The sequence below is a fragment of the Euprymna scolopes genome, chromosome 2 (assembly GCF_053919585.1).
Source record: "Euprymna scolopes isolate OS-2025 chromosome 2, ASM5391958v1, whole genome shotgun sequence".
Lineage (NCBI taxonomy): Eukaryota > Metazoa > Mollusca > Cephalopoda > Sepiida > Sepiolidae > Euprymna > Euprymna scolopes.
In genome coordinates, this window is record NC_136483.1 from 115,485,973 (window position 1) to 115,558,061 (window position 72,089).

Consider the following 72,089-nt stretch of genomic DNA (forward strand, 5'->3'; position numbering starts at 1 on the left):
ATCGTGTTTACAAAATTTTAGTTTGTTGCGTTTTGGGCGAACGGTAAGTTACTTGCTTTTTGAGGGCTAATTAAGTTACTTTTGTACAAACAAGGCGTTTTTTTTTTAATTAAATATCTTAGGACTTTACTAATTATCTTTGGAATAGACCCAGAAAAACTAAAATTTATCTTTTAAAGGATTTTTACAATGAATTTATTTAACTTCAAAATTTAGCTGAATTGGTTAGCTCGCCGTGAAAACATTTTTAATAACTTTTTTTTTTTTTCAAATATTTTTGTCCTTTAGGAAATTAGCTTTAGTCTTTAATCTTTCAAATAAAATCAAAAAGTAGTCGGAAACCTACAAAAAAAATTATAATAAATCGGCTATCAAAACAAGGTCCTCCTATTTTTGCCCGTGCATTTTTGCCCGTACCTAATATTTCCATTATTTTGTCCAACTCCCATATATATATATATATATATATATATATATATATATATAAAAGTGAACGTGTCTGTGTGTCTGTGTCTGTACATTTCCTTACGCAATAACTCTGTCAAGTTTAAGTCTACAGACTTGAAATTTGATATACAGTGTGCTGAGATTTGGAAAAATCTTTGTAATCCGTTTTTGGCCAGAAATTTGGCTATTATGGGGTCAAAGTTCAACGATTTGACCTTTGAGAACTCTACCAATATCCTCCGACAATTTTGGGTCTAAACACTTGAAATTTTAGATATAGGTTCCTTGGACATGGATCTAACTTAATAATTTGATTTGAGCCCAAAACAATAAATGCTAAGGGGTAATAATAGGGGTCAAAGTTTTTAAAAATTGACCGCTTTTTTTTTTTTTGTTCAACATATTCATCCAACCACCTGGGTAACGCCGGGCTGAAATGCTAGTATATATATATATATATATATATATATATATATATATATATATATATATATATATATATATACATTAAAATTGTAGGGTCTGCGTTCGTGCCTGGTCCACAAAGTATGGAAATAAAAAATTTAAAAATTAAAAAAAAAATGTTTACAAGTGTTTTTGATATAGATGTACATCAGAATACTTTGATAAGTATATTTTAACTTAAATAGGGATGGTATAATAAAATTGTGGGGTCTGCGTTCGCGCCTGGCCTCCATAGAATGGAAATAGGCACAAACTTTAATAAAGACTTTTCATATCTATCTGCATAAGTATACTTTGATAATTATGTTTCAGTTTGAAGAAATATGGTATAATAAAATTATGGGGTGTTCGTTCACGCCTGACCTCCATAGAATGGAAATATGTCACAAAGTTTAACAAGGTTTTTGAATATAGATCCACAGAATATTGTGATAAGTGTTTCAGTGTGAACCGGTATGGTATAATAAATTATGGGGCTTATCTATTTTATTTTTACTTTCATCATATTTTGCTTTGGTTTTGATACCCCCGAATTCGAAGCTATCTCTTTACAACCCTTCTTTTTCATAACCTATCATACTTTAATAAATCAGAGTCCATTTTCTGTAGGCTGTTTTTGAACCCAGTCAACGACGATACTTTTGCTAGTATATATATATGTTGGTTTACCTTTTGCTAGTATATATATATATATTGGTTTACCTTGTCTTTGTTAGTGTGTGTGAGTGAGTAGTAATCCTTTTCTGTTTGCCTGTGTGTAGGAATATGTGCGCAAGATGGAGAAAGCTTGTGGGTGAGTTGTTTAGACCTTTATGCCGTTATGACGGGGGGGGGTATGTTGAGCAGATATTCTGGAGGCCTTCGGTACTATGAACAGCTTGAGAATTCTAGAGAAAACTGATTTTGTTGATGAGGTCTTATAGGATTTTTAAGTTCAAACTGGCTTTCTATATTCACATAGAAGTGTTAGTTTTGAGCCTTAAAATGATTTTTATTAGTTGAAAAATATTTTGTGTTCAAACCATTTGCTTTTTAACATTCATAGGAATCACTTCGTGATTCAGCCACTACAAATAAACTTTATTCAAACGGAACACTAGACATAAAGAGAGTTGCCAGGTAGGCTGGCTTTTATCACAAACAGAATGTTGTATCTTGGAGTTCTATCTTACCTGGCCACTTTTGGCATAAGACAACAACAGGAAAAATGTCTTGCTTCTCTACTCAGGAACTGATTTGTATTTGCCAGGGAAAATAGCTGGGCGAAACTTAGTACGTTTCCAGTGTACATGTCAGTGATATGCAAATCGCCTCCGTATCAATGTGTCAATCAAACCACAACTTTACATAACTCAAGATTTTGCATGTATGTATAAAAAATACAGTAGCGTCCAAAACTAAGGGACAGCATTTTAAAACCTAATATTTATTAGAAATAACAACTGTGAAAAGCTGAAATTTTGACAACTGGTAGTCGTTATCATCCATAATAACATACTAAAAGTTGAATCATTTGCAAAGGATAGAAAAAGAATTATAACAATTATTTATTTTAAAAATAGGGATGTCCAAAAGTAAGGGACAAAATTGAGAAAAACAATGTAAACAGCCAAAAACAATAAAAACACATGTACAATCAATATTTAGTAAATGAACCCTTGCTCTCAATAACAGCTGCACATCTTTGACTACAAGAACGAATCAGTTCTTGACAATCCTCGATACTAATTTTAGACCATTCTTCTTGATGCTTCATCCACAAATCCTCCATGTTAACGGGATTTTTTTCCATAACTTTCACTCCTAAGGTCTTCCACAGATTTTCCATTGGATTTAAGTCAGGACTTTGCGGTGGCCAATCCATAAATTCGAAATCTTGCTTGCTTAAGGTAATCCATTACCACCTTTGCCTTGTGACATGGGGCATTATCTTGCATAAGGGTAGCCCTATAGAAACCTGAATTCTGTATGATTGATACATGATCTTGAACAATGTTTTTATAGATCTGCACATTTACCGAGTTTGTAACGAGACAAGAGGCGTTGTACCTTGGCTAGAAAACATTCCAAATACCATGACGCTTCTGCCCCCAAACGTGACAGTTTTCTTTGCACTTAATCTTTCACCAATATGTCTCGTTACATTGTTTTTCCATCATTTCCAAATAAATTAAACTTGCTTTCATCACTGAAAAATACTTTTGCCCAATTTTCGTATATCCAAATTACATACCTGTTTGCAAACTCTAATCTCTTCTTATTCATCGAACTAACAAGTGGTTTTTTTCCCTGGGGTTCGATTAAACAGCCCTATTTCTTGCAGTCGTCTAGAAACAGTCTGTCTTGACACATTAACACATGAGGTGCTATTTATAACTCTTAATTTCTGTGCAAGATTTAAAATGGTCCTTTAATGACATACGTTGCATTATTTGATTTTCTCTTGCTGAAGTTTTGCAGGGTCTGCTGGTTTTAAAAGCACTAACTTTTTTGCCAGTATTATTATAAGATTAAACAACCCGGCCTACAACACTCTTGGGACGTTTCACTTTCTCTGAAATCTCTCTAATGGTGTGCTTTTCCTTGTGTAGCTTCACAATAGCTTGTCTTACAGAGTCTGTCAACGAATGATTTAAGTATGTGTTTAGGGAGGTCATTGATGTAGATCAGGAAGAGAGTTGGGCCCAGGATTGACCCCTGAGGGACTCCAGCATTTATATTGCAGGCCTCCGATTTTTGTCCATCAAAAAAAAAAAAAAAAAAAAAAAAAAAAAAGTAATCAAGTTTTTGACATTTCGCCATGGTGCTGACTGATGCAACGTTTACAAATGACTAAGTAAGACTTATTCTTTAGAGGAAATCAAAAAATTTGAATATAGCATACTGTTTACATTGTTTTTCTCAATTTTGTCCCTTACTTTTGGACGTTCCTATTTTAACAATAAATAAACAATTATTATAATTCTTTTTCTATCCTTTGCAAATGATTCAAATTTTTGTATGTCATTATGGATGATAACGACTACCAGTTGCCAAAATTTCAGCTTTTCCCAGTTGTTATTTCTAACAAATATGTTTTAAAATTTTGCCCCTTAGTTTTGGACGCTACTGTAGATCTCTCATACAATTGCTTTACCATAATCCACTCTGATATAAGCCGAAATGGTCTAGATTAAAGCTTAATGATAAAAGTCAAACTGTGTGCTTTTAAAAGTTAATCTTCCTATTTATATAAAGTTACATAGGTACGTATGTTTATATATAGGTATGTATATATTCATTACTAAATCAATGAACTAATCATTATGAATTCTGGAACACAGCTGCTAAGTGTAAAGGCCATAACCTGGGCTATATTTAGTTTAATTTAGTTTTATGCAAAGGAGACAAAAAAAGGAGGTGAAAGCTTCTGATGAAAATTCAGATACCTTCAAGTTTTGTAAAATTTGAACACTAGGTATAAAACATCATTTAATAAATATTCCCCAAGTTTTAGATATTAATTACTAAATATTCTCAAAATGCTAGACATTATTTAATAAATATTCCCCAAATTTCAATTTCTTTAGAGGATTTTGAAGGGATTGTAGAAAGCACTATCAAGGAGACCAAACGTTGTCTGGGATTGAATGAGGATCAACATATGTTCTCCCTTCCCATACTTTTATTGTCATCGAAATCAGTAAAATCGCATATTTTTGCATTGTAGTTTTCATTGCATTGTAGAGAATCGAATATTGATTTTATAAATTCATCTGTAAATAATGGCTTAAAAAAAAAGTTTAAATTGCAAAAGTCACGTATCATAGTTCAATTGTGCTCTAAACGATACTTTTGCTAGTATATATATATATTGGTTTACCTTTTGCTAGTATATATATATATATATATATATATATATATATATATATATATATATATATATATATATATATATATATATATATTGGTTTACTACACCCTGTCTTATGGAAGAATCAACTGCTGATTTTATCAAATTATTTTTAAATAATCGCTTGAATTAAAGTTAAGCGTACAAAAGTTAAGGTAACATGGTTCAATTGTGCTCTGAAAAGAAACATTCATTTCGAACGCCCTCCTGTCTTATAAAAGAATCCAGAGTTGATTATATAGGTTGAGCTTTTTTGCTTGTGCAATGATGAAACTTCTCAAATGCACTTGCGATGTTAAGCTGTGTAAAAGTGGTAACAGAGGTCAGAATTAGACTTCCTTCTTTAATCGGATGTTTTTGATTATCGATTTTCGATACTTATCAGATGCGTTTTGATACAAAGCCTGTGTAAGAATACTCCCAAACACACCAAGTACTTTGGTGCGAAATTTAAAAAAAATCGGCCCAGCCGTTTCCAAGTCTATGAGGAATACAGACACACACACACGCACACACACACACACACACACACACACACACACACACACAAAGTTCCTTTTGTATAATAGTAGAGATAACCTCCTATTTGTGTTTGTGTAGTGTTTTATGTTCTAAATATTCGTTTTATGTGGGTAGAAAAGGAGACTACAGACGAGCGAGAAGTTTTTGATGTTTATTTTTAGGAGAGAAATAGATTAATATGAGAGAGATAGACTAGTATTCTCTTAATTAATTAATTAACTATTTTATTAAAGTATAAATTGCTAGATACAGCAGAGATCTTAAGGGGAGCATTTCACTCTTGGCGATTACCAAAGTTTTCTCTCAGTTATTACAGCATTATTGGCGATGTGTCATGCACTACTCTCATAGACAGACTGATCTGAAACCTCTCTGTCTCTTTCAACCCTGATATCCATGACATCATGCATTATGCCTTGATGTCTCTTTCTTTTGCTCTACTTTGACCTATCTGACCTTCTAACATTAAATGACATCTCTACTCATTATCTTTCGTAAGAATTTGTTTATTTAACAAACTTTGTGTAACTTCAATTTGCACGTAGTTCAACCCTTTTCAAAACTACCACTAGCTGATGTAATCGCTATCCAACATAGTGCCATCCATTATGTACTATTTGAAAATTGTAATATTTCAGAGTTGTATTTAATTTGATCCATAGTCGTTAGATATTAATAAAGCAAGAATGAATTATGATTTTGTATAGTTCTAGGAGGTTCACTCCTTCAGGAAAGAAAATATGTTGGTTTCTGTCACATGGATTAAGGCATTCAAGGTTTAAATATCTGGTTTTTGTTAGGTGTGTTATGTCATAAACGGGGTTTACACAACAATACCTAAAATGTTCAAAGATCAACCATCCAATTTGTTAGAAATGCTGAGTTATAAACAAGGTTCGGCATGACAAGTTAGATGTTCTTTCAGAATTTAATTTTCTCAGATAATAGGTGCAAACTATTAGTGTAGTATTGGGAATCCCAGCTTAAATGCTATCTGGGTAGTTTGTAGAAATAGTAAGTTATGTAAGTATATTTTCGATTCCCATCAGCGAGTTTAGTGGGGTCACAAAAGTTGGGTTTGACAGGTGTCAAACTCAGTCATCTTTAATGACCTAGGTTAGCTGCACCGGAAATTAGGGGTGACGTGCACTGGAAATTAGGGGTGACACTGAATTGTGGTCGTAGTCTTCCGGTCGACGACCACATGGGCTGAGAGTTGCCTTTGGGCTGCAGGGGTGATTAGGGTCCCTTCATGACAACCAGGTTTCGACATGATAGGCTTGCCTTATATAAAAGAATTGAAGCTTCAAATCTATCTTGTGTTATCGATGCATCTGCAGCAGTAAGTATCACTCCCCACGAGACGGCAGCCCAGCGACAAGAAGATATCATCCGCTGGACAAGGCAAGCAGGTATGTACGATTATGTATTTGCACGTACACGTCGAGATCTTCCAAGGCAAAAGAACGGTATGCACACACACACACACATATAAGTAAGAACATATATGTAAGAACACACAGACTTTAAAAGTATCCTTAAAAAAACAACCGTAAAAAGTAAACGTAAAAGAAACAGTAAAAAGAAAACGATAAGTAAAACAATCGACCACGTAAATAAGTAATAAATAGAAGGACACCAAAAACCAATACGGAACATTAGCAGCTGACTGACTGGAAATCTTGCTTCCGCTAAAATGCCACAGATGTTAGATTTCTCCGTCGGTTATTGGGATAGTCTTGGATGAACCGATTTCATTTCAGTTGCTTTTGCAATCATCACACCATCTTCAATTATTTTTGAACTGCCCTAAATTTACTTAATTAATCACATTTATTCTCTTTGCTTTGCTCTTCATCAAAGGGGAGTTATCTTTGATGATGACGACTTCGGCAACCACTCTTATATTATAAAGCTTCCCATTTTTATTTTTTGGGTTACTGTTCTCATCTTGTGTGCTATTTTCACAACGTTTCAACCAATGTAACCCTTTTTTTTTACATGGAGGTCACCACTTACTTATCAAGGCCCCGAAGCCACTCGGGGATAAGGGTTATTGCGTGTACAGTAATCAATGGGATGTGAAATTGAACCCCTTTCCAAATATTTAAATATTGATTTTTTTTTCATTTTTTTTATAACCTGGGAGCTCAATGTCAAATCGACAACAATCTGCAGAAACAGCTGAAAAAAGATGAAAAGAAAAAGAAAAAAAAACTCCAAGCTTCTTCATCAAAGACATATGGTACTACCAAATTCAGTTGTAAGTTACAACCTGGAGATAAAAGGTGCTATCCTTAGTGTGATCGACACTCAAAATAAATTCTGAATTATTGAGGAAGGACTTCAACCCCGTCATGGTTGATGGAATGAGAGCGTGCTACACTTGTGGATTAAATGAAGGGTTCCGCTTGAAATTTTGTGCAGATTGCAGAGTTCAACAGAAAGATTCCCGAGTTTGACAAGATACACCTGAAGAAGGTTGGAGGTTACAGCGACCGAAATATTGTGAATTACAATAACACTCAAAATGAAACCAGTAGTCTGAAGACTGCAAATAATCCAAATTATCAATCTCCATCTTAAAAATTCTGAAACGTTTTCAATTTATTTTCATTCTTTGCAATAACAACACCATCAGTCCAACTTTTTTCATGGCATCAGAAATGGCATAACCAATAGCTTTGTCGCCATTTACAAAGATGGCGGCCACCTTTGCAATTTAGTCTGGAGTCGTAACTTGTCTAGACAAAGACTTCAACTTGTTAACAATGGCGTTAACAGCTAGCATAGCAAACAGCCTATCGAATTTCAGCGGGATTAGTTCATCAGTTGATCTTATCAAACTTTCTTTTCAAAAGAAAACATGCGAGTCACAGTTGTTGTTCCATCACCTGCCTCTTCATTCTTGTTGTTGACAACATCCTGCATAAGTTTGGCTCCAATAACTGTCAATTGTAGGAGAAATTTATAAGTTTTAAGAAATTTAAAGAACCTGTACACCAGAAAGAATTCAACATTTCTCAGGAATGGGGAATGCTGTCTACTTCTGTTCCATGTTACTGTTTTTATTCTTACTTTTTAATTTGCAAAATAAAACATTATCTGTATTGTGTATGAATGTCTCCGGCATGATATTATTGATAAAATCAATAATACAAAATGAATAACACTACTGGATTCGATGTTTCTGAAGTTTTTAGATAACGATTGATAATTTGGACTCTTTGGATTATTCAGGCTACTGTTTTCATCTTCAGTGTTATTTTCAAAAGGTGTTGGCCAATTTAACCTCCGACCTTCTTCAAGTGTGTCTTATCTAACTCGGGAATTTCTGTCAAACTTGGTAATCTGCACAGAATTTCAAATGGAACCTCTTATCTAATCCATAGGAGCAGTATGATTTCATTCCATCAACTATGACTGGGTAGAAGTCATGATTCGTAATTGTATTCTTAGTACCGCCTGCACTGAGAATTGAACCATCAACCTCCAGAAGAGTGTAAATTACAACTGAATTTATCAAGTGCTTTATTCATTGTACTATGTGTCCTTGTTATCCCTGTGGATTAAAAGAAAGGGTTCTGATCAAAATTGTGTGCAAATTCCCGAGGTCGACACAAAGATTCACGAGTTCAACAAAAAGATTCCCAAGTTCAATGGAAAGATTGATAAGTTCAATAACATGCATCTGAAGAAAGTCGGAGGTTTTATCAGCTGAAACATTAGGAAAATAGCACTCAAGATGAGAACAGTAGTTTGAATAATTCAAATAAAACCAACGACTGGATTCCTCATAAAATTTTATTTGAGAAAAGTTGTTTGATATAGAGCTTTGCTTTTAATTGCATCCCCAGACAGATTAACAGACAGACACAACGTCTATTATCCAATAGCTTCTAGAAAATATATTTTCTTCTGGTTAGATAATTGCTATGCTGATTGATCCATTCATAATAATAAGCGTCATTTGTTAGAGTTGTATAATATTTATGTATTTATTTAATTTTTATTTAAAAAAGCTATACAGTGATGCATATGTTCATAGTTCCATGTTTTGAAACATGGCGTAAATCATAAGGGTATATCGTCACATCAAAGAAACAATTATATTGTTAAGGTAATGTTTTATGATCTATTTATAAGAAAATATAAATAGTTCAGTTCGTAGACCATTAGACTAAAGATCTCAACGTTTCAGTTTCGATTTCCGGTCATGGCATCTGCTTTATTTGTTGGGGATTCATTATCTGAAAAAGTAGTTAAGAACTCTGATATTCTGAAATGAGATAGATGTTGTAATGCATTTATTACATTATTTAAAAAAAAATGTAACTGACGGAAACGCAGACAGACACACACAGAAAATGCCTGTTATATTATGAGTCCGTCTGAAGCCGAAACTACCCTAACTGTTAAATATTATAATATTTCAGACTAATTTACTCTCTTTCAATTCACGATTCTGGGGAGATAATGTTGTATCTATTTTGCCGCCATGATATCTTCTTCTTAAAAATTATTTCCTCCTTTGGAGTGGGGAGAGTATATGGTTGTTTGTCATGATACCATTCTCCCAAGAATGATCTCCTCCTTTTGAAGAGAGGTGAAAGAGAATAATGTAGTATCTATTATGTAGTTATGATACCTTCCTCCCAGGAATTATCTCCATTTGTGGGAGGTAGTCTAATAGCTGTTCAAGTACCATGAAAACATCCTCTCAAGCCTTACTTTCTCTTTGCAGGGTGACGGGTAGTGTATTATATGTTTATTCATCATTATACCATCCTCCAAGTTTAGCAAAACAGAAACATTTTGGTAATTTCGATACAAATGTATTTCTTTTTTAAGCGTGATCATAAAGAAAGGAAAAAAAAATCAATTTGCCTTTTCACCTGCTATTTAGAAATAGGTCGCAACTTGTTGGTTTTGATACAAATATTAAATATAAATTTGTCCAGGAAAGCAAGCAATATTAAAATCGAGACAAGCATTGAACTAAAAAAAAAAAAAGTGGCATTAATATATTTTTTTTTAAAACCAGTATGCAAATTAGATAACCTAACAACTGATATCGCTTTAACTTTAGAAGTACATAAAAAATAGCGTGTTCATTTTGTTAGCTTACGGTGAATTAATTTGAAATAGGGCGGTTTAACTTTACCGTTAGAGCGGGAAATGGGTTCACCTTTTTGCATTTATTCACACAGAAAAATATGAAGGAGGAAGAAAAAAGAGATAGTGAGGGAGGAAGAACAAAAAGAGATAGTGTGGGAGGAGGAGGAGGAGGAGGAGGAGGATGAAGAAAAAAGGAGATAGTGAGGGAGGAGAGAAACGACTTCTGTTGGTCACACTTATTAGATTCATCGAGAAAATAGCGGGCTACGCCTATTAATTTATAAATTATTTAGTGTGCATTGATCATTTTTATTGATAACTAGCTAATATGTGCGTGCACACCTGCTGGAGCGAAGGGAAACACATATTTAATAGTTTTATGAATACACAGAAAGAGATTGCAGTTATTTTGTACTTTTATATTTTGTAATAATGTAGACTAGAAAAACAAAATCTTATTCTAACGTTTAAAACAACTTTATTGAATCTTCTTCATTAAGTAAAAGAGGAATGGGAAAGAGAAGAATATTAGTAACAGAATAAGTCCACCAGTATGGATGAAAACAAAAGGTCTTGTTTAAGGAGAAAATAGTTCATGTATGTATACTGTACAAGGTCCCGGGGTAGCCATGCTGGCCTGGTCAAAGTCGAACCCAGAGGCAAAGGCCCGAGGTGAAGAGGTTCTGTTGCATCTCAAGAGAGAAGTTTGGGGGTTGGTCCGAGCCACATGGAGTTGTTGTCGGTACCATATCCTAACCAAGGAAAGAGGAAGTAGCCATGCGTTAACTCGTTCTATCAACTCTGTTGCATGCTAAGCTCATCTGAAAGATGGTATTTGGACAGGCCAGAAGGGAAGTTGAGTGCTTGCACCTCAGCATTGAACTTATATACCAAAGGCAGATTCAAACTCATAAACTGCGATGTGTCACTGCTGCTGCTGCTGTTGTCGTGGTTGTCTATAATCGCAGCTGCTACAACAATGCCTTTCTTGTAACAATATACACAATGTAACAATATACACAATGTAACAATATACACAATGTAACAATGTAACAATATACACAATGCTGTTGCCTCTCCATTAGGGTAGAGTTAGACACAAAGTCGGTTTGGATGTGGAGAAAATCCAGTTCCAAAAAAAAAAAGTTCTCTGGATTGGGACAAAAATAAAAAGTGCCTTAGTCTAGAAGGATCTCTTTTCGCTGCTGGAGGACAAAACAAATAAGTGTACTATCACTTTTACTTATCTATTTGCAAAAAAACCCCCAAAAAAACAAACAAAATTATATTTAAAATTTTAAACAAATTAGGCACAAGGCCAAGATGTGGGGAAAATGGGAATCGTTTGTCATTACTTGTCCTTCCTTTCTACCTATTCTACACTTAACTAGAACCATTGCAATTACCACAATACTATATTTACTCTAAGGATCATTCTAACTAAATCATCCCCAACGTGTTGAAAGTTAATTTCATTAATATCTCTACTTATATATAAAAGGTACTTTTTGTATGGGGGTGAGGTCCTTATGGACTTTGAAACGGTTGGGCTGATTTTTAAAAAAAATTATGCAAATATGCTTTTGTGTCTGAGAGTGTTCTTAGATGGGTTTTGTATCAGAATGCTTCCAATAAGTATCGAAAATTGATAATCGAAAAAAAACAATTAAAGAATTTTGACCAAAGTTAACACCCTTATACAGACTAACATCACAAGTGCATTTGAGAAGTTTTATTACTGCACAAGCAGAAGGGCCCAGTGTATAAAACCAACAGTAAGTTCTTTGATAAGACAAGGGCGCATTCAAAATGAATGTCTTTGTTTAGGGCACAATTGGACCATGGTACTTGACTTTTGTATTTTAAACTTTAATTAAAGCCATTGTATAAAAATAATTTTAGAAAATCAACAGTAAATTCTCTACAGTGCAATGTAGACTACAATGTGTTGTAGACAAAGTTACTGCGGAGGCATGTGAAGTGGGTCCCAAACTAGAGAAGGCTATCAATCCATTTGATTGAAAAAAAAAAAAAAAAAATGGGCGCTTTCACCGATGTCAATAAAATTATTGGAAGTGCGGAACATTCGTTGATCTTCATTCAATACCAGGCAACGTTGAGTTTCCCTGGTAGTATACTTTAATTTTACCATCTTGGATCATTTTGGTAAATTTAATTGTAATTTTCATTTTATTTTATATATATATATATATATATATATATATATATAGTGTTATAATGGAAAAATTCCAGAGGAAATCCGGCTATGAGAGCTCAATGTGGTAAACAGAGCAATAAGATAAAAAATATAACACGCAAATTACATAATTGTCGATGCAATAATTTATTTCAACCTTATGGTATTTTCAAGCATTTTTTCAGTATCGAAAATGTAATTGTCTGGGTTAGATGCTTGAAAATACCATAAGGTTGAAATAAATTATTGCATCGACAATTATGTAATTTCCGTGTTATATTTTATATATATATATATATATATATATATATATATATATATATATATATATATATATATATACTAGCTGGCCGCCTGGCGTTGCCTGTCATAGGATATGCTTAAAAACGATATTTTAATTCATGCCGATTATGTATGTATTATTATAGAATCAATCCTCTATTGATTATTGTATGTTACGTGGAATAATTTGCCTGGTGAACTAATTCACAAAAAGTTTTTTTAAATAATAATGATAATGTCGTTCATCAAATTTCGTCTGTAGTTGTTTACAATATCACGTCAGCTTATATTTGGGCTTGATGATGAATGCTCTGAAAAAGTCTCTTTTGATTAATGTTTAGTTTAAAAATATGCAAACAAAGAAATTATTGCGCCAATTTTAAATGATACCTCTTCTTTTATCGTACATTACACTCATTAATAAGAAAAACGAAAAAGAAAATGGTGAGGTACACCCAGGCTGGAACAGGGGATCAGTCGATCCATAGTCGAATGCTTTACCACTAAGCTATATCTCTAGATGACAATAAAAACTGGTCTCAATTCTAAATTATTGAATTATTGATCTTTTTTGTTGTTTTTCTTCCCGAAAAGTTTTCTGAGTGCTTACAAGTAATTTCCTAAAAGAGTAAAATCTCATCTTAATTTGGAGGAGTGATTTAACGGAGTGTATAGAATTTTTCTACAACAATTATATTACTTAGAAGTTATCATATACTAAAAGAATATATGTGCATTTTACAAAGATACATTAATTTATAAAACACATTTCAAATGTTTTAAATAGTTTGGAAAATACACCTGCATTTTTTTGTTGGCAAATTTTCACCGTCTTTCACGTGCGTCTCTTCAGTGGAAGAGAAACCACCAAATGATTTCAATAATAAAAGTAAGAATTTTTTAATCAAATAACTTTTTTTTATTAGTCCGTGATTTTATTATCTTCTATTTCCATCCCAAACAACGTTTTATATGCTTAAACATTTATATAACAATCAGCACACAGATCTGGGAAGAGAATAGGAAGAATAGGAATCTCGTTTGGAAGGTAAGTAAAATATATCTGTAAAATCATCAAGATTAAAGAACTGACGATAAAGGGTTTTCCTAACACAAAGGTGTGAAAATTCATGAATTTATTTATACTTAGAAATGGTTCATTTTTTTCACACATTTTGGAGAAGACAAAATCCCAAGAATATAAAATAAATGAATCAAAAATATTAAAACCCTTTTTTATATTTTACTTTAAATCTAATTATAAATTACGTCTGATAGGATTTGATGTTTTATTCAAAATTTGAATCCTTGTAAATCAAGTGCGTTATTTTAAAGGTTATCTAATTTATACAAAGTTTCAATTTTCGTTTTTTTACAAAAGTAAAATAAAGTTACATCATATTCTGATCTTATAATATATAGGTTTTAGTTTTACTGATAGTTTAAACAAATATTTATCATTAGTACTGGGAATGAAAAATAAAGTTTAAAAGATATTACAAGAATCGTTTTTGGAATCGCAAATTATCCTACAATTATTCTGATTCCGATACTTTCCAAGTTCCAATTTTTTCGATCCCCGAATACCATTAAGCGTCCCAACATTAACACCCCCTTTATATATATATATATATATATATATATATATATATATATATATATATATATATATATATATATATATATATATATATGCATACACGGTTGTGGGTGTGGGATTTCACTTAGAAAAGGATACTGAATACAAACACTCGTTCTTCTGATTAAAAATTAGTTTCAAATTGAAATCCGTTTTCAATGAATTTAACTTAATACTATTTGGCTACATGACTTCAAAGTTTATTTAATCTAGGTACCAGCAATAATGGCGGAATAAAAATAAGGGGACATAGTTTTGAAAGCCGATTTATCATAATTTTTTTGTAGGTTTCCGACTACTTTTTGATTGTATTTGAAAGATTAAAGATTAAAGTTAATTTCCAAAAGGAAAACAAAATATTTGTACATGTGTAAAAAAAAAAAGAAGTTATTATGAAAAATGTTTCACGGCGACATTCGGAAGCTGGCAAATTCAGCTAAATTTTGAAGTTAAATAAATTAACTGTAAAAATCCTTTGAAAAGTAAATATTAGTTTTCTGCGTCTATTTCAAAGATAAGTAGTAAAGTCCTAAGATATTGATTTAAAAAAAAACTTTGTTTATACAAAAATAAGCAAGAAATTGTAGCTTCGCTAAAGCAAAATCAAACGCAGCCGTCTACGTGTGGATTCTACGGAAGCTCAAAATGTCAGAAAGTCAAAACGCTGTCTGAAAATTATGTCAGAAAGTTGGATGGAGGTAGGGAGTGGTGGGTTTCTTTTTTTTTTTTTCTCGACTGTGTATCCATACATTCCTATCATGAACGTTAGTATAATTTTACTATTTTTTAATTTAATTATTTTTCTCTATTCCTGTTTTATAATTAAAATTTTTTCATGATTATATAAAAATTATGTAACGCCGAATCTTTGTCGTTCATTCAAGCAATCTTAGAATCTTATATAAAAAAATATTACGCGAAAAATGTAATCTAAAAAAGGTAGAAATATTTTTTGCAATTATAATTTTTTTTGCGTGAAAATATTAAAAAAAAAACAATTCCTAATTCAATAATAATATCAGTAGTTCGAGAAATTAATTTTTTTTCGAGTTATATCGAATTCATTAATACAGACTTTAGGGTTTTTTTTTCATAATGTTCCTGAAAAATATGTCTTTCTTTTTTATTGTTACAATTTACGATGCTTTATTTTCATAAAAAAGCAAAAATAAATTCATTCATTTTTGTTTTACTACTGAAAGCCATAATTTTAGTAAAGGTGCTTTTTATTTAAACAAAATAATACATTTCCACTAAGATTCAAGTAAAAAATAATGGGTTCATTATAATCCGTGATCATTATTTGATAATTACTGAAAGTTTCATTAAAATTGGTTAATTTCCTGATCTTTTGTAAATTTTTAAGTTAAAGGAACGGGGTGAAAATGTTTATACATTTTGAGCATCGGCTATTCAATTTGCACGTACTTAATTTAATCGTATGATTATTGTATTCAATGAATTAAAATAAATTTATGTAAATATGATTACTTTTTGCAATATTAAAATAACGACACCTGTCTTGACCCCCCCTTCAAGGCATGGAAAAATAAAAAGTAAGAAACACGCACACATAAAAAAAGAAAAGAAAATCGCGTTTTTTTTTTGTTTTGTTTTTTTCATACAGAAAATCGGCGCGTCTAAAAAATGGAACGAGATTTTAAGTCGATAAATGGAGTTTTCAGATAAAAACAATGGTTTCAACTGATTTTTTTGACGATTATAATAAGTTACAATGTAGTTTCCAAATTATGCAGTCGGAATTATTTGAATATTACTGAATTATTAAAAAAAAAAAACTTTAATCGTGGTAGCAGGTGAAAAATTACCGCCATCTTGTTCAAATCGAAACGAAAAATTACCTCCCTTTTGAACTCTCTCGATCGTTTTCATCAAATTCTATTTTTTATTTTCTTTAATAAATGATTTTCTACCTTACCGATTTTGTAATTCTTAAAACTACGAGGGATACGTAGATACCATTGTTTTCATGTGAAATTAAGTATCATAATTTCCGAAATCTCGTCCCAATAGTGTAGAAGCGCCAGAAAATCATTTTAAAGCGAATTTGAGTTTTTCCGATGCAACCCTCTCTTCATGTTTAGAATGCGTTTTTTAAATGTCGTGAATTATTTCCCCTTGTTCTTTCTGACTGTTTTCAAATGGCATCGCGATATCGTCGCTATTGAGCACAGATTAATTTTCTTATTAAAAATAAAACTACTTTATTAATTCACGTGATTTTTAGTGTACGAAAATATATGAGAAATATATGAGAAATTGTGCCTTTAGTTTAGTACTCAACTCTGCAGTCGGATCAATTCCTCTACTGCATCTCTTAATTGTTTCATCCTCGCCCGAAGGTTGTATTGATACTGGTGTAAGTACTTTTCTGTCCAACATTCATCATTTGTTTTTAACCAGATTCGATATGATGCTTTCTCTTCTATTTGTACGTTTTTCATATTTTTTTTTTAACTACTGTGTTTGTACAACAAAAACGATTTTGCAATATGTTGATTAACTTTTGTTCAACATATCCTTGCGTTCCAGTACTTTTGTTCAACATATCCTCGCGTTCCAATACTCAAATGAAATTATTAAACATCCTATCTTTTCCCTGAGACTCGGTCGGTAGATAAGTATATCTTTCAGTAATTGCCCAATTATCATCCCATGGTACACCATCTTCAATATAATTACAACCGTATTTTCCTCACTCCACGCTACAAGGTTTGGTCTCCGCTGTGTAAGGATCAATGGGAAAATCAATGTATTCTAAAGGTCTACTGTCAAGTTCGATTTTCCTTGCAATCTTTTATCGGATAACTGTATCCTTGAATTACTTTTCACAACGTATCTTTTTTTTCCAACTCTACGAAAGTTCATTTTTTTTTAATCTTCGCTATTTTTATTAGTTCTTCTTGATGAAATTTCTCTACGTTCTGATATAATAGCTTTTCTATTAATTTCAGGAGACTCGGTCCGTAGATCAGCACATCTCTCAACCTTCTTCTGTAATTGCACAATAAATATCCCATGGTACACTCATCTTCAATATAATTGCAACCATATTTTCCTCACTCCGCACTAAAAGGTCTGGTCTCCACTGTGTAAGGATTAGTGGGAAGATCAATGTATTCTAAAGGCCTACTGTCAAGTTCGATTTTCCTTGCTATCTTTCATCGGATAACTGTATCCTGGAATTACTTTTCCCAATTCCAGCTCGACGGAGGTTCATTTCCTTAATCTTTGCTATTTTTTATTAGTTCTCCTTGATTGAATTTCTCTTCTGATGTAATAGCTTTTTTTTATTATTAATTTTACGACTTGGTTATTCCTCCACGTATACAGTTGGACAGAATATGCATGGGAATTCCTCATTCCCCACATTTGCATTCATCATCGACGTCTACTCTCCATCAAACAAGAGCACGGAGCCGTGACAAGTGTCACTAGGAAAGTTTTGCAACGACTGAATCGCGAAATGATTCCTATGAACGCTAAAAAGCAAATGGCTCTAATTGCTTACCCTCTTTCTTTCTCTGCTTCATTTGGATTCTCTTTCTTCTTCACGTTATAAAGCAAGTAAGTTTCAAACGATCGTGCGAACTCAAAGTATTGTCCAACTAATGGCAATCATTCCGAACCAAAAAAGTGACACGTCTATGTTAAAATAGTAAACCTGTGCGAACTTTAAAAATGCTATAAGACATGATCAACAAAATCAAGTTTCTCCAGAAATCTCAAGACGGTCGCACATGAAAGACACCAGAACATATAGTTTTTATACCCCCTCCTGTCGAGACGAGGCAAGTTGCTGAAGTAAAGAAGTCAATTACTTACGTACCCACCACTATTATTTTGCAAACATATTTTTACACATTAGCGAACAGAGACGAATTACTTCTCACGCATTAACAAGAACAAATTAAACCAACGCACATACATACACAATCCAACGCTTCCAAATACTCACATACGAATATTACTTACGCAATATGATGTTTCAGATGTCTCTTCTAGCTCTTCTTTGGAACATTCCAACCTTCCACTCTTGCTCTCTGTGAACATATCCATATCAAACTTGTGTGCGTTCTTTACAAATTGTTTCCTGCACTGTTTACATTTCCCCTTCTTTTCACTCTCCCGAATTTCCTCATTTCATCTTTAAGCATTCTCTTTACATTTTCAAACAGTTGATCCATTTAAACCTTTTATCCTGCAGATGCTTTTATGCACCTACTTCTTTCATGCCTTTTTTTGTTTGTTTATCACTGCGATTGTTATTTCCCCCATTTCATGATTTGCTAGCTTTCCTTCACTGTGACATTTTTTTCCTATTCAACTACAAACGTTTCTCTTCTGTGTTCATAGATAATTGCTGATAATTTCTCCAGCTTTACCTCGGTGCTTTCATTAGAGTTCTGACATTTTTGCCAATTCTACATCAAAAGATTTTTTAGCTCATTATATCATTTGGTCAATTTACCTTAGCTTTCTTCCGTGTGTTCTTGTTCTTGCTTTTCTGTATCAAGTACAGACTCAAGTGCTCACTGTGGTGTGTCTCCTGGTGGTTCTGGTTACACGCCCCATAGCGTTGTATGGATTCTTTATTTTCGCACTGCTTTTCATTGGTGGATTTGAAACCATTTAGCCATATCAAATTCTTTGCTGCAACACTCACTAGTTTTCGTTTTCTATTATTCTTTTTTTTTCAGTTTTGGGTCATTTATTAGCCATTGTGGATTTGTTATTTTCTCTTCATTCCCTCAGATTCGAAGGAATTAAAATAATATGAATGGAATATGGAATAGAATTTTTGAATCTATTGACATTTTAATGACAATTGCAATTTTGAAGAACCGTTGTTATTTTTGCGATCTCCATTGATAATTTCCCATTGTCTTCTGCTATGGCTTGTTTAACAGCAAACACAAAATCTCCAGCTACGATATAGCTGGAAATGTCTTCTCAATTCTTAAATCATTTCTCTCTGATAAATTTATAAGCGTAGTGGTTTATGAGCAGAAATCAGAAGCTCACAGTATTAATGCTGCAGTCCCTCAGGGGTCCATCCTGGGCCCAACTCTCTTCCTGATCTATTCTTTACCTGTAGAAGAGCCAGGTACGCCCAAGGATGAAGTACTGTTGCCACATCTGGGCAGGAACTGCCAGAAGGACCTTATTCTGCTTTGTACAGAGTTCAAAATAGACTTCATAGCCTAGTGGAGGATGCTTTTTTCTCTTCCCTGCGACCTCTTTTCCATAACAGGGATATTGCGAGCCTATCTCTGTTTTTTTATTGTTATTTTCATAGCAAGTGCTCATCTGAGCTCCAATCTATGCTTCCTTTTTTTCCTGACTTTCACGAAAAACACTCGTCTAGCTGAAATCACTATCAATAATGTCCGCCACTCTTTAGCTATGCCTAAACCTAAACGTAGATTCCACGAACAAAGCTTGTTTCTTAGAACTGCACGCCTGTGGAACTCTGTTCTGTTTTCTTGCTTTCCAACTAATTAAAATATGGTTGTCTTCAAGTCTATGTGAACAAATTCTTGATGAGCCTGCCCTTAAGTAATCCAATTTACCAAATTTCCGCTACCAACGATTACTATGAAATGTTCCTTTTGATCACTGTACACCCATTAACACTTATCTTCGAGTGGCTTCTGGGTCTTGATAAATAGTGAATCGTATGCAAAAAAAAAGAAAGCCACGTAATTTTCAAGTTGATTTTGGTTATTCACAGATTCATGCTGCTCCTTGTCAGCCTGTTCATATTTTTCTCCGTTGGACAGGATCTGGTCGATTTCATCTTTGCTCAATTGTCTTTTGTCGTCGGTGATGGTGATCTTATTTGATTTACCCGTGCTTTTATCGACGGCTGAAACGTTGAGGATTTCGTTGGCATCTACGTCGAAATTTTCTTCATAATATTGCGTTGTGATTTGGCTTTCAAACGTATCTAATACATACATATTCATGTTAAAATTTATATATATATATATATATATATAAAGTGGAATTGTCTGTATGTGTGTGTACGTTTGCCTACCAAACTACTCTGTCAATTTTCAGTCTACAAACTCGAGATTTGAGATAAGGGGTATTGAAATTTGGGAAAGTCTTTTTAATCGGTTTTTGGCCAGGAATTTAGCTGTTAAGGGATCAAAATTCAACGATTTGACCTTTGAAGACTCTACCAAACTCCTCCGCCAATTTTGGGTCTAAGCACTTAAAATTTTAGATGTAGGTTACTTGGACTTTTTAACTTGATTTTAGCCCAAAACAATAAATGTTAAGGGGTTAAAATTGGAGTCAAAGTTAAAAACAATTTGACCTCTGCGATCTTTACCAATTTGCTCAGCCAATTTTTGGTCTAAACATTTGAAATTTAACATAAAGTGTATTCAGATATGGGGAAAGCTTTTTAATCGGTGTTTGGCCGAAAATTTGGCTGTTAAGGGATCAAAGTTCCAAAGATTTGACCTCTGCCGTCTCTAGCAAACTATTCAGCCAATTTTGAGTCTAAACATTTTATATAAATGGCATTCAGACGTGCAGCTTTTTAATCAGTTTTTGGGCGAAAATTTGGCTGCCAAAAGGTCAAAGTTGACCTTTGCAGACTCTACCAAACTCCTCCGCCAATTTTGGGTCCATACACTTGAAAATTTTGATGTAGTCAAACTCTTTAATATATATACATATGCACATAATGTTTTATAACATCATAGGACCCGATCAAAGCCAGGCTGAACTGCTAATATATATATATATATATATATATATATATATATATATAAATGACAAAAAGTTATGTTCCAAAATTGATGATGTTGACCATCTTATAATTTATTCCTTTAATTCAGTTGACTTATACAATTCTTGACAGTATCTGTTTTGTAGCGCAAAACCAATCACTTAATTATTATATCAATCAGTGAATCTATTATGCCCTTAACTCACCAGAAGAAATAGTAACGATCAATTTGTCAAAAGGAATTAAAATGCGATTTGACATGGTGAAAATCCGAAAATTGGAAGAAAAGCTGCAGTTACCTTTATATTTTTCCATTATGCCATTGAATTTTTATCAAACAAAATATATATATATATATATATATATATATATATATATATATATATATATATATATATATATATATATATACACTCCTGATCAAAAATTTTAGAGCACTTGAAAATCTTGAAATAGGTAGATTTTAAACCTCCCCCACTTAAGGTTACCAATACTACAAGCTAAAAGGTTATGGAAAAAAAGCTACATTCTAAACATTTAGTTCAGAAATTTACATTTTTATAAAATGAAGCATTTTATATGTGATCAAAATTATAAGATCAAAGGTATAAATTATTTTTTAGTTCCGTTACAGATTAGCAATCACTGCATAAAGGTGTCACTTTTATGCAAACTTACCGAAGTTGAGTGTGCTCAAATTCTAAATTTCCATAAGCAAGGTTTGTCACAGCGGGCGATTACAGCTAAGGCAAATCACAGTAAAACTGTGATTTGCAACTTTCTAAAGAACAGTGAAAATTATGGAAAAGCAAAATCCACTGGTAGTCCCCCAAACGTTTCTCCTGCATTGAGTAGGAGAATAAGACGTGTTGTTGTGAAAGATAGAGGATTTTCTTCTAGTCAAATTAAGGCAGTCACAGATGCTGATTGCAATCCAGTAACCATCAGATGCCACTTTCGACAAAATGGCATAGTAAATAAAAAGTGTAAAGAAATTCTAGCAAAAACCTAACAGCCAGCTGTGGTTCTCTCCAGAATGTGCTGCTGCCATTGCGCACAGAAATCACTTTTTCCATTGCTTCCAAAGTAATAAATGTACTGAGACTAAAGCCACCTTCAGGACTGCTAGCAACACTGTAAAAAAGTAATAAAAAATGCAAAAGACTTGTATGCTCAGTCCATTAAGTCCAAAGTAACTGAGAAGCGGTTTGGTTCCCACCAGTTTTGACAAATAGCAAACAGGGTCCTGCTCTCTCCCAACCAATGGACCAGAGGTAATCTCATCAGGATCAGACAAAGAACTTTGCAGCTAATTCTACTCTATGCGATCAAGGCCACTAACCCCCTGTATATCCTTCTGTGTCTGAAAACACGCTATGTGACATACAAATATCTGTTCATGATGTGTGCCAAGCTAATCAAAGACCTTGATTCCAGTAAAGAAACAGGCCCTGATGGCATTCCAATTATAGCACAGAAAAAGCCTCAACTAGAACTCGCTCCCATACTTACAAAGTTGTTTAAGCATTGTCTTAAAGAGAATTGTGCCCAACATCCTTAAAACCTCATCAGTATGCTCTGCATTTAATTAAGGTGATCGGTCATCTCCCTCTCAGTACAGACCAATAAGTCTCCTATGCATCATAAGTAAGTTGCTGGAACCTGTGTTAAATAGACAACTACCTCAGCAAAAATAACCTTCTTAGTGACATGCAATATGGTTTCCGTTCTGCTAGATTTACAGACGATGTGCTAATGGTTATATCTCATAGGATTAATGAATCTCTCGATGGAGGCTTCCTTTCTGGGGCAATTACTCTTGACATATCAAAGGCCTTTGATAGGGTAAAGCATAAAAGTCTACTCACCAAGATCTTCAGCTACACTATAGCTGAAAGGTCTTCTCAATTATTAAATCATTTCTCTCTGATAGATTCATAAGAATAGTCATTGATGGACAGAAATCAGAAGCTCACAGTATTAATGCTGAAGACTCTCAGGGCTCCACCCTGGGCCCAACTCTCAAAAAGAGTTCTACATCAATGATCTCCCAAATCACATCCTAAGATCATTTGTAGATATTTATGTTGACGACACTACCATCTATGGTAGCACATCAAAGGCCATAAATGACCAAGTTCTCTCTCATTCCCTCTACTCTGATCTTGAGCACATGGTACAATGGGGAAAGAGGTGACTAGTTAATTTTAATGCATTTAAAACTAAGCTTCTATCTTTATATCATCAATGCTCTGATCCCTGTATGGCATCAATTAAAATAAATGGTGGGATCGTACTACCGCTCCATTAGATATCTCACTGCTGTTGCAATTCTTTACCTGTATAAGAGCCAGGTACCTCCAAGGATGGAGTACTGTTGCTACATCTGGGCAGGAGCTGGTAGAAGCAGCTTATTCTGCCTTGACAGAGTTCAAAATAGACTTTGTAACCTAGTGGGGGATGCCCTTTTCTCTTCCCTACAACCTCTTTCCCACAGAAGAGACATTGCAAGCCTGTCTCAGCTTTATCATTATTTTCATAACAAGTGCTCGTCTGAGCTCCAATCTATGGTCTTCCCTCGCCAAACCTTTATGAAAAACACTCGTCTAGCTGAAACCATGATCAATAATTTTCCACTCTTTATCTGTGCATAATCCTTAACATAGATTACATGATCAAAGCTTCTTACTTTAAACTGCATACCTGTGGAACTCTCTCCTGTTTTCCAGCTGACTACAATTTGGTCATCTTCAAGTCCAACATAAATAAGTTCTTGATGAGCCATCCCCTTAAGAAATCCAATTCACCAAATTTCTACTACCAACGATTACTACGATATTGTCCCATTGATTGACAACTGTACACGCATTAACCCTTATCCTTGCGTTACCTCTGGCCTTGATAAGTGGTGACTCCTATGTAAAAAAAAAAATCCTCACCTGCTTCCACGTTACAAAGTGATCCGCTTATGGTTTGGTCATAAATACCAAACATGGGACATTGAGAAGTGGAAGAAAGTACTGTTTTCTGATAAGAAAAAATTCAATCTAGATGGTCCTGATGGCTTCCAACAATATTGGCATAACAAAAACATGTCTCCTGAAATTTTCTCCATGCGTGATAATAGTGGAGGATCCCTAATGGTATGGGTGCCTTTTCTTACAGAGAGACGATGGAGCTCCAGGTAATGCAGGGTCGTCAGACAGTGGCTGGTTATGTTAGCATGCTACAAAAAGCATTGTTGATGACAGAGCCCCATTTTTTATGTGGAGATCAATGGGTATTCTAACAGGATAATGCTGCAATCCATGCTGCATGACAGACTTTGACCTTTATGCAAGAAAATGAGGTGTATCTCTTGGGACATCCTGCAAGCTCAATGGACTTGAACCTAATTGAAAATGTTTGGGAATGGGTGACAAAGATGTTTATCGAAAGGGCAAACAATGTTCAACAAAAATGAATATTGTGAAGCCAACTTCAGTAGCTGGAGCAGCACCCCCCGCACCTTAATTGAAACACTTATTTCTAGCATGCCCCCCCCCATTTTTGAAGTCATCAAAACCAGTACAGGTAGAAGTCATTATTAAATTTAGCTGTTGAATGTTTTCATACACTTTTCACACAATTTCGTAGAATTTATACCCTTGGTCTTATAATTTTGATCAAGTGTAAAATGCCTCATTTCATAAAAAATGTAAATTTCTGAATTAAATTTTTGGAATGTGTTTTTTTTTTCCATAATCTTTTAGGTTGTAATATTGGTAACCTTAAGTGGGAGGAGTTTCAAATCTATCCTTAAAAAAAGGTTTCGTTTTAAAGATTTTCAAGTGGTCTTTTTGATCAGGAGTATATCTATCTATATAATGCTCCCTATCTGAGGTGAGCATTTGGTAAGTAATATACAAATTACCATTAGCATATGAAGCAATGCTCTTTGTGTAAACAAATTGAGCTTAGGTACTTTGGACACTGTCAAAACATTGTTAATTCATTGCCCGCATAGCAGCAGCAGCAGCAGCAGCAGCAGCAGCAGCCGTATAGTGCAACAGTTAGATGCTCCGACTGTCATTTAGGCGATTGGGTTTCGATCTTGGTTGAGGTAGTTGCTTGTCTAGCCTCACTGATGAGCTGTGAAACAGCGAAACAGTACTGTATCTTGATGACTATCTATCTATCTATCTATCTATCTATCTATATATATATATATATGGGAGTGTATATTTGTGTATACATATATATATATGTGTGTGTGTGTGTGTGTGTGTGTGTGTGTGTGTGTGTATATACTAGCAGGGAAATCCGACATTGCATGGGATTGAATTAGGAGCATGGAATGTTCCACACTTTTAAAACTTTTATTGTCATCAAAATCGATTGATTGCATGCTCTAGTCGGGGATGCACCGGAAAGAAGCTTCATATGCCTTTCTGTGGTGACTTTGTCTACAATACATTGTAGTCGACATTGCACTGTAAAGAATCTACAGTTGATTTTATAAAATTATTTTTATATCATGGCTTAAGTTTAAAATGCAAATAATGTTTCAATTATGCCCTAAAAAAACCCATTCATTTCAAACGCGCCTATGTCTAATTAAAGAACCGACTGTTGATTTTATACACTGAGTCCTTCTGCTTGTGCAGTGATAAAACTTCTAAAGTGCACATGTGATGTTATAAGAGGGTTAACTTTGAACAAAATTGGAGGTTTCCTTTTTTAATCATATTTTTTTTATTATCGATTTTTGATACGTATCAGGGGCATCCCGATACAAAATCTATCTAAGAACACTTCCAGATACATAAAGTACAGTTGCATTAAATTTTAAAAAATGGGTCTGATGATAAGGGTTAATGTGTGTATTGTAGTCATTGGGATAGTAGCATAGTAATCGTTTGTAATGTAAATTTGGTATAATTAGATTATTTACGAGGACACTTCAATAAGAACTTGTTTATTTGAATTTGAAGACGCCGATATTATAGTCAGCTGGAAAGCAGACCAGCAGAATAGAGTATCACAGGCGGCAGTTCTAGAAAAGAAGCTTTATTCATGTAGTCTATGTTTAGGTTTAGGAACCAGTAGAGAGTGGGAGAATTTACTGATAGTGATTTTGTGAAACATTGGCAAGAGGAGGAGACTATAGATTGGTGCTCAGTCGAACACTTGCCATGAAAATAGCAACAGAGCAGAGAAAGGCTCACAGCGTCTCTTCTGTGGGAAAGGGGTTGCAGAGAAGAGAAAAGGGCATTGCCTACTAGATTAAGAAGTCTGTTTAGAACTCTGTCAAGGCAGGATAGGTGCTCCGAGCAGCTCCTGCCGAGATGTGGCAACAGTACTCCATCCTAGTAGTACAGGTAGAAAATTGCATCAGTAGTTAGATCTACGGGGACACTAAAATAAAGTTTATTAACGTTTAAAAAACGATTAAAATATTGGCACAACGAGGGGGGAAAAAACGGGAGACAAGATTCAAAGTTCCCCAAAGAGAAACAATGCGTTAGATGTTTCTTTTTGCCGGCACAGAGAAGGTTTCCGCACCGCAATAGAGACACACTCCAAAATTTTTAAATGGTTTCTGGAGTCCGTTCTATGTAGCACCTCGAACCATTCTATTTTATATCTAAGGGCACAGCACGGGTTGTCAACCAAATGCTGGCCAATAGCAGAGTCCCCATATTTTTGGCACATTCAATAGTTCCCCATAGAACTCTTTACTTTCGACATAATATTATTATTTTACGCTATCGATTTTCTCCTGATGAGATGATAGCTGAAAGAGCTCTCGAGAGACTTCCACCCATTATATTTAAAACTGTATTTAAATTCTGTACCTCTAAACATTTATTTAAATATCTTCGGAAAAGGTACAGCCAACATCAAATTGACACCTGTAATACTATTATTCGAATAAGGAGTAGAATTAGATCTACCAACCTTTCCATAGTTTTTTTTGAGTTCTTGTCTGGAACAAGATGTGGCCCCACTTCATACCAGTAAACGCATTGCTGCATCTCGGGTGAAACCTAGTTTGTCTATGGAGCGGGTGTTTATACGAGACGATATTAATCAGTTGGAGGAGAAGCTAGAGGTGTATATTAATAATCGTCATTACCTCTGGTCTGTAGTTAAGGGTTTCCTGTCCTTTTTTGACTTTTTCCGCTTTTGCAAGTATTTATCCATCGGTGATCAATTTGCTAAGCAACGTGCTTCCAAAGATAATAATAAATATCTTGCTCTTCTGGTTCGTAGAAGATATGGGTGTGAACTCATTAATGGAAGCAAACATATTTTCAATCTTTCGAAAACTGAACTTACAGAAATTGAAAATAGAGTTCTGTCTAAGGGATTGGATTTTTGTATTACCCCAACTAGTATAAATAAAGAGCGACCACTTTCTGACTTTGAAGTTTTGTTCTCTCAACTGAGACATAATGTCCCTATTTCTCCGGAAAGAATTTCTGAGATGAAATCTAGTTTAGTTGCCTTAGCTCACCAATACAGTAACACACCTGTTGATTATAGCGACTTCGTCTGGAACATAAAGCAATTTAAAACTATGAAAGCGTTAAAATCCAATGCCAATATTTATATGTGCAAACCAGACAAAGGTGCAGGAGTGGTGATTTTGGACAAATCGGACTATGTTGAGAAAATGGCAGCTATTCTCAATGATGCTTTGAAATTCCGTAAACTCGGTCCTGTCGAGTTGACGGATAATACTTGCAAGAACGAGGCAAAAATGCAAAGACGTCTACTTGCATTATTTAAAAAGAAAGTTTTTTGCAAGGACGTCTATGACAGGATTAGATCCTCTGGTTTACAACGTCCTAGAATGTATGGTCTCCCCAAAATACACAAGCAAGGTGTTCCACAGAGACCTATTTTATCAATGGTTGGTTCGGCACAACATTCTTTGGCTCAGTAGCTTGTGGAAATTCTGCAACCTGTGCGCGAGTTATATACCACTCACTGTATCCCTGATTCTTTTCAGTTTGTTGATTATGTACGTGGGTTGGATTCTAATGCAGAGACGTCTTTTATGTGCTCATTTGATGTCTTTAGTCTCTTTACCAACATACCGTTGGATGAGACTATACGTATATGTACCGACGCGCTTAACGATGGTCGCCTGACTGCTCCACGTTTTTCTAAACGGCTTCTTATTGATCTCATTTTAATGTGCACCAAATCTGTGGAGTTTAGTTTTTGTGATATTATGTCAGGTTGACGGGGTTTCAATGGGGAGTCCGTTGGCCCCAACTTTAGCGGATATTTCCGTCGGGTACTATGAATCCGTTTTGTTTAATTTTACAACAAAACCCACTGCATATTTCAGATATGTTGACGACACTTTTGCTGTTTTCCCATCGCAAAGTGAAGCGTCGATATTTTTTGATAGGTTGAATTCTTTGCATGGAGCTCTAAAGTTCACTATGAAAAGTGAGAAGGACAATTCGCTTCCCTTCTTGGATGTTCTTGTCGAACGTTCAAGGGGGGGGCTTTCTCACTATAATTTATAGGAAGCCGACATTTACTGGCCTATATGTGAACTGGTTGTCTTTTGTACCAAAATCACGTAAGGTCGGCTTAATTAATACTTTGGTACATAGAGCCCTGATGATTTGTTCACCTAACAGATTGGACGTCGAACTCGATAAGATCAGGGAAATATTCATCAATAATGGTTATCCTGTTGACCTTATTGAGGACTGTATTTTTAAAAAGGTTGCGGATTTTAAATCCCCTAAAAAGTTTGGACCTTTGAAATGCTCGGTTTATTTAAAATTACCGTGAATTGGGAAAAAGAGTAACATACTTTCCAAACAGATTCGCAGAATTATTTATGACTGCTTTTATTCTGTGTCCTTGCGTTTGGTATATACTACGAAACCTGCATTTCTTTCTTTTCGCAAGGATAGTTTACCTTACATCCAAAATAGCAATATTGTATATCAATTTAAATGCCAGTGCGATGCTAGTTATGTTGGGCGAACATCCTTGCATCTTTTGACTCGTATAAACCAGCATGTTCCATCGAAGATCAGACAAGGGAGGATGGGGTCTGGTAGTCTCCCTCCTTCTGCAGCTTTGGACTCTGCTATTGGCCAGCATTTGGTTGACAATCCACGCTGTGCCGATAAATATAAAATAGAATAGTTCGAGGTGCTACATAGAGCGGACTCCAGAAACCATTTAAAGATTTTGGAGTGTGTCTCTATTGCGGTGCGGAAACCTTCTTTGTGCCGGCAAAAAGAAACATCTAACGCATTGTTTCTCTTTGGGGAACTTTGAATCTTTTCTCCCGTTTTTTTTTTTTTTTTTTTTTTTTTTTTCTCGTTGTGCCAATATTTTAATCGTTTTTTAAACGTTAATAAATTTCATTTTAGTGTCCCCGTATTTTTGGCACATTCAATAGTTCCCCATCAGAACTCTTTACTTTCGACATAGTATTATTATTTTACGCTATCGATTTTCTCCTGATGATATATATATATATATATATATATATATATATATATATATATATATATATATAACAACAGCAACAAAAATTGACTGCAATATATATATATATTGCAGTCAATTTTTGTTGCTGTTGTTAGGATTTCAATTTAATGACATTGTAGATAGAACAGTGACCCCCCCCCCCCAAAAAAAAAAAGATTGACAATGTCTATCCATACAAAATACATTTTTCAACAACTTGTTAACACAATGGAAGATAAAGAGTACGTGAAGAATGATATTCAGAATATCCAAGGAATATTACTGTATGAAATAGATGTTTTTCATGTTAAAAAAAATTGAGTATAAACGTTTATTTCAGCTGGTGTTACGTGTGTCTAAATTAATAGGGATGGAGATATGTGTTAGACTAATTTGCTTTGTTAATGAAAAGGTGTATGCCGCGTCCATGAAGTATCCATCCGTGACGTGCGTTCTTTGCCGCTGCCCCCTCAAGCAAGATCAAAACAAAAGACTAAAAATCTGTCAAATTAGTACCTGAAAAGTCAATTAATTCAACTACTATCTGCTCAACTATAAATCAGATAAATATGGTTTAAATAGCAGCTTGTACTCAATTAATCGTATACAGTAAATCGTTTGCAGTTAGAATTGTCTTTCCGCATTAAATAACACAAAACGGATTGATACGTTGTAAAACTCATTAAAAAAACAAAGGTAACAATCTCCTGTAAAAGAATCATAAAAAACAATTTTCTTTCTTAACAAATAAATCCAAAGTCAATAAAAAAATCAATAAAATAAAAAATGCTGAAGGTTTAATTTGTTTAAATAAAAGACAAAACTCAAAAGTAAAATAAAATAAAAAGTTTATTCTTCATAACAAAATATATGAACAATTTTAACAAATAAATTATGTGATGAAAGTACAGCGAATGAAATGAATGTTTGATTTTGTAGAAAATTTTTTTTTCTAAGTTCAAATTTCGAGGCAAATTTTTGTTATCAGTAAAATCATGAATAATAAATTAATGTAATATTTACAGTTTTTAAAAGTCTTGCCTTATATATATATATATATATATATATATATATATATATATATATATATATATATATATATATATATATATATATGTATGTATATTTGTTTGCATTGGTTTGTGTGTATTTGTGACAGATAATGTATACGCATATAAATCCGCTTTTAAGAACGTTCAGGTATTTTGGTCTCTTGTTAATTTTTCGTTAGTTTTTCTTAATTTTTAATGTTTTTGTCGTTGTTGTTTATTTTTTACATTTTTTTTTTTGTTGCTCTTTTTGAATTGTTTCATCATTGGTTATGTATGAAATTGATTTGTTTTGTCTTTCGCGCGCGGGTGTGTTTGTGTGTGTGTGTGTGTGTGTGTGTGTGTGTGTGTGTGTGTGTGTGTGTGTGTGTGTGTGTGTGTGTGTGTTAATGCACTTCTTCTACTGTAGGTCCTTGTTGGGATGTGCTGTTATTTGATGATGAAGCTGTGTGTAATTTTGACATGATGGGTGAGCACACCTTTTGTATTTCTTGTAACTTGTGTTTAAACTCGTCCTTGTCAGCTAGGCTATTATTGTCTATCCACTGTAAACATTGGTCACATGTGGTTGCAAGCAGCTTGCTGTCGTCTGCTGATAACTTTCCGTTGTCCTCTGCCAGGGTCTGTTTAACTGCAAACACGTAATTTTCAAGTTGATTTCGGCTGTCGACACGTTCACGCTGTTCATCATCCGCCTGTTTGTATTTTTCTGCGTCGGAAAGCATCTGGTCGATTTCATCTTTGCTCAATCGTCCTTTGTCGTTGGTGATGGTGATCTTATTTGATTTACCCGTGCTTTTATCGACGGCTGAAACACTGAGAATTCCGTTGGCGTCCACATCGAAACTTACTTCGATTTGGGGTACTCCCCTTGGTGCAGGCGGGATGCCAGACAGTTCGAAGTGTCCCAGACAGTGGTTGTCTTTTGTCATGGCCCTCTCTCCCTCGAATACCTGGATGCTAACACCGGGTTGATTATCGGAGTAGGTAGTGAACACTTTGGACGCCTTGCTAGGAATTCTAGAGTTGCGATTGATGATGTTAGTCATCACGCCGCCGGCCGTCTCGATTCCAAGAGATAACGGTGCCACATCGACTAACAACACGTCACGAATGTTGTCCGACGTGTTATCACCACTTAGCACGGCTGCCTGGACAGCAGCACCGTACGCAACAGCCTCATCAGGGTTGATAGATTTGTTGATGGTCTTTCCGTTCATAAAGTCCTGTAGCATTTTCTGAATTTTGGGGATGCGTGTTGATCCACCGACCAGGACGATATCGTCGATGCTGGCCTTGTCGAGTTTAGCATCTCGCAGCGCCTTCTCAACCGGTTCTAACGTTGATCGAAACAAGTCTGAGCAAAGTTCTTCGAAGCGAGCTCTCGTGATTTTCGTGTAGAAGTCGATTCCGTGATAAAGAGAATCAATTTCAATACTCGCCTCGCTGCTACTTGACAGTGTACGTTTTGCCCGTTCACACGCCGTACGCAAACGACGTAGTGCGCGTGGACTGCTCTTCAAGTCTTTTCGATGTTTACGTTGAAACTCTTGGAGAAAATGACCAACGAGTCGGTTGTCAAAGTCTTCTCCTCCTAAGTGTGTGTCGCCAGCCGTTGATCTTACCTCGAACAGAGAGCCGTCGTCTATAGTTAAGATGGACACATCAAATGTACCACCGCCCAAATCGAAGATGAGCACATTTTTCTCGCCTTTAAGGTTCTTGTCGAGCCCATAAGCCAGTGCGGCAGCCGTTGGTTCGTTAACAATTCTTAACACGTTTAAACCAGCTATAATAGCAGCATCTTTAGTTGCTTGTCTTTGCGAATCGTTGAAGTATGCTGGAACTGTGACCACTGCATCTGTCACCTTGCAGCCGAGGTAAGCCTCTGCCGTCTCCTTCATCTTACTCAATACCATCGAACTGATCTCTTCTGGGGTGAACGATTTCCTCTCACCACGGAAGTCGACCTGAAACTTGGGTTTCTTTCCATCACTGTTCACCACCTGGAATGGCCAGTGTTTCATGTCGCTTTCGACGGATGGCTCATCGAACTTTCTGCCAATCAAACGTTTCGCATCGAACAGCGTGTTTTCTGGGTTGAGGGCAGCTTGATTTTTAGCTGCATCTCCAACCAATCTCTCTGTGTCCGTAAATGCCACATAACTGGGTGTGGTTCTGTTGCCCTGGTCATTGGCGATGATCTCCACCTTGCCGTGTTGGAACACACCTACACACGAGTAGGTTGTGCCCAAATCAATACCAATTGCAGGTGATTTAACCATTTTTTATATTGGTATAGAACGTTCAATATTCTGCACTTATTTGGTGCCCTTTTAAATAATTTTTTTACAGTTAAAAATATATCAGTAAAAATGATAAATCTTTTTTACGAAATTGGCGTGAATTCACAAATGGAATGGAAAACAATTTTAAAACTTGCTTTTGAAAATATTCTGATTCAGCAAAATAGTGTTATTAAATCCAAAAAAGTTCGGAGTCGCAATCGGTTTTCGTAGCGAAAAAGCGTGTTCTCGGTTGCGTCTTCTTTCGTTCAGTAAAATGAAATGAATGAAAAGCCACAGCGAGCGAACGCTTTTATGTCGTGAGTGAATTCCCCCTTCCTCCCATTCAATGTGTTGTGAGCTGCCGCCTCTATCTCGAAGCGACGCGTTACTTCTCGTATGTTACGGTAGGATTGAGAACGTTCTAGTCAGCAGCCAGTCGTTTCGAGTTGTTTCCAGTAGATTCTCGAACGTTCTCTAACAAAAAGAAAAGAAAAATGAGTTTAAAAATAAATTTGTTTCTTTTTTTTCTTTTTACGTTACAATTATATTGTAAATTTTTATAAACATTAACATTTTTCTTGCGCTTAAACTTCAGTTTTAACGTTTAATACGTTTTACATTCAATTAATTTAATAATATTTGATTAAACTAAAAAGTTTATTGATTTCTGTCATTAGGTACCTCCAACGCGCGCCACAGTTTTACCCCCCCCATATGTAACACGATGTAATTTTAATTTAATTTAATATTATCATCCTAACTTTTTTACCATTTAATAGAAAAAGCTTCAAATAAACTGCTAATATTTAAAAAAAAATTTTTTACAGCATACAAAAATAATGAATATGCGAGACAAAAATCGTGTTTACATTATGGACGCTTTAAAGTTATATTTCATGGTCCGAAAACTAAGCAAAATAAATGGGGGTTGATAAAAGTTTCAACATTTTTTAAAGCTGAAAAGATCAAATAATTGAAAAATAATTGAAAAATAGTAATCTCTCTCTCTCTCTCTCTCTCTCTGTCTCTCTCTCTCCTTCTCTCTCTCTCTCTCTCTCTCTCTCTCTCTCTCTCTCTCTCTATATATATATATATATATATATATATATATATATATATATATATATATATATATATATATATATATATATATATATATATATAATCCTGTTATTTATTTCACTTACTTCAAAGTTGTAAATAAAATTGGACATAAATTACATATTATATTAAAAAAAAAAAAAAAAAAAAAAAAAACACTTTCTGGATAATTATTTTATCGGTAATATAATTATTCGAACTACAACAACAGAAAAAACAATTCTAAAAAATAATTATTTTTAAAACGCTTTAAATGATATTAAATTCAAATATTACGCGATATGAAGTTTAAATGGATTTTTTTAATAACAGGGTTCCAATAATATATAAAAGAATATAAGACTATTGAGATAATAAAAATTGCAAATCCAAAATCAACCTTAAAAAAATTCGTTTTGATTTTATTATTTTAATTGATAGAGGGTGGTTCTTAAGTTTTGGCGCTTTTTTTCAAAAATGTTCGGAGGCTTGTAAAGAACATTATTTTTAAATACATGTGTCAACAAAATACGTTAAAATTAATTTCATTTGATTAACTCTAGTCTGTGAAGTTCGTCAATAAAGTGTATTTGTTTTACAAAAGGTAAGTTTTATATTATTTTTTTATCCATAGCAAAAAAAAATAAATAAATAAATAAAAAAAACGTAACTCCATTAATAATTATAACTCGAACGCTTATCCATAGAAATTAACAACACACCAAATAATGACATCACTATTAAAATGTGTACTATTGACGTTTTAAACATCGCCGTGAAGGTACCTATCTGTCATAATCACATTTAATCAATAAATAAAAGTTAATTTTTGTAAAATATAATTGTTTATTACATTATGCTTATTCTTATTTTATTACTATTATTAAATTATTTATCTATTAATATAGTTCAATCGTTTTAAATATTCGTTAACCCTTATTCAATCCCGGGCAATGTCGGGTCGCCTTGCTAGTGTTATATATATATATATATATATATATATATATATATATATATATATATATAAAAGTAAATCTTTTACAAATCAAAACTTTAAGATAAAAAGCTCAACACTATTAAGAGGAGCAAACAATATTATTAAATGAAATATGAAGAACAAAAGTTATTTATAACTTTGTTATATCATCAGAACAATAAGGAAAAGTTAAGAGGAAAATTAAGAAAAGACCTCTTTAAGCGATGGCATTTAAAATCGAAATGCTTCTCATCGGAAAAGGAGGAAGGCCAGCATTATTTAAAATGCAATATAGAAAAAACTGGATTAATGACATTTAGATATGAAATGAGAATAAAGGAGTAGGATAATAGTAACAAAATATAATACAAAAAAAAAGCTGGTTCTTATACTGAAATGTTGTATCAACGAACGAATACAATATTAAAAATTCAAATAGTAGTACTTCCTAATAATAACTCAAATACAATAATTTTAAAGAACGTATTCACAAATTGATGGCAGACAGACAGCACGTGTGCTTTTTTTTCTCAATTTAAAGTCTTTGAAAATTACTCTTCTTCAAAATATGCGCAAAACGGAACCGCGTAAATAAAGTTTTCAGAAGTTCGCCTCGCCGCGACCGGGTATTCTTTGACAAATTATACATCTTTGAAGGAAAGGCTCAGGGAAATCCTCATCTACGACAGGCAATGAATTCACGTCCAATCTCCTCGCTGCATGGATCCAAAAGACGCCGATTTTCGCGCTGGGACCAGTGACGTCATCATCAGGGAGCTAGCATTGCTCTTTTATTCAAATTAAAGAGAGTTTCGTACGAACCCCAAATATACGAAATTAAGTTCAATAAAAGATACGAAATACAGACAATCAAATATAAGAACCAGAATAAAAATATGATAAATGTATATAGGGGATGCACAATTATTGGTACAAAAAATTCCAACAAATAAGTTCAAAAGCAATATAATATAATATAATATAATATAATATAATATAATATAATATTAATATAAAATAATATGAAAATAAAATGATACAGTTTCCAGTGAAGTCCTTAGTTTAGAGTTTTGGAAAACGTAACTGTTTATAAATCCAAGAAGATAAAAAATTGTGAGGCATCGTTAGTCCAGAAAGTGTTCGTACAGTATAGCAAAATCCTTAGGATGTCGGTAGAATTCTATGAATTTATGTGAAAATGGAAAAAAAAAAAGATAGGAATTCTTGAAACGGGAAGGTAATTAGTTGAATCACTCTCTTTGTTTATTGTTTTTGAAATTTCAATCTTCTACAAGTTTTTTTCTCTAATATCGAATCTGAAATTTGGAGTTTTGTATTTTGGATGCGCTCAACCTTCATTCTGATTACGGATTTTCCTTCTGTGATTTTCTTTAACAAGAACGTGACGTTGCCGGCTTTTGGAATTATTTTACTGACCTACTTTTTTTCTTTTTTTTTGAAGTGGTCTCATACATGCCTCTTGTCAGATACACCAAATTTTATATCCCAATATAACTCTTTACTTTGACGGAATTAAAACTTACCAGTTCTTGAAATTTGACTAATTATCTTCCCGTTTGGAAAATTCTTACCTGGATCTTCCCATTTTCGCATCAATTCATAGAATTCTACCGGCATTCTAAGGATTTTGCTATACTGTACGAATATTTTCTGGGATTACGATGCTTCACATTTTTTTTACCTTGTTGGATTTGTAAACAGTTACTATATACTTCGTTTTCCAAAACTTTAAACTAAGGACTTCACTGGAAACTGTATCATTTTATTTTTATATTATATCATATTGTAATTTTTGACGTTCATCTTAGTCGCCAACTGTTATGTTTGCAGGTTGAACCAAATAACGTATAAGGCAATACAAATGAAGACTCAACAAGCAAAGGTAGATCAATAAGAAGTGTATTAGAAAAAGTATATTCACAGTATATTTACATAATGGTTGTCAGGTAAGAGAGTCTTGGCTGGAGAACATATCTGCTCTCGGCTCGGCCTTCGGTGGCTTCTGGTTAACACACACTCAGACTAACCGAGTCTTGCTATTTATGTGTAATATTATTCACATATGTAAATGAGTGGGTGCCACCACAACACCCTCCTCCCAAGATTTGAAGTCACACAGATTTCAATATCTTTTTCTCTTGGGATTTAACATTAATGGTTCATTAAACTTTCTTTTCCTACCTGATCTTCGGGGCTCAGGTGTATATTGAGGCGATTCCAAATTAAAGGATTCGTATATGATGTCCATGATTTCCTCCTCTTCGACTGTTGTTGTAATCACCATCTTGAATGTGGCGTTTTTTTTTATTTGGTTCAGGTGCCTTTTATGTATATTTTGTGGACCTTTAATCATGTATGTACAATCACCAATGCGTTTATCCACTACCCCGCATTCCCAGCATTCCCAGTAAGAGGTGTTATTCCTGTAGCACTTGAAATATACTCGATCTCCCGAGTTATATTTCTTTCTCATCATGTGTGTAGTGTTTCGGACAATTGCCTGTCTTGGCAATAGCTTATCAAACGTCGATTTCACCTTTCTGGCAAACATTAAATCAGCTGGTGATATGTTTGACGGTGTATTAGGGTGCGGTGTTATCCTATATATTTGCAAAAATTGTTGCAAAGCTTTTTCCGTTGGTATCCCAATGGATTTTTTCAACGCTCGTTTTAACGTGTCCACGAACCTCTCCGCGAGGCCGTTCGACTTGAACGGTACGGAGGAGTAGTGATATGCTTTACTTGGAACGTGTCAGAAAATTCCTTAAAGTCTGTGGATGTGAATTGAGTTCCATTGTCAGTGACGAATGTGTCTGGTACACCAAATCGTGCAAATAACTCGTGTAGGAATCCTATTGAGTTGTTCGTTGTTGGATTCCTGCAACGCATTATCTCAGGCCATTTTGTGTAACTATCTTCTACAATTAAGTAGTAATTTTCTCCTACTGGACCAGCGAAGTCCATGTGGATTCTCGAGGTTTGTGTACTATAGGTGGGGATTTTGCCGCTAATTGGCATCATTTACATCTATTTATTGTTGTAGCTATGTCGATGTCCATGTTACGCCAGTATACGTAGCTTCTCATTAGAGACTTCATCCGATTTATCCTCGGATGTCCTGTGTGGAAGTCTCTACAAAATCCTCTTCTGCAACGTTTTAGGTATTACTACTCTCTCGCTGTATAATAACACATCATTACATATGGAAAAAATTTCCTGAATCTTTTTGTCATTTATAATTTTTTCTTTTATATCATTTATGTATTCATCTTTATCGGCTTCTCTTTTAATGTCCGACAATGTTACCGGTAGTTCTTTAATGATGTTTGCTACCATATTTTTCACTTCGACGTTTGTTCGAATTGCTGCAATCACTGATTCTTCAAAATTATGTTTCTGTGGTATCAGTCTTTGAAAGCTCATCCGCATGGCAAATCTTTTTTGATGCTAGATGTTGTAGCTGGAAATCGTAATTCAGTAGGATCGTACCCCAGCGCAGCAATCTATTTGCGGTGTATACAGGCAATCCTTTTTTTTGATCCGTAGATTGTGACTAATGGTTTATGGTCGGTTTCAAGTATAAAATGTCTACCATATAAATATCGGTGGAACTTAGTCACTGCAAATATTATACTCAACGCTTCTTTTTCAATCTGTGAATACGCCTTCTCTGCTGGAAGCAGCGTTCTCGAAGCGTGAGCTATCGGTTTTCTAGATCCATTAGGCATGATATGTTGAATGCATGCTCCTATGCCGTAGGAACTAGCGTCACTAGCGACGACTATATTTAATTTTGTGTCATAGTGAGTTAGAAATAATTCAGATGTTAGTGCGCTCTTTATTCTGTCAAAAGCGGTTTGACATTCTTGCGTTCAGTTCTAAGGTGTTTCCCTCTTTAGCAGCTCATTTAAGGGAGCTCGCAAATTATGCATCCCTTCAATAAAAGATTGGGAATAATTTTGCGAGTCCTAAGAAACTCTGCAAGGTTATTATGTGCTGGCATGTTTTTTATTGCCGCAGATCTTTCTGGGTCTGGACGTCGCCCATGTTTATTTATTATATGTCCAAGGTACTTAATTTCGCTCATACAAAAGTCGCATTTATTTTCTTTTACTTTAAACCCGAATTCTTGTATTCGAGTGAATACTTGTTTTAAATGCTCCTTATGTTCTTCTAGGGATTTGCTCCTGATAACAATGTCGTCCAGGTATGCACATGCGCACTCAATACCACTTAGCATGGTGTCCATCGCTTGCTGAAAGATGGCAGGCGCTACTTTGATGCCAAAGGGCAACCGGTTGTATTTGTACAATCCCTTATGCGTTTTGATGCATAGTATTTTTGAGCAATTCTCCTCGACCGGTATTTGTAAATACGCGTCGCTCAAGTCTATCTTGGAGAAGATATTACCACCATTCAACTTTGTGAATATTTCCTCTGGGCTTGGTAGAGGGTAATGGTAATCTTGTAATATGGAGTTTAGACCTGTCGAAAAGTCTGCGCACACTCTGATTTCATCATTCTTTTTCTTTACATATACGGTGGGGGCTGCCCAGTCGCTGTGTTCTATTTTTGATAGTATGTCTGTCTGCTCCAATCTGTCTAATTCTTTATGAATCTTTTCCAACCCAGCGAACGAAACGTTTCGCTTTTTTCTAAAAATTGGGTTGGTGTTTTCTTTAAGTTCAAATGAGGCCTTAAATTTATTGCAACGACCTAATTTAGTCATGAATACTTCAGGGAATAATTTTTTTATGTCCTCTTTTATATTTCCTGCTGTTGGAGTAGTAAGTTTAATTTTTTACAGAATGTATTGATTGGCTTATCCCACAGTCCAAATTTCTCAATCAAATCTATTCCTAACAGATTTTCGCTATTTTTTGATACGAACATTTTTAATTTCTTCGTAATCCCTTTTAATTTTATCGGAAGGATAACTTCTCCTTCAAATTTTATCTCACCACCAGTTACCGTCCGAGCTGATTTACTTGTTTTCATCGTGGTTGGTTTACCCAACTTTTTCCATGTATTCAAGTTTATTGAAATATCGGATCCTGAATCCAGTTGTAATTTTATTGGCGTTTTAAATATTTCCACTTTTATGTATTTTCGCCGATTTTTGTCTAATTTTTCATTTGATTTTGTTTGCTGTACTCTCTTTCTGGTGAAATCTTTATATCTGCAACAATCGCTTTTGTGTCCGACTTTCTTGCAAATTTAGCATTTTTTCTTCTTATAAGGGCAATCTGATTGCCAATGTCTTTCTGCGCATCTCTTAGAGTTATATCTAGGGAGAGGCTTGTTATATTCTTTACTATAATCATAATTATTATATTTGGAATATCTCGTTCCATTTTGACTGCTTTTATTTGTATAGTTCTTGGTTGGTGTGTATGATTTTCTAACCTTTCTTACATATGCCACTCCGGATTCTTCTATCTTTTTTTAATCCTTTTTTAGTGTAATGGCCCTTTCACAATCCTCTGCTAATTTCTGAAGTGTTAAATCTTGCACAGATTCCAGCTTAGACAACACTCGTCTGCGTATTTCTGCATTTTTCGTCGAAACTAACCCTTGTGCGAAGAGTAGGCATTTGAAATCTTCTACTGTTAGTTCCGCTAGGTTAAAATTATCACAGTTTTGATTGACAACTGATGCGTATGTCAAATAATCTTGGTTGTCCATCTTCCTTAGATTCATACACAACCATCTCTTATGAAAAAGCGATATATTCGGATTAAATAATTCTTTTAGTAATTTTACAGCTTCCATGAAATCTAATTCCGTAGTTTTTTTAGGTAGTATGTAATCTACGAATTTCCTGTGTTCTGCTACACCTAACTTTCTGAGCAAGAGGCTCACTTTCTGGCTATTTGACCAACTTCTGCAGTCCAGTTGAAAGACATCCTCGTATCTTGTATAGTATGCTTCAAAATTATTTTCTTACTCCGGCACATAATTAAATGTGTCCATACTATTAAAAATAGTTGTAGATTATATACACAAACAGACACACAGACACGTTCACTTTTATAGATATAATAGATAGAGTAAACAAAATATATACGTATGCATGAATATATATGGAAACAATTTTGTGTTTACTGTAAACTTTTTACGCAAATATTATGCAAGTATAAATCATGTAGAATATCTGCATCAATATAATTGCACGTAATAGTTAACTAAAGATGATCATCCCTTAAGAAAACCGAAAAAACTAATAGGGAATTAATTAAAATGAATATTTTAAAGAATATGCAAATTAGCTAGATCTTTTGTTAGTGAATGCAATTCCACAACCAAGATATAAGAAAATCATATTTTCTTTTTAAATAAATAGAAAAGAGGGTTTTTAATATTAATATCACTACACACAAGAGAAAAAACGAATTCATAGGAATATATACATATATATATATATATATATATATATATATATATATATATAACTACTTCATTTACTCACATAAATTTATATACGAAAGTATAGATTTATGCGTAAACTTTATTTACTTCAAAAGTGCTCAATACGTAAGTAGAGCTAGTTAGTAATTTATAAAATATATATGGCGATTAAGCTACACTGAATATTCAGCGTTTCATCCACTCTAGGATTCCTCAGGCTTATGCGCATAAGCCTGAGGAATCATAGAGTGGATGAAATGCCGAATATTCAGTGTAGCTTAATCGCCATATATATTTTATAAATTACTATATATATATATATATATATATATATATATATATATATATATATATATATATACACACACAGGGTGACCCCCCCCCAAAAAAAAACGGGCCCGACTCTAATTAGGCCCCGTTTCTTAGTGTTTTGTCTGAATGAAATGAAACTTTGGTCATAACTAGTTTATTATATTCAAAACATCACATCAAAACACTAGGGGTTTTGGCCTTTTTTTCTCCCTTCTACAGCATGTTCTAACTTTTGCTTTCATTTTTTTAGCTTTTGTTTTTTTTTGGGGGGGGGTCACCCTATATATATATATATATATATATATATATATATATATATATATATATATATATATATATATACTAGCAGGGAGGTCCAACGTTACCTGGGATTAAATGATGATGCACAAATATTTCACACTCCCATAATTTTATTGTCTTCGATATCTGTGAAATCGCACATTTTTCAATCAAAGTGATTGATTGCCTGCTCTAGTTTAGGACACGCCACGGTTTACACCAGGAGGAAGCTTCACATGCCCCCTTACAATGACTAAATCCACAATTCATTCTACATTACATTGCACTGTTGAGAACCTACTGTTAATTTTATAAAATTATTTTAGGCTTGAATTAAAGTTTTAAATGCAAATGTCAAGTACCATTCTTCAATAGTTTTCTAAATAGAAACATGCATTTTGAACACACCCCTATCCATCAAAGAACCTGCTGTTGATTTTATACGCCTTACCTTACTGCTTATATACTGCTTGAATTCATTTTTAAAATATATAAATGAAGTATCATTTTGCCGTCGTGCTTTAAACAGAAACATTCATTTCGAACGCGCCCCTGTCATATCAAATAACTTACTGTTCATTTTATATGTATAATCTTACTAGGTACGAGCAAAAATGGGCGGGAAAAATATAGGGACCTAGTTTTGAAAGTCGATTTATCATAATTTTTTTGTAGGTTTCCATCTATTTTTTGATTGTATTTGAAAGATTAGAGATTAAAGTTAATTTCCTAAAGGACAAAAATATTTGTACACGTGAAAAAAAAAGTTATGAAAAATGTTTTCACGGCGAGCTAACCAATTCAGCTAAATTTTGAAATTCATTGTAAAATCCTTTAAAAGATAAATATTAGTTTTCTGGGTCTATTTCAAATATAATTAGTAAAGCAAAGTCCTAAAATATTGAATTAAATAATAAAAAAAACTTTGTTTGTGCAAAAATAACTTAATTAACCCTAACCCGAAAGCAAGTAATTTACCTTCGCCAAAACGCAACAAACTAAAACTTTTGTAAACACAAAATTTCAGCCAATCGTAACGCTGTTTCAAAATGAAGTCATGATAGTAAAAAGAGGTAGGGTTGTCAGCTTTCTTTCTTTTTCCCCAGACGTGCATCTATACATTCCTATTCTGAACGTTTGTGTCAAGTTTTATCATTTTTGATGTAATTATTTTTTATGTTTCTGTTTTTAAATTAATTTTTTTAAATTATTGTTCGAGATTATATAAAAATTATGTTACGCCGAAAGCTTCACATTCTTGCGAACAAGGAAATTATTAAAATCTTGCATATAAAAATTATGCAAAATCTGTAATTTAAAAAAAAAAGTAGAAATATTTTTGCTATTATAATTTTTTTGTGTGAAAATATTAAATAGACTATGCTCAATTCAATGGTAATATCGGTAGTTTGAGAAATTCATTTTGCTTCAAGTTATATCGAATTCATTAATACGGACTTTAGGGTCTTTTTTTCGTTATATTCCTGTAAAAATTATTTTATTTTTTTATTGTCACAAATTACGATGCTTTATTTATATAAATAAAATAAATTATTGCGTTTTTTATTTACTACTGAAAACCATAATTTTAGTAAAGGTATTTTTTAAAACAAAATAATACATTTCCACTAAGCTTTAAATAAAAATAGCGAGTTCATTATATTCCGCGATCATTATATGATAAATACTGAAAATTTCATTAAAATTGGTTAATTTCCTGATTTTGGTGTATTTTTAAGAAAGGGAGGGATAAAAATGTTTATACATTTGGAGCCTTTGTCATACCAAAGAACCTACTGTTGATTTTATATGATACTCTGTCTGCTTGTGTGGTAATAAGACTTTTCAAATGCACTTGGGATGCTAGGTTGCATAAGGCGTTAACTTTTGTCAAAATCGCCTGTTCCTTCTTTCATTGGATTATTTCGATTATCGATTATCGATACTTATCGAAGACATTCCGATACAAAACCTATCTGAGAATACTGCTAGATACATAAAGTATCTTTGTGTGAAATTTCACAAAAATCGGTTCAGGAAACGAACTCACACACACAAAGTTCATTGTATATATATATATATATATATATATATATATATATATATATATATATAGCAAGTTATAAAATATATATGGAAATTAAGCTACACTGAATATTCCGCGTTTCATCCACGCTAGGATCCATCACGCATCTGCCAGTTACTACCTAGCTCTACCTACGTATTGAGCACTGTTGAAGTAAATACTTAAAGTTTACGCATAAATTTATACTTTCGTATATTAATTTATGTGATTAAATTAAGTAATCATATATATATATATATATATATATATATATATATATATATATATGTATGTATGTGTGTGTGTGTGTGTATGTTTTATTTTTTTATTACCGTTTTATCTGTTTGGTTACATATGTTTCGGATGTTGGACCATGTTTACGATCCAATAGCCTCGTCAGACCTTGCAGAAACGGTTGTTAGTATTTGAGAGAGAGAGAGAGAGAGAGAGAGAGAGAGAGAGAGAGAGAGAAATGATTTTTTAGGTGTCATGTGTTTGACAAGTACAAGGTTCCATTTAAGATTTTCGTAGTCGCTATAAGTTGACTTGTTCATTTCAATTAACAGTGAGTTTAGGTAGTTAAGGATTAATACATACGCTAACGCACGCGCAAGTACGCATACATACATACACATACATATGTACATTTCTACACATCCATATACAGGCACATACGCACATACACATATATGTAAAAAAATGTATATGCAGACATACCCGCATCTATATGCAGACCTACACACACATACACATAAGTCCTATACACATATACATACTAACATATATAAATAGATACATATACGCATATATACATATATATATATACACACACCTACATATATACATATACGTAGAGATATAGATCTCCAGTAAGAAACAGATGTACATATACATACAGACATACACACATTACACACACATGTACCCACATACACGTATACATTATTACATAAATATACATATTTATAAAAATATAAATATACAAACATATATAGACACACACACACATACATAAACACACACACACATATATACACAGACAAGTGTATATTTATACCAAGTAAATAAAGTAAAGTTAGGATAAATAAATAATAATTAATAAATAAGTAAATACATGGGTGTAGTTAATAATGCGAGGTTAGGTAGACGCATAGTTGAGCTCATATATATATATATGGGGTGGGCTTCTAACATGGTGCTTTTGGCAGTGGTTATGTTTAACTTAATTTTCAGTGTTAAATGCATTGCGGATACAGCCATATACATACATACAAATACATGCATATAAACTCGGATATAGCTATATCTGTATACATACGTTCATCCATGCATATCCATAGATACACACATATATACAGACATTAACACCCAGATGTACGCAAAAACATACATGTGCACAAAGATATAGATATACCAATATACATTCATGTATATACACACGACTCATGAGCACATACATCCATACATGCGCACTTAGAAACATATACATAAACACACATAAGGATATATATATATATATATATATATATATATATATATATATATATATATATATATATACCCAATTTTGCCCGTACACACACATACATATATACATATGAAGATACATGTACGGATCTCCAGTAAGATGTAGATGTACATACACATACATACACATGTGCATAACATACACATGTACCCACATACACGTATATACAATTATACAAATATACATTCATAAAAGTATAAATATATACACATATATAGACATATACAGACATATACATATACATAGAGATGTGTATATTTATACTAAGCAAAGTAAAGTTAGGGTAAATAAATAAATAAACTAATAAAGGATAAATAAATAAGTGAGTGTAGTTAATAATGTGGTAGACGTATTGTAAGATATGTTAAAAAAAAATGTTGGTTTAATATTTAGGGGTCTGTATTGATTTGCTTTGCTAATTGGATAGGGATTAATTTACAGCGTGTAGGAAAAAAAATTTAAAATGGAGTATAAAGGTTTAAAGGTTAAAGATTAAGTTCATATATATATAGGGGGTGGGATCCTAACATGGTGCTTTGGGTAGTGGTTATGTTTAACTTTATTTTCAGTGTCAAGTGTATTGTGGATATAGGCATATATACACATACAAACACATACATGCGAACATAAACACAGATATATAAATACATATTCATGTATATACACACGGGCCATGAGCATATATGAGTAGACGAATGTGTAGATGGGTAATAATTAATATAGGATATGGGGAGGGTGGAGTAAGGGGATTTGGTTGTGTTGATGTTACAGTAATTGGGTGTATACGGCAGATGGATGTATTGTGTGTATTCTTCAGCGGGTCCAAAAGGATGTTGCCTGAGGGATGTTTTAGAAGGGTGTATAATTGCTAAGGAGGTGGGATTTGTAATGCCGGCAGTTTATGGTGATTTCATGTTTTCTATTAAGTAATTTGTCTCTATCTTTAAAACGGAATATAAAAAGTTTTCCGTTCAGGCAGAGGAGGCATGGGGAGTCTAAGGATTTATATACGTTAGATTTGTTTAAAGATTTCCCACGTAATGGTTGGTGTAAGGTTATTTTGGATGGATTAGATCTAGATATTGGAAGGTTAGTGAGGTTTTGTTAGAGTGTTTGGGGGTTTGTGAAGGAGCATTTATGTACTCTAGACCTACCTTTAAAGGAGGTGCCTGCCAAGTCAATATAGTATTTTTTGTCGTTTGGGTTTTCTTCAGGTGCAATTGTGGCTTTATAGACTACTTCTTTTTGTAGGCATTGTTGATTAAGTGGCCATTGGGATTTGTTGGTGCAGTTACAATTATTTCTGCTAGTGCTATTTGTGTTTTTATCTTTGTTAAGTATTTTCCTATTGTGTTTCTTGATTATTGGTTCTAGGTTATCAGTACAGCTGTAGCTAAGCTTAATTGTGTTTTTATTAAATATTTTGTGTAGTGTGTGATTGGGTGGAAAATGGTTGTTTATTAGTTGAAAGAATTTTTTGCCTAGTTTTCAATATGAAGGGGGTGAACCAAATTATTTTCCTGGCTCTATTTTTCTTGTTTGGGGTATTAGATGGATTAGGTTCAATGTAATTAAAGATGGTGTTTGGGTGGCCACTTTCTTTAAAGGCATTTTCATAAAATGTTTTATGTTTGTTGAATATTTCAAGTTTAGGGAAATTAGTACTAAGTCTTTTTTCGATAGATGTAGGGACATGTTTAATGATATATTTTGGGTGGTTCGATAGTGGGTGTATATGTAGTGGGTAAGTATTGTCTATAGTGTAAGGTTCATATGAGTTATTTGAGAGGTTTAGAATTGTATCGAGAAAGTTAACAGTTTTTACGTTAGACTTAATGTCCAGTTTTAGACCTATTCTGTTCATTTCTTCAGTTAAGGTTTTTAAAAAAATTTTCGCATTTAGGACCATTTTAATTTTCAACTACGATAAGGCCATCGTCTCTATATAGTCCTATGTTTTTGTTATCTATAGTTTTTGTGAGATTATATAGAATGAAGAGACCAACTAGGTCGGTTGCTTCTGTTGAATCCAGGGATCCCATTGAGAGGTCAAATGACCGGGTTGGTTCTTCTTAGTCCATTGGGTGTCTTGGCCGATTAGTACTGTTTTCCTAGATTTTTTTGATAATCTCCATTTCGGATGGTTGTAGGTCAGAGAGTTATTATCTCTTATTATCTCCGACCCCCTTATTATCTCCTACCCCCTCTCTTTTTTTTCTTTCTCGTACTTCTTCTAAAACATTTCTTCCAAATACTAACAACCATTTCTGCAAGGTCTGACAAGGCTGTTGGATCGTAAACATGGTCCAACATCCGAAACATATGGAACCAAACAGATAAACGGTAATAAAAAATAAAACACATATTTGCTCTGCAATAGTATTGAGCACTCTCTTCAGATTTTTACTAATTACCAGTTTTACTATATATATATATATATATATATATATATATATATATATATATATATATATATATATATATATATATTGCGGTCAATATGAAGAAGATTTATTTCGAATTGTTAGGATCTCAATTTAATCACGTTGTGGATAGAACGGTAAAATCAAAAGAAAGACTGATAATGTCTATTCAGAACGTATTTTCAACAACTTGTTATCACAATGGAAGATAAAGAGTACGTGATGAATGATATTCAGAATGTCCAAGGAATATTACTGTGTGAAATAGATGTTTTTCGTGTTAAGAGAAATTAAGGACAAGCGTTTATTTCAACTGGTGGCATTGCTTCTTAATGAATAGGGGTGAAGATATGTGTGTTAGAATAATTTGCTTTTTAATGGAAGGGTGTATGCGTCTAAGAAGTCTCTATACATACATTCCTTGAGCGGCGTGCGTTTACTTGACGTGCAGTACAGTATGTCGTTAATGTTTATTTATATATTTGTCGAAAGCTCTGGCTGCAAAACGTCCCGATAAGGGCGAAAAAGTACTGTGTTTGGGTCCTTATAGTACGTGTAGATATTCAGAATCAATATCTTTTCCCTGTAGTTTGATGAAAAAACTGCTGAATGATTTTATCTAATCGAAAGCTGGTAATATCGTCTGCCGCTGCCTCCTCAAGCAAGATCAAAACAAAAGCATAAAAATTCTTCAAATTAACACCTGAAAAGTCAACAAATTCAATTAATATATGCTTAATCACAGATCAAATAAATATCGTTTTAGCAGCACCTTGTACTCAATTAATCGTATACAATAAATCTTTTGCAGTAAGTATTGTATTTCGCATTAAATAATACAAAAAAGGGTTGATAAGCCGTAAAACTCGTAAAAAACAGAGGTAATAATCTCCTGTGAAAGATTCATCAAAAACAATTTTCTTTCTTAACAAATAAATCTAAAGTCAAATATTATTTAAAAAATTCTGAAGGATTAATTTGTTTAAATAAAAGACAAAACTCAGATGTAAAAAAAAAATCAAAAATTTATTCTTTATAACAAAATATATGAATAATTTTTACAAATAAATTATTTATGTAATGAAAGTACAGCGAATGAAATTAATGTTTGATTTTGAAAAATAAATAAATTTTAAAAAATTCAAATTTCGAGGAAATTTTTTGTTATCAGTAAAATCATGAGAAATAATTTAATTCACATATTTACAGTTTTTAAAAGTCATTACAAAAATGTACACACACACACACACACACACACACACACACACACATATATATATATATATATATATATATATATATATATATATATATATATATATATATATATCTGTATACATATGTGTGTGCATGTAATGGTAAAATAAATATATATTGAATATATACATATATAAATCCGTTTTAAGAATGTACATGTATTTTGGTCTCCTTATAGATAACCGCTAATTGTTTTTTTTTTTAATTTTGTGTTGTTGTTGCTGTATATTTTTCGTTTCTTTTCGTCGTGTTTTTGTTAGATTTGTTTCCTTTTTTTTTTTCCTTGTCGCGGTTGTTTATGTTCCGCCTTTTGTTGTTCTTGTTGCTGTCTTTTTGTCCTTCATTAACATTGCTAATGTGTGAAATTAATTTTTTTGTTTGTTTTGCATGTGTGTGTGTGTGTGTGTGTGTGTGTGTGTGTGTGTGTGTGTGTGTGTGTGTGTGTGTGTGTGTGTGTGTGTATTAATGCACTTCTTCTACTGTAGGCCCTTGTTGGGATGTGCTGTTATTTGATGATGAAGCTGTGTGCAATTTTGACATGATGGGTGAGCACACCTTTTGTATTTCTTGTAACTTGTGTTTAAACTCGTCCTTGTCAGCTAGGCTATTATTGTCTATCCACTGTAAACATTTATCACATGTGGTTGCAAGCAGCTTGCTGTCGTCTGCTGATAACTTTCCGTTGTCCTCTGCCAGGGTCTGTTTAACTGCAAACACGTAATTTTCAAGTTGATTTCGGCTGTCGACACGTTCACGCTGTTCCTCGTCGGCTTGTTTGTATTTGTCTGCGTCGGAAAGCATCTGGTCGATTTCATCTTTGCTCAATCGTCCTTTATCGTTGGTGATGGTGATCTTATTTGATTTACCCGTGCTTTTATCGACGGCTGAAACACTGAGAATTCCGTTAGCGTCCACATCGAAACTTACTTCGATTTGGGGTACTCCCCTTGGGGCAGGCGGGATGCCAGACAGTTCAAAGTGTCCCAGACAATGGTTGTCTTTTGTCATGGCCCTCTCTCCCTCGAATACCTGGATGCTAACACCGGGTTGATTATCGGAGTAGGTAGTGAACACTTTGGACGCCTTGCTAGGAATTCTAGTGTTGCGATTGATGATGTTAGTCATCACGCCGCCGGCCGTCTCAATTCCAAGAGATAACGGTGCCACATCGACTAACAACACGTCACGAATGTTGTCCGACGTGTTATCACCACTTAGCACGGCTGCCTGGACAGCAGCACCGTACGCAACAGCCTCATCAGGGTTGATAGATTTGTTGATGGTTTTTCCGTTCATAAAGTCCTGTAGCATTTTCTGAATTTTGGGGATGCGTGTTGATCCACCGACCAGGACGATATCGTCGATGCTGGACTTGTCGAGTTTAGCATCTCGCAGCGCCTTCTCCACCGGTTCTAACGTTGATCGAAACAGGTCTGAGCAAAGTTCTTCAAAGCGAGCTCTCGTGATTTTCGTGTAGAAGTCGATTCCTTGATAAAGAGAATCGATTTCAATACTCGCCTCGCTGCTACTTGACAGTGTTCGTTTTGCTCGTTCACACGCCGTACGCAAACGACGTAGAGCACGTGGACTGCTCTTCAAGTCTTTCCAGTGTTTACGTTGAAATTCTTGGACAAAGTGACCAACGAGTCGGTTGTCAAAGTCTTCTCCTCCTAAGTGTGTGTCGCCAGCCGTGGACCTCACCTCGAACAGAGAGCCGTCGTCTATAGTTAAGATGGACACATCAAATGTACCACCGCCCAAATCGAAGATGAGCACATTTTTCTCGCCTTTAAGGTTCTTGTCGAGCCCATAAGCCAGTGCGGCAGCCGTTGGTTCGTTAACAATTCTTAACACGTTTAAACCAGCTATAATAGCAGCATCTTTAGTTGCTTGTCTCTGCGAATCGTTGAAGTATGCTGGAACTGTGACCACTGCATCTGTCACCTTGCAACCGATGTAGGCCTCTGCCGTCTCCTTCATCTTACTCAATACCATCGAACTGATCTCTTCTGGGGTGAACGATTTCCTCTCACCACGGAAGTCGACCTGAAACTTGGGTTTCTTTCCATCACTGTTCACCACCTGGAATGGCCAGTGTTTCATGTCGCTTTCGACCGATGGCTCATCGAACTTTCTGCCAATCAAACGTTTCGCATCGAACAGCGTGTTTTCTGGGTTGAGGGCAGCTTGATTTTTAGCTGCATCTCCAACCAATCTCTCTGTGTCCGTAAATGCCACATAACTGGGTGTGGTTCTGTTGCCCTGGTCATTGGCGATGATCTCCACCTTGCCGTGTTGGAACACACCTACACACGAGTAGGTTGTGCCCAAATCAATACCAATTGCAGGTGATTTAACCATTGTTATTATTGGTTTAAAATTTTCAATATTCTTCCGTGTCAATTCTTTAGATTGTCTTTTTTTGACACTTATTTGGTGGCTTTTTAAACAATTTTCTTTACAGTTGGAAGTATAACAGCAAAAATGATAAATCCTTTTCCACGAAACTGACGTGAATTCGCAAATGGAATGGAAAAATATTTTAAAACTTACTTTTGAAAATATTCTGATTCAGCAAAACAGTTTTAGTAAATTCCAAAAAAGTTCGGAGTAACAATCGGTTGTCGTAGCGCAAGTGTTTTCTCGTTGTGTATTATTTCGTTTGTAATGAATGAACTGCCACGGCGAGCGAACGGCTTTATATAGTGTGAATTCCCCCTTCCTCTCATTGAATGTGTTATTGGCTGCCGCCTCTTCCTCGAAGCGCCGCGTTACTTCTCGTATGTTATGATAGGATTGAGAATGTTCTAGTCAACAACAACAACAACAACCAGTCGTTTCGCGTTATTTCCAGTAGATTCTCGAACGTTCTCTCGTAATAAGAAAAGAAAAATGAAGTTCTTTTTCTTTTTCTTTTTTTTTTACGTGATAATTTGCTTAAAAGATTTAAAAAATTTAAAAACATAAACATTTTTCTTGCGCTTAAACCTCAGTTTTAAATTTTAACACGTTTTTCATTTTGCAGTAAAACTTGCGGAGAACGCCCTGTCTTATGGTTGTTTTAAAAATGGAACGGAAATTTCAATTTTAAATTCCGTTTTAATTTTTTTTTTTTTTTTTTTGCGCATGACCACCAAAAAATCGAAAGTAATCGAAAAATAATAAAAATTAAGTTTAAAAAATATATAGCACGACCATCGATTTGTGCAGAAGTTGCAAATATAAGAATTTTTATGCAATAGTAAATTTTTTGAACAAGAAGATTTAAGTAAGAAGTTTCTCATTGAATATAGAGTATAGCCCAGAACGGTGATATGTCCAAAGTGTCAAATTCCGAAACCCGTTCTTAACATGGGGAGGTTGGGGGTGTCTACTCGAAAGCCGTTCTCAACATGGGGAGTTTAGGGTGTTTATTCGTTGTAAGCATACCTGAAAACTTATAAAAGGGTTAAACTGGCGGAAAACGCTCTGTTTTACAATTGTTTTAAAAATGGAATGTAAATTTAAATTTCGTTTTGTTTTTAAAACAACTATAAAAAGAGCCTTCTCCGAGAGGGCTTGTGTCTGACATTTTGAAGATTATTTACTTTATATATATATATATATATATATATATATATATATATATATATATATATATATATATATATATATATATATATAAAATTGTTTTCACATTCCAAAAAACGCCGCTGCCCACAATAGCCATGCCAACCAACGAACCGGAAGTCTAAGACTCGAGTTTGGGCTCATCAGTCAGACATATCCGCACCCAGGATATTGTAAAAACTAGAATCTTAGACTTCCGGTTCGTTGGCTGGCATGGCTCTTGTGGGCTGTGGAAATAATTATATATAATCTCTCATATTATGAAAATTCTATAACCAAAATGGCTCGTTAAGTTAGCTCTGCTGGATGGCGTCATCCTTCCGAGTTCAAAATCTCTACTTGTGAGACATCAGCTTGGGGTTCAGCTGGTTGGATGACCATGTCCCTTGTCGAGATGAAGTAGGTCTATTCCACAGCTTGATTTCGTCGCGGTTTGCTTGATCTGTATTGGTTAATAGAATTTCTTGTGTGCGGGGCGTTTGCTCATTTAGTAGAGTGCTTGCCTCGCATGCAGGAGGCTCGGGTTTCAAATCCTGACTGATGAGCCCAAATGAGGGTGAAACTTGAGTCTTAGACTTCCGGTTCGTTGACTGGCATGGCTCTTGTGGGCTGTGGCGTTCTTTGGGCTGTGGAAATAATTATATATAATCACTCACATTCTGGAAATTATATATATATATATATATATATATATATATATATATATATATATATATATATATATAAATTAGTAACAAAAAACGAAGTAATTTAATTTTAAACGAAAAATGTCAATTTGGTATACCTTTTTGATATATATGTTTTTACATAAGTTCAACTCACCGTCCACAGTGGTAATGTCGACTTTTATGGCTTACCGTAATTTTTTAAAATAAATTTATGGTTTCGTTTTTCGTGTCTTGAGTCCGTGACTCTGTTCCGTTCTTTAATCAACTGTATCCACTTCAAGTAGCTTGATTTTTCCGAGCACCGATCTTGGACATTATCAAAAAATGTAACGTGAAAATTTTCATTGCGATTAATATTGTGATTATCTGTACTATTATATAAAAGGAGCTTTATGCGTGAGAGTTCGTTCTCTATGGACTTGAAAACAGCTCCGCTGATTTTTATGAAATTTAACACAAATGTACTTTATGTGTCTGGCATTGTTCTTAAATAGGTTTTATATCAGAATGTCTTCGATAAGTATCAATAATCGATAATCGAAAAAAACTCCTATGAAAGAATGAACAGGCGATTTTAACGAAAATTAACAGTACATCCTAACATCACAGTTTTATTACAAAACTATCTGAAGGGCTGGATATATATAATCAACAGGTTCTTTATTCTGGCGGAGGCGCGTTTGAAATGATTAAAGCACATTTGAAAAAAAATGATACTTGACTTTTGTATTTTAAACTTAAATTCAAGCTATACTATATACAAAATAATTTTATAAAACCAATAGTAGGTTCTTTACAGTGCAATGTAATATACAATGAATTGTGGACTAAATTACCGCGGGGAGGTATGTGAAGCTCCCTCTCGGTGCACCGCGATGTGTCCCAAACTAAAACAGGCAATCAATCGCTTTGATTGAAAAATGTTCGATTTTCACAGATTTCGATGACAATAAAAATATGGGTGCGTGACTCATTCGTGAATAATCATTCAATCCAGAACAAGGTCGGTCTCCCTGTTAGTATATATAGTGGAAATAGTGTACGGCTATGAATATCTCCAGTATCAAATAATCAGTATACACTGGGAAATTTACTTTATGTATGAAAAACAAAAAGGGGAAACATAACATATGAGACTTATTTGGAATCAAGTCTCTCCTTGTTGTTATTTCAAATCATTTGAAACCATAGCATCAAGGTTTAGTCTCCCCTTCAAGGCAAAAAGTTTTGAGGAAATATCAGATGTTTTGTAATTCATATGCAAAACTAGGAAAACAAATGACTATGATTGAAATATTTTATGGCTGTAAAAAAATAACCCCAAAAAAATAGGCTCTGGATGATGGATGATCCCCTTAATGTGCGATCTTATGGGCAAATGTCACAGGTGTTTACTGTTTTTATGGAACCATGAACAAATGGATGGGCGGTTTTCAGATCATCGAGTGTGGCTCAAAGGGAAATTTGATGGGGACTTTTTTTTATCTAAGGTGGAGCTGGAGGCAAACCGTTTGGCAAAGCAGATTTGCCTTTTCGTTTGCTGTGCTGACAATCTCAAGGTTGTAGGAAAGTGGAGATTGGCACTGTTATAAATTTTCCAGAAATTGCGAGTTCCTAATTTCTGCGACTTAATGCGTTTTCTAGTGACTTTGGAATGATTTCTTTTGGTAGCAGCTATTTCTCTCTTATGAGATTTCTAGCTTCTACAAACTTTTGCCTATTTGTATTGGACTTATATCCGATAAGTCTATGGAATGCATGTTGCTTTTGAGCAATAACAGCTGCACAATCAGAGGTAAACTCTTGTCGAGAGTGTTGTTTGCTAAAGAACTTCCGCATGCTTCAATTGCTGCTTTGAACAATTCATTAATCTCATTAAATCAAATGATCTGAAATAACAGCAAAGGAGAGACTTGATTCCAATATTTCTCATATGTTATATCTCTCCTCTTTCGTTTCCATACATAAAGTAAATTTCACAGTGTATAATGATTATTTGATACTGGAGATATTCATAATCGTACCCATTTCCAAAAGAGAAGAGATATAGCATATGAGAAATATTTGGAATCAAGTCTCCCCTTTGCTGCTATTTCAGATCATTTGAAACGATAGCAGCAAGATTTAGTCTCCCCCTCCATCAAAACCAGAGGTTTTGAGAAAATATAATTCATATATATATATATATATATATATATATATATATATATATATATATATATATATATATATATATATATACTAGCATGGGTACCCAGCATTGCCTTGTTGACATGAAGTTCCGTTTGACCACACTTCAGGATATTAATCATTTTCATCATCAAAAAGAAGTACATGATACCCTATTTCGGCAGAAGGGATACAAAGAGAAGAAACTATTCTCCGGATATTGAGCACTTTTTGTTGTCCGTGTGTTAAAAAGAAATCCCCACCCCTTTAAAAAATAAATAAAAATAAATCACAACTTTTGTTTCAATAAAAATAACAGCGAGTGCCCGAATGACCGAAAAAAAAAATATAGCCAAATGCGTGTGTAATATGTTTTTTTTTTTTTTTTTTTTTTTGAAAAAGGCACTTTTTTTCAGTTTTTTTTTTTTCGTAAATAAAAGAAATTTTCGATTTGCGTTTTTTAGGGAGGGGTGCCTTTTTCGTCTTGCTTTTTTGAGTGGGTGGGGGGATTTTTTGTTTCTAAAAGTGTGGCTGAAAATTGAATTCGAAAAGGTCTGTTCTGTATAGCCGTTTCCAGAATATTAAAAACAAATAAATTTTTTTTCAGTTTTTTGTTTGAATATTAAAAAAAAAAACATTTTTCTTTCTACACGGAATTATTTTTTCAAACCAGAAACCTATTGAGATTACAAAATTATTTTATTTGGTGAAGAGTTTATTCTAATGTTTCGAAGTTCTTAGAGGGAGATAACTCTACATCTTTTAAAAAAAGTCAATGTCGGAAATAATTCGAAATAAATGAAATAAAATATATCATCAATTAAATTGTTATTTAAAGTTTATTAAATAACAATTTTAAATAGAACACTTAAAACAATTCTCTCGTTAGAAACATTAACTAACATACCGTTATTTAGTAAAATCGATTTTCCTTAATGCAATATGCAAATGAGGTGGCCTCTTAATTGTATATTTTGAAAGAATCATACTATATATAGAAATAAATGAAAGAGTAAAGTAGCAGATCTTTTGTTTATATTAATCAAATTGTAAACAAACAAACAAACTGACAGGAATACGAATTTTTCTATATAGATAGTGGCACCAAAAAGAAAGTCCATACTTGTCGTTTTTTTCAGAAACCGCAAAATTACGCTACATTGAATATAACTGTTTAAACAACCTATACCTCATTTGATTCGACTTTTATTCCTCTATCATTTTACCTGTTCATATTTGACTTTCAACTGAAGTATCCTTTTATCAATTTAAAAATTAACTCCAAATCGAGAAGGCAAAAAGAAACTCCGTAGCAACAAGTGAGCTTAAAAACAGCTTATAATATTCACCTTTTTAGGCAACAAAGCATCTCTAATCGTAATTGTTGTTCCAGGTTATACAACGTAACATATAGTTCGTATGGCTCGACTTTCTCTTAGTGATCGTCAGGAGATCATTAATCTCCACCTTTCTGCTTTATCCAATCGAGAAATCGGCCACAAATTGGAATGTGATGAGAAATGACTGTGCAAAAGCACCAAAAACATCGGCAGTGTTCGTGATGTCCCTAAATTTGGTCATCCTAAAGTTACTCTATACAGGGAAGACAATGCTATCAAGATCCGCAGCCCCAGAAACGGCTCCCCAAATCCAACAACAGTGTGATCTTGTAAAAAAGTGTTCTCTTTCTACAGTTAAGAACAGACTGAAGGAATTTAATCAGCGAGGCTGTGTTTCAAGACGCAAGCCAATGATTTGTGTAAAGAACAGAAAGCGCTGTCTGGGCTTCGTCAGATGCTATGAAAATCATAACTCTTCATATTAGTCGAAAGTGATTTTTAGCGACGAAAGCAAGTCCAATAGGCTAGGCAGTGATGGTAGGCAGTACGTCCGTCGAAGGAAGGACGAGGAATTTAATTTTAGGTGCACAGTTTCAACGCTGCAAAGTAGTGGAGGTTCAATTGTAGTGTGAGGCCAATTCGACCAAGTACATTAATGTGTTGACTGAGCATTTCTACCCTACTTTGGCCGAAATTTAAATGATAATCTCATCTTCATAATGCTCCCATTCACACAGCTGGCAATGTCAAGAGGTTACTTGGAGAGTATGATATTCCGTGTTTGGATTGGTCTTCACAATCTCCAGACCTCAATCCTATCGAAAACGTATAGCGTTACGTCAAGCAACAGCTACGCAATGATAAAATTTCAAATCTGGAAGAACTTTGGACAAAAATTAATGAGTAGTGGGATGCCCTTCACCAGAGTATTGCCGCAGACTAATTCAAGAAATGCCCAAAAGATTGCAGGCTGTCAAATTGCAGAAGAGCTATGCTACTAAATATTAACTAGTTCATTGTGTTCCTGTTGTATTTGTGTTGCATTAATGTTCTAAACTTACATTTAAATAATTTTTCATTGTGCGGAGTTTCTTTATGCCTTCTCGATTTGAAGTTAATTTTTATAATTGACATGAACACTAGGATACTTCAATTAAAAGTCAAATATGAACAGGTAAAATTATAGAAGAATAAAAGATGAATCAAATGAGGTATAGGTTGTTTAAACAGTTGCATTCAATTTAGCTTAAAGTGCGGACTTTCTTTTTGGCGCCACTATATATATATATATATATATATATTAATATATATAAAGAATAAAGAGAGAGAGAGAGAGAGAGAGAGAGAGAGAGAGAGAGAGAGAGAGAGAGAGAGGTAATATTTGTATATATTCGTAAAAATGTATGGTACTTATGGAGAATACGGATTGTACTGAAACAACGTTATTATTTAGAAACCTGTACTTAACCTGGAAGGGAGGGCTTTGTTAACTATTCTGTACTTTCACCCAACAATTTAATGAACAAAGGTACCGTAAAAACTATATTTAACTTTTAATTCCTATCTAAAAAAGCACGGTCTGTACTCTACAGAAGTACTAAATTTATATATAAGGTACAAAGTTAAATCTAGTGTTTATTTTATTTTATTTTATTTATTATTATTATTATTATTATTATTATTATTATTATTATTATTATTATTATTATTATTATTATTATTTTTTATTTTTATTTTTTTTTTTTACTTTTTTGTTGATCTCGCAGGTTTTGACAATCTCGGTTACGAAAAATTAAAAGATTTTTGGGAGATTTTATTTCCCTAATCTAGCAGATTTTGAAAAATCTCAGTTGGCAACATTGCATACAATCCTTTTTTAATCAAATAGATTGTGGCTGTCCCGAGAGAAGGTTTACTCACATCATTACTCCGTTAAACTCTGACGTTAAATATACAAAATGTTTGCCTTTAAGTAAAAGGACACATCGTGATTTCAGCTTTTTCCCTTCCCCATTCATTTTTTCATCAAAAATAAAATAGGTTTTACTAGAGAGGAAAGTAGTCGTTCCAGAGGAGCTACAAAAACAAAATAAATAAATAAATAATAATAGGGGGAAAAAAACTTAATACATTTAACATGAGCGGGTTAATTATAAGATTTTGCCGACCAACTTTAAGAAGACACCGGCGATTAAATGGAAACTTTTCTATTAAAGAACAAAGAAGTCCCTTTTCAAGTGTAAAGAAAAGAAAAGAAAACAAAAACAAAAACAAAAACAAAAAACAAAAAAGAACTGTTAAAGAAAGAATACTTAAATACTTATTCAGGAAGAGACTTCTTGGATAGCAAAGATATGGGAAAAAGTTTTTTAGATACCCAATTATAATTTTTTTTTTTTTTTTTTTTGTAATTTGTATTTCACAGTGGACGGTACGCATAAATTATTAAATTGTACATTAAAAAATCACACAAGTACGCTTACTTTCCTTTTTAAAGTAAAATACCAATCATAACTAAAGACACAATTTTCCTATATACTATCGTACACTAAAAATCCCGTGAATTAATCAAGTAATTTTATTTTTAATAAGAAAATTAAATTGTGTGGTTAAACGAACAGCGATGATATCACTGTGGCACCGTCCACTGTGTACAGCACCTAACAGCTCAACAATTGAATCAAGTAACACATAAACCTTTTGTCTTGTAGGTATTTATTCAACTTTCTTTATCAAACACGTGTTTGCATAAATGAACATTTTCATGATTGAAAGTAACTTTTATATTCTTATGTCTTGTTTAAAAATGTTTTGTTCTAAAATATCATTTTTACCATTTTTCATTTTCAAAACTTTTTAATGTTTTTAGGCATCATTTGCTGCTTTGTGATCTTTCTATTCTTTTAACATTTCATTCATTTCCATGCTGCATGTTCCGTAAATATCCTTCATTTTCTTTCTATCGTTAAAGCACAACTTTACACCTAATTCTTATTAAATATCGGTGTGGTAAATGATAATACTGATAGACGATATCAGCGTCCAAAAATGTCATCTACCAAAGCCAGGGACTACGCCACGGGCATTGCATCGTAAATCAATTTTGTTAGGAGCGAAAGTCTTGCTTGCTCCCAAGTCCATATCACTGTCCATCCTATATTTCGGTTTAGACATACTTTTCCCAGCGAACATACTAGTCTTATGGCCGACACTGCATCAGGTGTAGGTATCTTTGTTCTTTCATTCCTAATCTCGCTGATGACAGAATCTCTTCTTTGCTTTAGGTAAAACTCATGTAAAAACGTCTAAAATTCTGCATTCCTAATTATATACAGTACAAGATATTAATAATTGTTTCGACCGCTTCTTCTTCCTTCCACTTATTTTCAGTTCTTATTTCAGGTGGATCATCTTTAATCTCTTAGTCGAGACATTGTAGCTTTTTAGAGCAGTTAATAAAAATATTTGGTCCCGGAAACTAAATTATGTACGTTTATTTATTTGGGGGGAAGGGGGGGGGGAGCGGTCTATATTTTTTAATGATTATGAATGGTTTACTTACCAATCGATCTTAAGGTAAGTGGTAAAAAAATTAGTGAATATCCCTAAAAAGTTAAAATGGCTCAAATCATGATTATTTTACGTTTCATTTATATACAAAACTGAACTTCTATTTTACGTTCTGGAATAATTTTATTGTTTTTTTTTTTTTTCACAAGTTTTTCAAGTTGTTCACACGTAATCACTTAAAAGATAGAATCTCATTTGAGACGGGGGATTTAGCTGAGTGTGCTAAAATACAACATTTTCATTATTATTAGAAGTACTCAGTGAAACTAATCAATCTCTATATCTAGTATTTTGGCAGTAGCACTTATCGACCAAATTATTATAACTAAGATAAAAATATGAACATTCTTTGATAGAAAGGAGGCAAGAATACTTAACAAAGCATCATATCCTAGTCAGATTAAGAATGTTTTTTGAATAGTAACATTTCTACTTATATACTCATTCTTAACATGCTGAGGTGGCTTTGTTAACTATTCTGTTCCTACACCGTTTTCTTATTTTGCATGCAAATCGTTGACTATTTTTAATTGTTTACGAAAAAATTTAAACAGTTTTTCTTCAATCAATGCAAGTCAGTTTTGCTTTAGAAGAAAAGCAAATCTTTAGTTTTCTCACAATTCTCAAACAATTATAAGATAGACACTCGAGAAAAATGTTTAGAAGAAAAATACCTGTGTGATATTTGCTTCACCCAAGTGTATTCATACGTTTGCAAAAATGATACGAGACAAGGATTAAATGTTTAGAAATTTCAAAAGAATCGTCATCAGTAATTGCATTATAATTGAGAATTTTGAACAGAATTGGTAATTGTATGGAAATCGAGTAAAAATCTTTGAATCGTTCCATCACTAATATAAATATGGTACTTATGCAAAATACGAAGCATATCACTTTTTTAAATAGCTACAAATGGCCTAACTATAAATGCCATAGACAACAAACTACCTATCACTACAAAACGATATCCTTCGAACCTACATTCTCTACTAACATACACCAAAATACACAACACATCTTTAAAAAAAAACTGCAGCAAAATATCCTGCAAATGTCCTAACGTACTAGCGTGGGTGCCCGGCGTTGCCCGGGTATTTGGAGGAGGTGTGTGCTGAGCCGAAAAAAAAGTGGTAGTAGGCATGCAGGCTCGAACCCGTGACACGGAGGCGAAAAAGAAAGTGAAAGAAAACCTGACGTCTTACCGCTACGTTATGACGCGGCAGGAAGTGAAAAGTGTTCAAATTTACCGATGTCAATCAAAAAGTTGACTTGCAGAAATGGATAGTTAAGTGAATGAATTCACTTAGGATCAGAAATGAACGTCTGGCTGCAGGCCAGTTAAGTTTCCCGCTTTCGGCCGTTTTACTTATTTATTTCCCCACGATGTTGGGAAAACCCAGCTTCTCCGAAAAAGGGAGAACTCTCAAATGAATAACAATTGTTTGATATGAAGGGTTTCCCCTACATTGATCAAAGCTGATTGCCTTCAAGACGTCCCTGACAGGAAAGCCGGTGGCTGCATTTGCATCGATTAGTTTTGCTTTGTTCATACGAAAAATACAAACATGCGAAAGGTAAAGGAGGCAAATTTTTAAAACTCTATCAAAATAAAGAAAGAGACAACGCCCGTTTTCGAATCTAGGAAAATATAATCTAGGGAGTATAAGGAAAGTTCTCTAAAATAGTAACCTCGTCGAAAACCCCAGCAAAAAGCCTTTCTTGGACATACAAAAACGCATATATATATATATATATATATATATATATATATATATATATATATATATATATATATATATATATATATACATATATATAGTCATCCACAGTACTGTTTCGCAGCTCATCAGTGCGGCTAGACAGACAACTACCTCAAGCCAGGATTGAAACCCAATCGGCTGTACGACAGTCAAGGCTCTTAACCATTACGCTATCGGCAGCTGCTGAGTGAGTCGTGAGTTTAACGATGTTTTGACATCATCTGAAATACCTAAGCTCGATTTGTTTACACAAAGAGCATAGACTATTCTGGGTGCCCGGCGTTGCTCGGGTGTTTGGAGATGTGCGTTGAGCAACAAATAAAATAAAATAAAAAAAATAAGAGAAAAAAAAAGTAGTAGACAGGTAAGCTCGACCCTACCACGAAGGAGGAAAAGAAAGTGAAAAATAAAACAACAAAAAAGCACATAATGTCTTTGCTGTGGCGCCCATAGTCAAACCGGAAGTGGCGAAGGTTTAAATTAAGGCTAGCCAATCGAAAAGAGAGGATGACTTTCGAAAATATCGGCGAAAAAAGCGACCCCTCCCTGTAGAAAAGTGCCCAGGTGAGGATGAAAGAATAAATGGTTTTGGACAATTTTTCGATATTTGTCGTCCGAAAGGTCGAGCTTCTAAACGATACCAATCTCGTGAAAATCTGTCGGATCTGTCGAATGTTTTAGGCAGACACACATACGTGCATACATACACACATACATACATACATACATACATTTAAACAGACAGGTGATATTAATATAATAGATTACCACCAACGACACTTTAAGGCACCAACATCCTACTTAAGCTCCTCTCTCTTATCTCCAATATTGCTTATTTGGTTTGCTTAATATACTTCACCACATGTGTAAAAATTCAGCGACTTCAAATGCATTCTCATGGCCTCGAATTTCAAGACAACAGCAGACAAAACTACGAAACCAAACTTATTCTGTGTTAGCATCAATATTTCACGACTGAACAATAAGTTTGAACCTCTTAATTATTATTGATTCAAAAAACACACAAACGAACAATATTTTCATACAGTGGAAGATGAGTGTGTGCGATGTGAAAATAACTTATCTTTCTACATTAAAAAAATATTTTCATTTTTTTTCAAATTTTCACATTATTAATATCTATATTTTCACATATAATCCATATTACATTTGACGATTCTCTATTCTTTATGCACGCATGCGCACACAACACTGGAATAACAAATTTACGGAAGCTAAAAAGGTGATACGTGTTTCTCTTTTCCCCCTTGTGCAGAACTTTTAAGCATTTTATGCTTCTTCAAAGTAAGTTTAACAAAAATTGTCAGGTCAGGATACTGCTAAAGTGATATATTTGGACTTTAATTATATATCCATCGCGCTCTCTCTCCCTACTCTCCCTATATATATATATATATATATATATATATATATATATATATATATATATATATATATATAAAGGATGAAACACTAGTGTCTCTAGGTATTTAATAATTATTATAGTAAATAATTATGTCAGCCCCTTTAAAAAAACTCGTTTCTGATCTTTGAGCACTTTAAGTTGAAATAAAGTCGGTCAATTTAGTTCATATGTGCAGATCATCATATAATGATTAGATCACTCTGACAGACGTTAACACATTTAAAAATAAATGTTTAAATTTCAACAGTATTTCTCGCGGCTAACGGTAGCCGAATGGATTAGGTCCTTGCTAATGAAGCCAGAGATGGCTTCTGTTGCCGGGTTCGAATCTATCGACTAGGTGCAGATCATATATAGTAGGATCAGCATGACACCCAAGATGGCCGACTTGTAACAACGTGTGGATGGAAGTCCTTTTCCCCAAACGCCAGTTTTATGTACAAAATTAACTTTTTGTTGGTAACATTGAATGGAAATAACATTTGATGAGTTGGTGAAAGCAGGACATTTTTATGAACACATAAAATCATAAAATTGCCATCTCATTAACGAAACGGCTGTAATGAAGCAAGCTACGATGAAATAAACAAAAGTTACAAAAAAGAAAAAATGTAAGTCTTTGAATTTCAACAAAGTTTTGTACTATATATATATATATATATATATATATACATATATATATATATATATATATATATATATATATATATATATATAATTTAAAGGAGATTAGAATAATAGTCTAAAGAGCTAAGTGTATTTTAATGTAACAGTGAAATTACTAAATTTGCTGATGAGGAGACCGTGCTTACCAAAAAAACTATATATAATTGTTCTACATAACTTCATGTATACCACAAATAAAAGGCACGGATTTCCGAAACGATCGTACAGATAATTGACTTTGTTGTTGTTCCTTCTTATGAAACTGATTTTTAATTTAATTAAAATTTGATTTTTAAATTTTTAAAAATATTTTTAAATTTTTAAATTGAAAATCACTTTACTTAATATATATATATATATATATATATATATATATATATATATATACACACACACACACACACACTGCGTGTCAAATTATTAACGAGATAACATTTTTTTTACCAGTTTCAGAAACTTACTGGTAATTTCGTATCAAAAGCTTCGGAAACATCGACAATGTTGAGCTGCGTGTACTGTGAAATTTTCGTACTGTTTCGCGCAATGTAAACAACTTGCCACCGTAATTGCTGAATCCACGGTATTTAAGGTATGTCAAATTATTAACAAGGCAGTTTATTTCGTCAATAAAATGGGTCGTAAAGGTGGTTTGAGTAGTTCTGAAAAGCGTATTATTCCAGAACAGTTAGCAAAAGGTAAAACTACCATCCAAATATCGAAAATGATAGGAAGGTACCATCAAATTGTGAAGAAATTTGTCAAGGACCCTACAAAGGTACGTAAGAGAGCTGGGGAAGGTAAATCTAGAGTTGTTTCACACCGTTCTCTATTCCAAATTAAACATAAAGTTGTTAAGAACCCTGAGCAGACAAGTCGGGAAGTCTTTGACCAAGTCGGATTGAAGAATGTCTCAAAAAGTACTCGATGTTGCCTTCTGAAAGAAATGGCACAGTCTGTTAAGTCTGTGACAAAGCCTCCATTAAAACAACATCACATAAAAATCGATTGAAAAGGGCAGAGGACAACATGGACCCGGTTTTTTCCAAAGTTTCGTTCACGGATGAAGTGCGTGTCCCTCTTGATGGCCCAGATGGTCCTAGATGGACGACATCGTCATCAGTGTTTAAGGCGCCAACAAGGTGGTGGTGGGATAATGATTTTGGCTGGGGTTATCGGAGGTAATTTAGTTGGCCCATGGAGAAGCCCAGAAGGTGTAAAATTGACGTCAAATGCTTATATAACTTTTCTGAAGGAGCACTTTGAACCATGGCTGAAGAAGCAAAGGTTGACGTTCAGAAGAACCATTATTTTTTATGCAGGATAATGCTCCCTTGCATGCTGGAAACAAAAGCAGAGTGTTTGCAACAACTGGGGTTCTCTTGGTTACAGAAGATGGAGTGGCCTGTGAATTCACCAGATTTGAACCTAATTGAGAACATTTGGAGTATCATGAAGCGACGTCTCTATGCAAGTGAACGCCAATTTAAGAGCAAAGATGAGTTGTGAGATGCTCTCCAAGAGGTACTGCGAGTTATGGGATGCTCTCCAAATATATCGCGAAGAATAACTATTGACGAAATCAGAAATTTTACTAACTCTGTGGATTAACCTCTTTTACAAGTCATTCATAAAAAAAGATCGCATATCCTCTACTAATTATGTCAACGTAGAAACTGGTATATAGTTATTGTGTTCTAAGCATTTTTCCTAGTTCATTTTATGTTTGAAAATGATTTCAATAAACAAGTTATGGGTATAGTCTGTTTTTTTTCTCAACCTCGTTAATAACTTGACACACTGAAATCAACAGATATTCCTGTCTTCTGCCATAGTTTCGCTAATACTGCTTTAAATACTTTTATTTTCTGACTGGAGTAGCTGAATAGTATTGTAAGCATTTTCTCAAAGTTTCATCGATTTTTATTCACTTTTTCCTTAAATATTTAAAAAAAAATGTAAACTCGTTAATAATTTGATACGCAGTATATATATATATATATATATATATATATATATATATATATATATATATATATATATATATATATATATATATATATATATGCGAGCTGAATTGGGATCATCGCATGTTCCACACTTCTAAAACTTTAATTGTCATCGAAATCGGTGAAGTTGGCCATTTTCCAATCAAATCGATGGGTTGCGTGCTCTATTCGGGATCACACAACGATGCACCGGAAGGAGTTTTACATGCCTCCCCGCAGTGACTTTGTCCAAAATACATTGTAGTATACATTGCACTGTAAAAAAACCTACGGTTGATTTTATAAAATTATTTTTATATTATGGCTTGAATTAAAGTTTAAACTGCAAATGTTAAGCATCATGTTTCTCCAAGCAAAAACGTTCATTTCTAACGCGCCCCTGTTTTATTAAAGGACCTACTATTGATTTTATATGCCGGGCCCTTCAGTTTGTGCGGTGATAATGCTTCTACAATGCGTATAGAACGTTTTGCTCTATCAGAGTGATAACTTTGATCAAACTCAAAGTGTTCTTTTTTAATTGGATTTTTTTCAATTATCAATTTTTGATAATTATAAGCGGCTTTACGATACGACGCCTATCCAAGAACACTCCCAGACACATAAAGTAAAGTTGCATTAAATTTTAAGAAATCGGCCCAGCCGTTTCCGAGTCCACAGAGAACGAACTCACACATACACACAACAAAGTACCCTTTTTTATGAGTCATAGACGAGGAAACGCATCTCACTAGATAATTATATTTAAAAAAAAACAAAAACAAAAACAGATTTTTTTCGTCTGCTTTTGTAAAATTGGCATCCGATTAACGAACGGCTGTAATGAAGAGATTCAGTATGAAATAAACAAGAGTTATATAAAAAAAAAATGTATGTCTTTGAATTTCAACAAAGTTTCGTACTATATATATATATATATATATATATATATATATATATATATATATATATATGTTTACCCGATGAGCACATCCACCACCCATTGTACGCACACAATGAAATCGAAGGATACTGCTGAAAATTCTTTTTTATTAGAAAAGATTTTAATAAAAGTTTAGGCGCTTCTGCATTATTGGAAAGAGATTTCGTAGTCGATAAATGGAGTTTTCAGCTAAAAAAAAAAAAACAATGGTTTCAACTGATTTTTATTCAATTCTAATAAGTTACAATGGTAGCTTCCAAATTATGAAGTCGAAATTACCTGAATATTACTAAATTATATAAAAAAAAACTTTAATTGTGTTAGCAGGTGAAAAATTGCCGCCATCTTGTTTGAATCGAAACGAAAAATTACCTCCCTTTAGAACTTTCCTATGTTTTACGATCGTTTTCTTCAAATTCTATTTTGTTATTTTCTTTAATAAATAAGTTTCTACTTCATCGATTTTCGTAATTTTTGGATATAATCATCTTAAAAATACGAGGAATACGTGGATACCAATGTTTTCATGTGAAACTCAGGATTACGATTTCCGAAATCTCGTCCCAATAGTGCCAAAGAAGCGCCAAAATTTAATTTGTATTCCTATGCGTCAATAAATAAGAAATAAATTTTATAAATAAACATTTAAATATGCCTATTTTTTTTTTTACAAAGGATTTACCATATATCAAGGCCCTGCTCTTTGTCGCAAATCCGTGATTAGCCGACTTCGAAGAATTCGCCTGTCCTAACATCTGACTCTTAAATGATCCTGATTGCAACCGTATGAACAAGAAGTGCAGTTTAGAAAGACATTAAACGTACTGCTTTCAACATCAAAAACACGGTGATTTCCAAGATCAAACTGGTGTTCAATCGTCACTTGAAGGTTATGTTCAAGATTCAAGCTTCTACAAATGAGTTCTGTTCATCAAACATCGCTTAAGAGATGCACATTGAATTTGAAGAATTCATCAATATGGACATTGTTCTCTTTCTTTCTAAAACGTGTGAACTTTGTCTCGATAACCCGACGTCAAAGGGGAACACAAACAACACAACAATGTTGTACTTCCTTTTATAAAAATGAAATATACTCATGCAAATACTCTGATAAATAACGCTTTAGAATATATATATGTATATGTGGGTTTATCTCCAAAATTACAAGAAGAGGTTTGTGAAAAGCAGACAGATAAAGAAACAGAAAACAGAACATCATTCATTTCGAACGCGCCCCTGTCATATCAAAGAACCTACTGTTGATTTTATGCGTCTGTACGGTGATAATGCATTCAATTAAAGTTTCAAACGAAAAATGCCAAGTATCATTGGTGCAATTATGTTTTAAACAGAAACAGTCATTTCGAATGCGCCCCTGTCGTATCAAAGAACCTACTGTTGATTTTATGCGTCTGTACGGTGATAATGCATTCAATTAAAGTTTCAAACGAAAAATGCCAAGTATCATTGGTGCAATTATGTTTTAAACAGAAACAGTCATTTCGAATGCGCCCCTGTCGTATCAAAGAACCTACTGTTGATTTTATGCGTCTGTACGGTGATAATGCATTCAATTAAAGTTTCAAACGAAAAATGCCAAGTATCATTGGTGCAATTATGTTTTAAACAGAAACAGTCATTTCGAATGCGCCCCTGTCGTATCAAAGAACCTACTGTTGATTTTATGCGTCTGTACGGTGATAATGCATTCAATTAAAGTTTCAAACGAAAAATGCCAAGTATCATTGGTGCAATTATGTTTTAAACAGAAACAGTCATTTCGAATGCGCCCCTGTCGTATCAAAGAAGATACGGTTGATTTTATGCGTCTGTACGGTGATAATGCATTCAATTAAAGTTTCAAACGAAAAATGCCAAGTATCATTGGTGCAATTATGTTTTAAACAGAAACAGTCATTTCGAATGCGCCCCTGTCGTATCAAAGAACCTACTGTTGATTTTATGCGTCTGTACGGTGATAATGCATTCAATTAAAGTTTCAAACGAAAAATGCCAAGTATCATTGGTGCAATTATGTTTTAAACAGAAACAGTCATTTCGAATGCGCCCCTGTCGTATCAAAGAACCTACTGTTGATTTTATGCGTCTGTACGGTGATAATGCATTCAATTAAAGTTTCAAACGAAAAATGCCAAGTATCATTGGTGCAATTATGTTTTAAACAGAAACAGTCATTTCGAATGCGCCCCTGTCGTATCAAAGAACCTACTGTTGATTTTATGCGTCTGTACGGTGATAATGCATTCAATTAAAGTTTCAAACGAAAAATGCCAAGTATCATTGGTGCAATTATGTTTTAAACAGAAACAGTCATTTCGAATGCGCCCCTGTCGTATCAAAGAAGATACGGTTGATTTTATGCGTCTGTACGGTGATAATGCATTCAATTAAAGTTTCAAACGAAAAATGCCAAGTATCATTGGTGCAATTATGTTTTAAACAGAAACAGTCATTTCGAATGCGCCCCTGTCGTATCAAAGAACCTACTGTTGATTTTATGCGTCTGTACGGTGATAATGCATTCAATTAAAGTTTCAAACGAAAAATGCCAAGTATCATTGGTGCAATTATGTTTTAAACAGAAACAGTCATTTCGAATGCGCCCCTGTCGTATCAAAGAAGATACGGTTGATTTTATGCGTCTGTACGGTGATAATGCATTCAATTAAAGTTTCAAACGAAAAATGCCAAGTATCATTGGTGCAATTATGTTTTAAACAGAAACAGTCATTTCGAATGCGCCCCTGTCGTATCAAAGAACCTACTGTTGATTTTATGCGTCTGTACGGTGATAATGCATTCAATTAAAGTTTCAAACGAAAAATGCCAAGTATCATTGGTGCAATTATGTTTTAAACAGAAACAGTCATTTCGAATGCGCCCCTGTCGTATCAAAGAACCTACTGTTGATTTTATGCGTCTGTACGGTGATAATGCATTCAATTAAAGTTTCAAACGAAAAATGCCAAGTATCATTGGTGCAATTATGTTTTAAACAGAAACAGTCATTTCGAATGCGCCCCTGTCGTATCAAAGAACCTACTGTTGATTTTATGCGTCTGTACGGTGATAATGCATTCAATTAAAGTTTCAAACGAAAAATGCCAAGTATCATTGGTGCAATTATGTTTTAAACAGAAACAGTCATTTCGAATGCGCCCCTGTCGTATCAAAGAACCTACTGTTGATTTTATGCGTCTGTACGGTGATAATGCATTCAATTAAAGTTTCAAACGAAAAATGCCAAGTATCATTGGTGCAATTATGTTTTAAACAGAAACAGTCATTTCGAATGCGCCCCTGTCGTATCAAAGAACCTACTGTTGATTTTATGCGTCTGTACGGTGATAATGCATTCAATTAAAGTTTCAAACGAAAAATGCCAAGTATCATTGGTGCAATTATGTTTTAAACAGAAACAGTCATTTCGAATGCGCCCCTGTCGTATCAAAGAAGATACGGTTGATTTTATGCGTCTGTACGGTGATAATGCATTCAATTAAAGTTTCAAACGAAAAATGCCAAGTATCATTGGTGCAATTATGTTTTAAACAGAAACAGTCATTTCGAATGCGCCCCTGTCGTATCAAAGAAGATACGGTTGATTTTATGCGTCTGTACGGTGATAATGCATTCAATTAAAGTTTCAAACGAAAAATGCCAAGTATCATTGGTGCAATTATGTTTTAAACAGAAACAGTCATTTCGAATGCGCCCCTGTCGTATCAAAGAACCTACTGTTGATTTTATGCGTCTGTACGGTGATAATGCATTCAATTAAAGTTTCAAACGAAAAATGCCAAGTATCATTGGTGCAATTATGTTTTAAACAGAAACAGTCATTTCGAATGCGCCCCTGTCGTATCAAAGAACCTACTGTTGATTTTATGCGTCTGTACGGTGATAATGCATTCAATTAAAGTTTCAAACGAAAAATGCCAAGTATCATTGGTGCAATTATGTTTTAAACAGAAACAGTCATTTCGAATGCGCCCCTGTCGTATCAAAGAAGATACGGTTGATTTTATGCGTCTGTACGGTGATAATGCATTCAATTAAAGTTTCAAACGAAAAATGCCAAGTATCATTGGTGCAATTATGTTTTAAACAGAAACAGTCATTTCGAATGCGCCCCTGTCGTATCAAAGAACCTACTGTTGATTTTATGCGTCTGTACGGTGATAATGCATTCAATTAAAGTTTCAAACGAAAAATGCCAAGTATCATTGGTGCAATTATGTTTTAAACAGAAACAGTCATTTCGAATGCGCCCCTGTCGTATCAAAGAACCTACTGTTGATTTTATGCGTCTGTACGGTGATAATGCATTCAATTAAAGTTTCAAACGAAAAATGCCAAGTATCATTGGTGCAATTATGTTTTAAACAGAAACAGTCATTTCGAATGCGCCCCTGTCGT

The 72,089-nt window shown here is 33.9% G+C and overlaps 2 protein-coding genes across 2 annotated transcripts; both read right to left on the minus strand.

Moving 5' to 3' along the window:
• Positions 1–31,156: 31,156 nt before the first annotated feature.
• On the minus strand, positions 31,157–52,284 carry LOC145294440 (heat shock protein 70 B2-like). Its single transcript, XM_080141379.1, has 2 exons — positions 52,061–52,284; positions 31,157–33,632 (listed from the first exon to the last, which is right to left on the minus strand). The coding sequence occupies exon 2, from the start codon at positions 33,153–33,155 to the stop codon at positions 31,257–31,259; it is 1,899 nt and encodes a 632-aa protein (XP_079997505.1). The 5' UTR covers positions 33,156–33,632; positions 52,061–52,284; the 3' UTR covers positions 31,157–31,256.
• On the minus strand, positions 49,758–52,179 carry LOC145294424 (heat shock protein 70 B2-like). The gene has a single exon (XM_080141378.1). It carries the CDS (start codon positions 51,866–51,868, stop codon positions 49,970–49,972), a length of 1,899 nt encoding a protein of 632 aa, XP_079997504.1. The 5' UTR covers positions 51,869–52,179; the 3' UTR covers positions 49,758–49,969.
• Positions 52,285–72,089: the final 19,805 nt, after the last annotated feature.

Bases quoted from the DNA above. Each gene is read 5' to 3' on its own strand.
- LOC145294440 (XM_080141379.1), bottom strand. From the start codon at position 33,155: ATGGTTAAATCACCTGCAATTGGTATTGATTTGGGCACAACCTACTCG.
- LOC145294424 (XM_080141378.1), bottom strand. From the start codon at position 51,868: ATGGTTAAATCACCTGCAATTGGTATTGATTTGGGCACAACCTACTCG.